This window comes from Somniosus microcephalus, chromosome 4, assembly GCF_052327205.1.
Source record: "Somniosus microcephalus isolate GS21.2 chromosome 4, FLI_Smic_1.0, whole genome shotgun sequence".
In the NCBI taxonomy this organism is placed as follows: Eukaryota; Metazoa; Chordata; class Chondrichthyes; order Squaliformes; family Somniosidae; genus Somniosus; species Somniosus microcephalus.
In genome coordinates, this window is record NC_140990.1 from 24,378,789 (window position 1) to 24,450,877 (window position 72,089).

Consider the following 72,089-nt stretch of genomic DNA (forward strand, 5'->3'; position numbering starts at 1 on the left):
CATCTTGTAGAATGTATAAATACAACTTTTGTATTTCTTTGCCGTTGTATACCAGAGGCACCTTTATTTTTCCTTTGGGGTATACTTTCTGCCCCGTATATGTTTTTAAGATAATGGATGTGTCTTTTAGAGGTATATGCGAAAATAGCCTCTCGTAATCTCGTCGATTTATTACGGTTAGAGCTGATCCTGTATCTAGCTCCATTTTAACTGGGGACCCTGCTATTATGATGGTAACCCAAATGGTCTGGTAATCTTCATTGGCAATTACATTATGTAATTTGAGAGAGCTTAGTCTCTTGTTCCCGGAGTCGCTATCGCTCTTCTGGTCTTTGGAGCTACTGTCCGTCATCATTTGTACCTTTCTGTGCTTTTCCTTATTGATTCTTTTCCCGTTAGTGGATTTTTTATTTTCAGATCGGCATACACGTGGAATGTGTCCCATCTTTCCGCATCGCCTGCATGCTTTTTCTTTGAACCAGCAATCCCTCTGGTCATGGTTGGATCTGCCGCAGCGATAACATCTCTCGAAACCCCGTGTCATTTCATGGGTGCCGAAGTCCTGTGGCCTTTGCTGTATCTTTGCCACTCCTACTGCACTGAAAGCCTTGTCCAGTGTTAAATCTTTTCCAGAAGATACCTTTTTTTGTGTTTCTACACTTAGGGGATCGCAGATGAATTTGTCTTGCAGAGAATCTGCCAGTCCTGCCTCGAATTGGCAGTGTAGGGTATCAACAATCTCCTCAAAATTCTTGTCCATCGGTTTGGCTGGAGTGATTAAGTTGCGTAACAGCTTGTATGTTTCTGCGCCCATTTGATCCAGAAGCACTGAAGCTTTTTTTTCATCTTCTATTCCATTTGCGGTGCAAAACACCTCCACTCTTTCTACATATGTGGTCCAATCCTCTATCTTGTTATCAAAAACATCAATATTGCCAAAGTTAGGCTCTGTTTCGTTATCAAAAGCATCAATATTGCCAGACTTAGGCATTTCAAAAAAGATATGGCGCTTCTCGCGCTTTTTTTTTTATCTCTCTGTAGCAACGATATGGCGCTTCCTGCACTTTCCCGCCGCTGCTACCGATAACAACGCTGTTTTACTGTGGTTTCCGTTTATTCACTGTTGGAGACTCGTTCCCAACGGAGGTCTAAACGCTGACCTGCTTGCCGCGCCGGCCGTCTCCCGAGTGCACCCTCCCAGTCCGTTATTGCTTGCCTCCGATTTCGCTGCCTGTCTCAGCTGTAGAGCCCGCTGCTGGAGCCCCAGCCTGACGCCCAGGAAGGATTAGCGCAGTACCTGCCACCAGCTTGGCCAGCTGGTGAAACCACAGTTTCTATTACTTCCTTGAGTCGTCTGGACGCTGGAGGAATCGATGTCCTTGAGGTGCTGCCGAATTGCAGGTAAGTCCGTTTCCACTTCGTCGCCACTGTAGTGTCCGTGTGTAGATAAAGACACTGAAGACAGGAGTTGGTTCATAGGTATTTACTAAGCAGGTCTGCGGGGGGGTTCTAAAGGATATACACAATACACAGGCTTATATAGCCCAAGTGGCAATTACCGGCATTACGCACACCTGGGGCTCTTAAAGGCACATACACCACAATTGCTCTTAAAGGCACATACACCACAATTCTGACTGTAAGGGACGTACACTTGACTTCACCAATCTTTTTCTCTTCACATGTCTATAAAAGCTTTTACAGTCAGTTTGTATGTTCCCAGGTAGCTTACTCTCATATTCTATTTCCCTTTCTTAATTAATCCCTTTGCCCTCCTTTGTTGACTCCTAAACTGCTCCCAATCCTCAGGATTATTGCTTTTTCTAGCCAATTTATATGTCCTCTCCTTGGATCTTATGCTATCCCTAATTTCCCTTGTTAGCCACGGTTGAGTCACCTTTTGTGTTTTATTTTTATGCCAAACTGGGATGAACAAATTCTGTAGCTCATCCATTCGGTCTTTGAATGTTTGCCATTGACTATCCACCGTCAACCCTTTGAGTGACATTCCCCACTCAATCCTACCCAACTCGCTCCTCAGACCATCTTAGTTTCCTTTATTTAAATTGAGGACCCTTGTCTCTGAGTCAACTACTTCATTCTCCATCTTAATGAAGAATTCGATCATATTATGATTGCTCCGACCCAAGGGGCCTCGTACAACAAGATTGCTAATTAATCCTTTCTCGTTACATAATACCCAGTCTAAGATGGCCTGATCTCTGGTTGGTTCCTCGACATATTGGTCCAGGAAACCATCCCGTAAACACTCCAGGAATTCCTCCTCCACAGTATTGTTACTAATTTGGTTGGCCCAATCTATATGTAGATTAAAGTCACCCATGATGACTGCTGTGCCCTTATTACACGCATCTTTAATTTCCCATTTAATGCCATCCCCAACCTCCGCCTTACTGTTTGGAGATCTATATACCACTCCCACTAATGTTGTTTTCCCCTTAGTATTTCTCCATTCTACCCATACAGATGTGGATAAATGTGAGGTTTTCCACTTTGGTGGCAAAAACAGGAAGGCAGAATATAATTTGAATGGCAATAGATTGGGAGAAGGGGAAGTGCAAAGAGACCTGGGTGTCTTTGTGCACCAGTCGCTGAAGGTAAGCATGCAGGTGCAGCAGGCGGTTAAGAAGGCAAATGGTATGTTGGCCTTCATAGCAAGAGGGTTCGAGTACAAGAACAAGGATGTCTTGCTGCAGTTGTACAGGGCCTTGGTGAGACCGCACCTTGAGTATTGTGTGCCGTTTTGGTCACCTTACCTGAGGAAGGACGTTCTTGCCATGGAGGGAGTGCAGCGAAGATTCACCAGGCTGATACCTGGGATGGCAGGAATGATGTTTGAGGAGAGATTGTATCGATTGGGCTTATACTCACTGGAGTTTAGAAGATTGAGAGGGGATCTCATCGAAACCTATAAAATTCTGTCAGGTCTGGACAGACTAGATGCAGGAAGGATGTTTCTGATGGCCGGTGCGTCCAGAACCAGGGGTCATAGTCTAAGGAAAAGGGGTAAGCCATTTAGGACTGAACTGAGGAGGAATTTCTTCACCCAGAGAGTGGTGAACCTGTGGAATTCTCTGCCACAGATGGCGGTGGAGGCCAGTTCATTAAATAAAATCAAGAAAGAGTTGCACATATTTCTTGAGGCTAAAGTGATCAAGGGATATGGGGAGAAGGCAGGGACAGGGTACTGAATTTGGATGATCAGCCATGATCACATTGAATGGCGGAGCAGGCTCGAAGGGCCGAATGGCCTACTCCTGCTCCTATCTTCTATGTTTCTTCTATGTGTACCCCTGGATGTTGAGTTCCCAGTCTTGGCCATCCTTGAGCCACGTTTCCGTAATCCCCACCAAATCATATTCGTTTACCTCTATTTGCGCAGCTAATTCATCCACCTTATTACAAATGCTCCTTGCATTAAGACACAAAGCCTTCAGGCTTGTTTTTTTAACGCTCTTAGACCTATTATAATTATTATTTATTGTGGCCACGTTTGATTTAAACCGTTGATTTCTCTGACTGCCACATTTGTTTTTCTCCTTCCTATCTTTTGCTTTTATCCCTGTTTTCCTTTCCTCTGTCTCCCTGCTCAGGTTCCCAACCCCCTGCCATTTTAGTTTAAACCCCCCCGAACAGTGCTAGCAAACCTCTCCACAATCCATCCATCCGCAACTCCAGTGCCTCAATACGGCCCGTTAGTAGCTGCAGCTGGAAGCATTTCTGGCACACGTGGTCGTCAGGGACACTGGCAGCGTCCCTGAATTCCCACATAGAGCAATAGGAGCATAACACAGGGCTGGGCTCTCCTGGCATGACCTACTCCTTTAATTAATATAAATTAATTCAATACCACCAGTTAAAGATATACTCTATGGCGCTTATTCCCAACTGTCCCCACTACACCACAGAGACTCAAGAAAATATAAACCGCAGAATTGAAGCTTGTAATGAAAAGGAGAAAGAAATACTCACGAACCAATCACTTACCTGCTTCCTGGTGACGTCACACTTGGTTTACTTTTTGCTTCCCTCTTCCGGAACCTGGATTGGTACGCCTCTGGTGCTCTTTATGTGCCGCTTCTGGTGCTCCCTCGCAGGTCCGCCGACTCTCTGTGCTCTCGGGGCTCTGGGCCTCGCTGCTCGCCGCCTCTGGTGCTCTTTATGTGCCGCCTCTGGTGCTCCCTCGCAGGTCCGCCAACTCTCCGCTCTCTCGGGGCTCTGGACCTCGCTGCTTACCACCTCTGGTGCTCTTTATGTGCCGCCTCTGGTGCTCCCTCGCAAGTCCGCCGACTCCCTGCTCTCTCGGGGCTCTGGGCCTCGCTGCTCGCCGCCTCTGGTGCTCTTTATGTGCTGCCTCTTGTGCTCCCTCGCAGGTCCGCCGACTCCCTGCTCTCTCGGGGCTCTGGGCCTCGCTGTTCGCCACCTCTGGTGCTCTTTATGTGCCGCCTCTGGTGCTCCCTCGCAGGTCCGCCGACTCTCTGTGCTCTCGGGGCTCTGGGCCTCGCTGCTCGCCGCCTCTGGTGCTCTTTATGTGCCGCCTCTGGTGCTCCCTCGCAGGTCCGCCAACTCTCCGCTCTCTCGGGGCTCTGGACCTCGCTGCTTACCACCTCTGGTGCTCTTTATGTGCCGCCTCTGGTGCTCCCTCGCAAGTCCGCCGACTCCCTGCTCTCTCGGGGCTCTGGGCCTCGCTGCTCGCCGCCTCTGGTGCTCTTTATGTGCTGCCTCTTGTGCTCCCTCGCAGGTCCGCCGACTCCCTGCTCTCTCGGGGCTCTGGGCCTCGCTGTTCGCCACCTCTGGTGCTCTTTATGTGCCGCCTCTGGTGCTCCCTCGCATGTTCACCGACTCTCCGCTCTCTCGGGGCTCTGGGCCTCGCTGCTCGCCGCCTCTGGTGCTCTTTATGTGCCGCCTCTGGTGCTCCCCCGCAGGTCTGCCGACTCTCCGCTCTCTCGGGGCTCTGGACCTCGCTGCTTACCACCTCTGGTGCTCTTTATGTGCCGCCTCTGGTGCTCCCTCGCAAGTCCGCCGACTCTCTGTGCTCTCGGGGCTCTGGGCCTCGCTGCTCGCCGCCTCTGGTGCTCTTTATGTGCCGCCTCTGGTGCTCCCTCGCATGTCCGCCGACTCTCCGCTCTCTCGGGGCTCTAGGCCTCGCTGCTCGCCGCCTCTGGTGCTCTTTATGTGCCGCCTCTGGTGCTCCCTCGCATGTCCGCCGACTCTCCGCTCTCTCAGGGCTCTGGTAATTAGGAAGGCTAATGGAATGTTGGCCTTTATTGCAAGGGGTATGGAGTATAAAAGTAGGAAAGCTTTGATCCAACTTTACAGGGCACTGGTGAGACTGCATCTGGAGTACTGCGTACAATTTTCATCTCCATTTTTAAGGAAGGATATACTTGCATTGGAGGTTGATTCCTGGGATGAAGGGGTTGACCGATGACGAAAGCTTGAGCAGGTTGGGCCTATATTCATTGGAGTTTAGAAGAATGAGAGGTGATCTCATTGAAACATATAAGATTCCGAGGGGGCTTGACAGGGTGGATGCTGAGAGGCTGTTTCCCCTAGTGGGGGTATCTAGAATTAGGGGGCATAGTTTCAGAATAAGGGGTCGCCCATTTAAGATGGAGATGAGGAGGAATTTCTTCACACAGAGGGTTGTGAATCTTTGGAATTCCCCGACCTAGGGAGCTGTGGAGGCGGAGTCATTGAATATATTCAAGGTGGAGATTGACAGACATTTGAACTACAAGGGAGTGAAGGGGTATGGGGCGAGAGTGGGAAAGTGGTGTTGAGGCCAAAATTGGATCAGTCATGAGCTTATTGAATGGCGGAGCAGGCTCGAGGGGCCGATTGGCCCACTCCTGCTCCTGTTTCTTATGTTCTTATGTTTTTCATGCCCTGCTGGTGTTGAGCTCTTGTTGACGCGGACCAGCCCTACACCTCACCCTGTGGGCTTAGAACCCGCTCCCCGCGCTCGGACCCCAGGCACGTCATATAGATGAGCGGTAAAGTGCTGAACAACGCCGCTCCCTCCATTCTCTCTCATTGCAAATACAGAATCTGAATGTTATGGCTACTTAAATTAATCATTACAGGCCCGAAGCAGGTCACAACTCTCCTGATAGAATTTAATTAACATTTTAAATGCAAACCACAGAAATGGCATGCTCAGTACGATTTTTGAAAGATCTACTTTGATTTATATAGCGCCTTTCACGGCCATCGGACGTCCTAAAGCTCTTTACAGCCACTGAAGTGCAGTCACTGTTGTAATGTAGGAAATTATAATGTATTTAAATTACAGGGAGAGTTTATTCTTTACGTCTGTTGAATTGTTAGTTCAGTAACAACAGACGTCATCATTCTAATATCACGGATCTACAAATCACTCCGACAATATAAAGAATCATCGTTAGTTCTCTGAGCCGTGACGGAAAGTTCACTGGAGTCAGGGTTGCCGGTGACCTGACGGTAACACTAACGAAATTATGGAGAACGAATTGACCCCGGATCAATTCCAAACCAAAACCCGATTTAAAAACCTGTGCTTCACCGTCAGAATAATCAGACAAGGGTTTCATTCCCACCCCGGTCTCTAGAAGCGGAACATTCCCCTATAAACACACTGACTGTAGCCCAGCTCGGGGTGTTTCCGTTCACTGGCAGCCAGCTCACCAGTTACCGGTCTCACAGCACCACTGGGGACACAGAGAAGTGAGGTGAGAGCATCCTGAGACACGACAGCAGATTATTGAGGGCGGGGTTTAGAACGGGTGTCTTCAAATATCCGACCCTCCTTTTACAGAGCGGACAGCGACAATGTGGCTGCTCAGCATCTGGGCTGTGTGGGGGGCATTTCTGACAGGTAATTGTGGACCAAACACATTTCATCTTTTCTCTCATTTCTAACATGGTTTGATTCTGAATTTCAAACACCAGCCGGTCTGATCTTTTCCTGTTTGAACATGTTTTTCAGATCTGAGTCTTGGAGATTCTGTCACTCAGCCGCTGTCCTCAGGAGTTAAGACAGAAGGAGAAGCGGTGACTTTAAGTTGTACCGATGAGACTACACGGAGCGGCTATTTTTTTATACTGGAACCGGCAACACCCAGACACACAGCCCGTGTATATTCTGAGGAAACCCTCGAGCGGTTCTGAATATAAAGCAGATGTTGCTAAAACCCGTTTCTCTGTGGAGCTCCGGACCTCGACTAAATTCATCAGTTTAACCATCTCCGGGCTGCAGCTGACTGACGCTGCCGTGTATTACTGCGCCTTCTCTCTGGGTCTCACAGTGATGGAAAGCAGTCTCACCCCGTATAAAAACTGCCATTGGACTGTACATCGGAGCTTCTGTCTATTGGAATCGCGGGCAGATGCAGCCACAATGTGCAGCGCGCTGTCAGGCGCTCAAACACACACCGAGAGGAAACCAAATTAACCTCGGATCAAACTGTCACCCAACTGTTTCCCGGAGCGGCCGAGAAACAAACTGCAGAATCCAATCGGCCGGAAAGATCGATCACAAAATGAACCGACCGGTTAAGCTGTCCTTCCGGCTTCTGATCAGCTGCTTTCCCTTAAAGTTATGGCTCGATGTTCAGATCAGCTCCGAGAAAGAGGTTGCTGACAGAGCCAGAAACTTCCGGCTGGTTGCACCGTTGAAAGGACAGGATCTTGTTCCCATATTCTGCCTGTGTGTGTTATTTCACCCGTGTATTCCTTCAAATCCGAATACTTAATGTATTGAGGTGCTCGGGAAATCCTCCGACTCATTACTCTATTTAAGTTTCACTATATTTAGATGCCACTTTACAAGTTCGAAAACAGAGGTGTTGGAAGAGCGAATGGGAGAGGACATAAAAGAGAAAATTAGTTGAATGTTTCGGGAGATCGGTGGAGAAAATAGAGAGATTTCTGAACGCTTTCACTATTCTTGCTGTTCCAGTCACTGGCTGCCTCATTGAAATTCCGTGCATTATAACCTGCAATAAATCTGAACAAATGCTGTTGGCCTGTAGGGAGAACTCTGACTGTATGGCAGTTTCCCCTAGGGTGGCTGGAATAAATTGCCATTCAGTGGTTCAGTTGGCTCACACCCTGTCAGTGATATTAAGCAGCCATGAAGGACAGAAATTCCCACAATGCACAGCGGGTCACAATAAGTCCTATGTAGACCACGGGCCGTGCTGCTCCCTGGGAGCATTGTTCGCACATGCGCAACTCGCCAGCCACTTCAATTGTCGCTGTCTGTATCTTTATATCTGTCGCATATTTTCTGTTTTTTATTAAGAAAGGGAGACCGTTTCTTTTGTGGGAATTGAAGTTACACGTCACACCGCACGTCACACAAACATGGCCGTCACCACTTTGCCCTGCACTGGATGACGCCACAATGCTTTTCGCATGTCACAGCACCGCGATTGGCTGTTTTTCACATTCATTGAGGGTCAGAGGTCACGGGCAGTCTCCAGGCTCCGCTCAGCACTAAAGGTTCCCCGTGTGTGCAGCCTTCGACCCCTGACTCAGGGCTGTGACCCCGGGGTTCAGCTCGGAAAGTCTTCAGTGGGCCCTGCACCAACAGATATTCTCGGAGCCTGGGACAGGATACAGAGCCGGGAGACACAGCGATGGTGGCTGAAGGTATTTGTCGCTTTGAGGGGAGGGAGAGAGATTGGGGCAGAGACATAGCTTAAACAGCAACTCAAACCATTGCCCATCTTCCTTCCCAGCCCTTCAGAAGGGCCGCCCAATTCTTCAGTCCATCAACCCGATCATATATTCAACTACAGGAGACCTCGCAACTGGACTCCAGGAGTTCAGAGGGAAAGCAGCATTGCATCAGAAGGAGAATGCCGGAAGATACTCGGGCCGGCCAGAAACCTCTGGAGATGTTCCCGGGGCCGGCAGGCACCGAAAGAGTCCGAGGATCCTGTTAAGGTCGTGGAGCAAAACTGCAGGGAAACAGGGAGCGGAGATCTGAAGGTCACTGGCTGTACACAGCAGTGATGTTCACTGATTTCATGGAGATGGTACAAGAGGGAACGGAGCAGAGCCGGGAGAAAGGCCGTCAAAGATGCAGGAGACAGAGGGCCAGGGTAAATGGGTGTGGCTCAGATTGGAGAAGGGTTGGAAGAGGTTACCCCAGTGCTGGGTCGACTCTTTTATTGGTCTGTGTGGGCCATTTGGACTCGGGACTCTATTAAAGGGGCTAATCCAAAACAATATATATATTCTATAGCGCCCTCCCCGAGAGGAGGGCTACACTCGCTCACTTGGCCTGAACAAAACTAGAATGATATTCCATCAGAATTTGATTTTGTCCGTCTGTCACACAACCTGTATCCAGCGGTGACCAAATATACCTCAGGACACCGCGTGATCCCTCATCTCCTCTCCCACAAATACAAACTCTCCTTCTTTCCTCTCTGCCCTGGGTGTCTGTGTGCGTACATAACGGAATAGGTGGAGAGAAAGAGTGAATGTGTAACAGGAAAGTTCGACAGTCTGTGTTTATAACAGAGAAGTTGAATACAGAATTTCTGTGTTTATAACAGTAAAGTGAAGAGTGCCTGAGTGTGTATAACAGAAAAGCTGGAGAGGGAATCTGTGTGTGTAACAGAACAAGTGGCGAGAGAGTTAGTTTGTGTGTATAACAGAAAAAGTGAAGACAGTCTATGTGTGTGTATAAAAGAAAAGCCTGTGTGTCGGATAGGCCACAGACTCTTAGAATCATTTCCAGGGTTTGTGCTACCCAGTGTGTCTGTGTCAGATGTCTAACAAACGTGTGCTTTACTCTGTATCTAACAAATGTGTACCTGTCGTGGGAGTGTTTGATGGGACAGTGTAGAGGGAGATTTACTCTGTATCTAACAAGTGTGTACGTGCCCTGAGAGTGTTTGATGGGACAGTGTAGAGGGAGATTTACACTGTATCTAACCCGTGCTATACCAGCCCTGGGAGTGTTTAATGGGCAGTGTAGAGGAAGCTTTACTCTGTATCTAACCCGTGCTGTACCTGCCCTGGGAGTGTTTGGTGGGACACTGTAGAGGGAGCTTTACTCTGTATCTAACCCGTGCTGTACCTGCCCTGGGAGTGTTTGGTGGGACACTGTAGAGGGAGCTTTACTCTGTATCTAACAAATGTGTACCTGTCGTGGGAGCTTTGATGGGGCAGTGTAGAGCGAGCTTCACTCTGTATCTATCCCGTGCTGTACCTGCCCTGGGAGTGTTTGATGGGACAGTGTAGAGGGAGCTTTACTCTGTATCTAACCCGTGCTGTACCTACTCTGGGAGTGTTGATGGGACAGTGTAGAGGGAGCTTTACTCTGTATCTAACCCGTGCTGTGCCTGCCCTGGGAGTGTTTGGTGGGACACTGTAGAGGGAGCTTTACTCTGTATCTAACAAATGTGTACCTGTCGTGGGAGCTTTGATGGGGCAGTGTAGAGCGAGCTTCACTCTGTATCTATCCCGTGCTATACCTGCCTTGGGAGTGTTTGATGGGACAGTGAAGAGGGAGCTTTACTCTGTATCTAACCCGTGCTGTACCTGCCCTGGGAGTGTTTGATGGGACAGTGTAGAGGGAGCTTTACTCTGCATCTAACCCGTGCTGTACCTGCCCTGGGAGTGTTTGGTGGGACACTGTAGAGGTAGCTTTACTCTGTATCTAACTCGTGCTGTACCTGCCCTGGGAGTGTTTGGTGGGACTCTGTAGAGGGAGCTTTACTCTGTATCTAACCCGTGCTGTTTCTGCCCTGGGAGTGTTTGATGGGATAGTGTAGAGGGAGCTTTACTCTGTATCTAACCTGTGCTATTCCTGCCCTGGGAGTGTTTGATGGGACAGTGTAGAGGGAGCTTTACTCTGTATCTAACCCGTGACGTAGCTGCCCTGGGAGTGTTTGATGGCACAGTGTAGAGAGAGCTTTACCCTGTATCTAACCCGTGCTGTATCTGCCCTGGGAGTGTTTGATGGGACAGTGTAGAAGGAGCTATACTCTGTATCTAACCCGTGCTGTACCTGCCCTGGGAGTGTTTGATGGGACAGTGTAGAGGGAGCTTTACTCTGTATCTAACAAGTGTGTACCTGCCCTGGAAGTGTTAGATCGGACAGTGCAGAGGGTGATTTACTCTTCCATCTGCTGTACTCTATGAGGCTGTGATGGAGCAGAGCCCTGCTCTTTATTAGAACCTGGCATGTTACTGTTACAGACCATAATATTAGAGGGGACTAAGGTGCGTCCGGACGCTGTGCAGTCATTTCGCCGCTGGTCATGTAAGTTTATTTGTAAGTGTGTTTATGTTTAACTGTGTGTGTGTTTTTTTTGTAAGTGCATCCATGTGTGTGGTTATGTGTATGTTTATGGTTTTGTGTCAGTGTTTGTGTAGGTTCAGGGTTCAGGTTGAAGCGTGTGTGTGATTATGTGTAACTCTGTGTGTTTACTTATATATATATGTGTGTGTTGTGTGTGAGTTTGTGCGTGTGTGTTAATGCGTGTGTTTATGTGTGTTTTAACGTGTGTGTTGGTGTGTGTTTTGTTCAAGCGTGTGTATTTCCGCTACTGTTCAAAGTTTCAGAGAGTACCAATTACTGGGTCTGACAATGACGGTGTGTATTATATTCTGGGTATGTGTAATACTCTATGTCAATGTGTTAATGCGTGTGTTTATGTGTAAGTCTGTGTGTGTTTAAATGTAAGTTTGCACTTACACAAAACACACACACTTACACAAAATCGCAAACGCACTTACACATAAACACACACACACTCACTTTTAAACGCATTCTTCCCCGCTCTGTGTAAATGTATTCTGTGTGAGACGCAATCTGACGTCAACCAATGAGCCTCAAACCATCAGGGACATAACCGTAAGAAATCCGCAGAGGATTCAGTCATCAGTTCAGATTTGGACAATTAAAATTCAATCTGTTAGTTTATGAATAACAGGGGCAGATCTACCCCAAACACTAGTTAAAGCTAAGTTGTTGAATAAATATTTATTTCACAATATGATTGCCATCCGGCAATTTTAATGTTTTGAGACTGTGAGTTAAAGCTGACTTTTTACTGATGGCAACTGAGTTCATATAATAGAGACTGGTTCACCTCCCCTCTCTCTGGTGGGGGAGTGGGGATATAATGAGTTAACAATTACCCTTCCCCCTTGTGGTGTATGTGCCTTTAAAAACAATTGTGGTGTATGTGCCTTTAAGAGCCCCAGGTGTGCGTAATGCCGGTAATTGCCACTTGGGCTATATAAGCCTGTGTATTGTGTATATCCTTTAGAACCCCCCCCCCCCAGACTTGCTTAGTAAATACCTATGAACCAACTCCTGTCTTCAGTGTCTTTATCTACACACGGACACTACAGTGGCGATGAGGTGGAAACGGACTTACCTGCAATTCGGCAGCACCTCAAGGACATCGATTCCTCCAGCGTCCAGAAGACTCAAGGAAGTAATAGAAACTGTGGTTTCACCAGCTGGCCAAGCTGGTGGCAGGTACTGCGCTAATCCTTCCTGGGCGTCAGGCTGGGCCTCCAGCGGCGGGCTCTACAGCTGAGACAGGCAGCGAAGTCGGAGGCAAGCAATAACGGACTGAGAGGGTGCACTCGGGAGACGGCCGGCGCGGCAAGCAGGTCAGCGTTTAGACCTCCGTCGGGAACGAGTCTCCAACAGTGAATAAACGGAAACCACAGTAAAACAGCATTGTTATCGGTAGCAGCGGCGGGAAAGTGCAGGAAGCGCCATATCGTTGCTACAGAGAGAAAAAAAAAAGCGCGGGAAGCGCCATATCTTTTTTTTTGAAATGCCTAAGTCTGGCAATATTGATGCTTTTGATAACGAAACAGAGCCTAACTTTGGCAATATTGATGTTTTTGATAACAAGATAGAGGATTGGACCACATATGTAGAAAGAGTGGAGGTGTTTTGCACCACAAATGGAATAGAAGATGAAAAAAAAGCTTCAGTGCTTCTGGATCTAATGGGCGCAGAAACATACAAGCTGTTACGCAACTTAATCACTCCAGCCGAACCGATGGACAAGAATTTTGAGGAGATTGTTGATACCCTACACTGCCAATTCGAGGCAGGACTGGCAGATTCTCTGCAAGACAAATTCATCTGCGATCCCCTAAGTGTAGAAACACAAAAAAAGGTATCTTCTGGAAAAGATTTAACACTGGACAAGGCTTTCAGTGCAATAGGAGTGGCAAAGATACAGCAAAGGCCACAGGACTTCGGCACCCATGAAATGACACGGGGTTTCGAGAGATGTTATCGCTGCGGCAGATCCAACCATGACCAGAGGGATTGCTGGTTCAAAGAAAAAGCATGCAGGCGATGCGGAAAGATGGAACACATTCCACGTGTATGCCGATCTGAAAATAAAAAATCCACTAACGGGAAAAGAATCAATAAGGAAAAGCACAGAAAGGTACAAATGACGACGGACAGTAGCTCCAAAGACCAGAAGAGCGATAGCGACTCCGGGAACAAGAGACTAAGCTCTCTCAAATTACATAATGTAATTGCCAATGAAGATTACCAGACCATTTGGGTTACCCTCATAATAGCAGGGTCCCCAGTTAAAATGGAGCTAGGTACAGGATCAGCTCTAACCGTAATAAATCGACGAGATTACGAGAGGCTATTTTCGCATATACCTCTAAAAGACACATCCATTATCTAAAAAACATATACGGGGCAGAAAGTATACCCCAAAGGAAAAATAAAGGTGCCTGTGGTATATAACGGCAAAGAAATACAAAAGTTGTATTTATACATTCTACAAGATGGTGGTCCACCGTTGTTGGGACGTGAATGGATAAGGAAGATACGTTTAGACTGGCACTCCATTCAGGCACTGACGGTGACCAGTAAGGAAAAAAACAATGATGACATCATACCTGAACGATTAAAAGACATCTTGGCCAACGCCAAAGAAGTGTTTCAAGAGAAACTAGGAACCTTGAAAGGCATCACCGCCTCAATAAAAGTGGAAGATGCAGCAATTCCAAAAATTTTTAAGGCAAGACCGGTGCCATACGCAATAGGTCTGGCAGTCGAGGCTGAGCTGGAGAATTTGGAAAAGGCAGGCGTATTATCCAAAATAGATTGGAGCAAATGGGCAACACCCATCGTTCCAGTCATGAAAAAAGCATTGAAAAATAACCCTGAGGAACAGAGAAAAATTCGCATCTGTGGGGACTTTAAGGTGACTGTAAACCCGGTCCTTCACACGGTACAGTATCCTCTTCTGAGGATAGAAGATATTTTCGCCTCACTATCCGGAGGAAAACGTTTCACAAAAATTGACTTGGCACAGGCATATCAACAGATGGAGGTTGAGGAGACCTCTAAAAAGTATCTCACAATAAACACACACAAAGGCCTGTACCAGTACAATCGACTGGTTTTTGGAGTAGCATCAGCTCCAGCTATCTGGCAAAGAGCTATGGAGCAAGTCCTGCAAGGGATTCCGGGGACTCAGTGTTACCTAGACGACATCCTTATAACAGGAGAAAACGACAACGAGCACCTTGCCAATTTGGAGCAGGTGCTCACTAGGCTGAAAGAACGGGGCCTACGAGCAAATCGCCCCAAGTGCGAATTTTTCCAAAATCAGATTTCATATTGTGGCCACATAAATAATAAGGAAGGGTTGCATAAGTCACCTGAAAAAATTGAAGCAGTTATAAAAGCCCCAGCACCTGAAAATGTTTCACAATTGAGGTCATTCCATAAATTTTTACCGAACTTATCAACTATTCTACACCCTCTTAATGATCTTCTACACACAGGAGTGATTTGGAAATGGAACGAAGACTGTAAACGTGCCTTCCATAAATGTAAAGACTTAATCACATCCGAGAAAGTTTTGGCTCATTACAACCCATCACTACCAATCAGACTGGCGTGCGATGCATCCCCTTACGGCATAGGAGCGGTATTGCCCCATAGATTCCCTGATGGCTCGGAACGGCCGATAGCTTTTGCGTCACGCTCATTGAACTCAGCTGAGCATAACTTTCCCAGATAGACAGGGAAGCACTCAGCCTGGTATGGGGAGTGAAGAAATTCAACCATTACCAACATGGACAAAAATTTACCTTGCTGACTGACCATCAACCCCTCATCTCCATATTCAACCCTAAGAAAGGTGTCCCCATTATGACGGCACAAAGACTACAGAGGTGGTCCCTTTTTCTAGGGGCACACCAATACAACATTGAATACAAAGGGTCAAAACAGCATGGGAATGCTGACGGTTTATCGTGCCTGCCATTGCCAACGATAGAAGAGGCACCAACAGTAGACCCAGTAGAGATATTCCACTCTACCATAGTGGAATGTCTACCGGTGACAAATTCTGCCATTGAAAGGGAGACCAGAAATGACCCTACTCTCTCACGGGTCTACGATTTAACAATGAAGGGATGGCCAGCACATGGCGAACCACTGTTGCCAGCATTCTCGCAAAGAAGAGAACAGCTGTCAGTGTGCCGAGGAACCTTGATGTGTGGATCCAGAGCGGTGATTCCACCCAAACTCCAGGATAAAGTGCTAAAGGAGCTTCACGAGGGGCATCTGGGTGGAGTGAAAATGAAGAACCTAGCTAGGGCGTTTGTATGGTGGCCAGGTATCGATGGAGACATCGAAGACATGACCAAGAGCTGCCTAGGATGCCAGAAGGTCCAAAATGCTCCGCCACAGGCCCCTCTACATCCATGGGAGTGGCCCTCATCTCCCTGGCAAAGGGTGCACATCGACTTTGCTGGTCCAGTTATGGACTCAATGTTCTTAATCGCAGTTGATGCACACTCCAAGTGGCCAGAGGTAATAAAGATGTCCTCCACCACCACGGAAAAAACCATCACAGTATTAAGGACCATATTTGCCAGGAATGGGCTGCCGGAACAGATATGTTCTGATAATGGACCGCAATTTGTGTCCGAAGAATTCAGAAAGTTCTTAAAGAACAATGGGGTAAAGCACTACACGTCCGCCCCATACCATCCCGCCACCAATGGATTGGCTGAAAGGTTTGTCCAGACCTTTAAGAAGGCCATAAAGGCCATGGGTAATGAAGACATAAAACTTCAGCACAAGGTGGATAACTTCTTATTTGCATATAGGAATGCAACACATATGGTTACAAACCAAACTCCCGCCATGATGTTCTACAATAGAAACCTAAGATGCCAGCTGGATTTGGTCAAACCCAACATCCGAAGGGACGTGGAGAACCGGCAGTTTCAGGGCATGAATGAAAGGCCAACCAAGGCCTTCCAGATAGGCCAACCGGTCTTGGCCCGGGACTACCGTACCGAGAAATGGCAGCCTGGAACTATCTGCACACGACTAGGACCACTGATGTATACCGTGGACATCGGAGAAAGCATAATAAGGCACCATGCTGACCAAATCATCAAGTCATCCGAAAAGGGACAACCACGCTATACATCTAATGATGAAGTAGAGATACCCATATCTACCTCCGATCCGGTGACACTGGAACCCGATGAACCCGACACTGGCCTTCAAGCCGAATCAGCCTTACCAGAAGAACCTACTACACCACCAGAAACTACTACACCCCTGAGGCGTTATCCGGACCGAGTCAGGAAGCCTCCTGAGAGACTAACTTATAATTAATTAATACAGCAATGTATATTATTTTGCATATAACATGTAATTAATTACTTAAAATATGATGTACTAGTTAGCTGGAAGGGGAGGAATTGTGGTGTATGTGCCTTTAAAAACAATTGTGGTGTATGTGCATTTAAGAGCCCCAGGTGTGCGTAATGCCGGTAATTGCCACTTGGGCTATATAAGCCTGTGTATTGTGAATGTCCTTTAGAACCCCCCCCAGACTTGCTTAGTAAATACCTATGAACCAACTCCTGTCTTCAGTGTCTTTATCTACACACGGACACTACACCCCTCTCTCTGGTGGGAACTGGGGGTACAGTGGGTTAACAATTACCCTTCCCCCTCTCTCTGGTGGGGACTGGGGATACAGTGGGTTAACAATTGCCCTTTCCCCTCTCTCTAGTGGGGGAGTGGGTGTACAGTGGGTTAACAAATGCCCTTTCCCCTCTCTCTGGTGGGGGAATGGGAGGCACAGTGGGTTAACAATTGCCAGTCCCCTCTCTCTGGTGGGTGGGTGGGTACAGTGGGCTAACAATTACCCTTTCCCCTCTCTCTGGTGGGGGAGTGGGAGGTACAGTGGGTTAACAATTGCCCTTTCCCCTCTCTCTGGTGGAGGAGTGGGAGGCACAGTGAGTTAACAAATGCCCTTTCCCCTCTCTCTGGTGGAGGAGTGGGAGGCACAGTGGGTTAACAAATGCCCTTCCCCCTCTCTCTGGTGGAGGAGTGGGAGGCACAGTGAGTTAACAAATGCCCTTTCCCCTCTCTCTGGTGGAGGAGTGAGAGGTACAGTGGTTAACAATTGCCCTTTCCCCTCTCCCTGGTGGGGGAGTGGGGGTACAGTGGGTTAACAGTTGCCCTTTCCCCTCTCTCTGGTGGGGGAGTGGGTTTACAGTGGGTTAACAATTGCCCTTTCCCCTCTCTCTGGAGGTGGAGTGGGGGTACAGTGCGTTAACAAATGCCCTTTCCACTCTCTCTGGTGGGGGAATGGGAGGCACAGTGGGTTAACAATTGCCAGTCCCCTCTCTCTGGTGGGTGGGTGGGTACAGTGGGTTAACAATTGCCCTTTCCCCTCTCTCTGGTGGGGGAGTGGGGTTACAGTGGGTTAACAATTGCCCTTTCCCCTCTCTCTGGTGGCGGAGTGCGGGTACAGTGAGTTAACAATTGCCCTTTCCTCTCTCTCTGGTGGGGGAGTGGGAGGCACTGTGGGTTAACAATTGCCCTTTCCCCTCTCTCTGGTGGAGGAGTGGGAGGCACAGTGAGTTAACAAATGCCCTTTCCCCTCTCTCTGGTGGAGGAGTGAGAGGTACAGTGGTTAACAATTGCCCTTTCCCCTCTCTCTGGTGGGGGAGTGGGGGTACAGTGGGTTAACAGTTGCCCTTTCCCCTCTCTCTGGTGGGGGAGTGGGTTTACAGTGGGTTAACAATTGCCCTTTCCCCTCTCTCTGGAGGTGGAGTGGGGGTACAGTGCGTTAACAAATGCCCTTTCCACTCTCTCTGGTGGGGGAATGGGAGGTACAGTGGGTTAACAATTGCCCTTCCCCTCTCTCTGGTGGGGGAGTGTGAGGTACAGTGGGTTAACAATTGTCCTTTCCCATCTCTGTGGTGGGGGTGTGGGGGGTATAGTGATGTAACAATTACCCTTTCCCCTCTCTCTGGTGGGGAGTGGGTGTACAATGGGTTAACAATTGCTCTTTCCCCTCTCTCTGGTGGGGGTTACATTTCATGTTCGTGTGTGGCCTTATTTCAGATCCCAGAGGGTGCGATGCTGCAAAATAAAACTGGCCCCAATTCTGAAGGGATGGACAGCACGAGAAACAGGGACACCGACATCTAAATGTGCTGCATTTGTTTGTCTGAAATGGGAACTTTTTGATTCCCCCCAGCGGGACGAAAGTTGCTGAAGTGACTTTGAGGAATCCTGTCATGAAAGAACTTCACTCTGTCTCTAACCCGTGGTGTATCTGAGCTTGGAGCACTGGCTGTACACGCCTTGGGGCCGAGACCGGTCAATATCCTGCATCAGATATACAGCCTTCCCCTTGGCAAAAATAGGGAACAAAATTAATTGAGCGGCTGTGTGTGTAAATGACGATTGGAAGAAAAGGCCTTTAGTGGTTTTATTCAGGAACTGAAATGCAATCGAGAGATTCTTATTGACAGGAATTGATGGTGTCCATCTGAACCAGGGAAATGTTGACAAAACTGGGTTTACCGCTGGATTTATTAACCGTTCTGTTGATGATCTTCAAGGGGATCGCTTCATGTCCCACCACACAGGAGTAGGAAGCGCCGCTGGCCCACTCCTCCACTGCAATGGATAACAGGCTGTACGTGAAGAAGGAACTGCTGCCGTTCTCCGCCATCACCTCGGTGTTCTTGTATTTGCCGGAATTCACCGGCTTGTCATTGACGGTCCACTTGACGAAGATCTCTCGCGGGGAGAAACCTCTCACTAAGAAGGTGAGGGTGACGAACCTCTGAGCGGAGACCTCTTCTGCCGGGGGCAGGAGGACAGACACGGACGGTTCCCGCGGATCTTTAGCTGCAGAACAATCACAATAAAGGTCAATAAACTGGAGAAATCCAGAGACAGTGGAACCGGCGGTTAGACGTGAGAGGAATGTGCTTTGTGCTGAATTTTAAAGGTTTCCCTTTCCCCCTCTGTGTCTTGTCCGGCTTTCCAGCCCGGAGCAGAGGGGGATGCAATCCTTCTCTCTGGGGGCTTGAAGACTGGGACTGGAAAATTATATAGAAGTTACATCATAGAAACAGACCATTCGGCCCAACTGGTCAATGCCTCTGTTTATGCTCCACACGAGCCTCCTCCCACCTTACTTCATCTACCCCAAATAACAGATCATTCTATTCCCTTTTCCCTCATTGACTTATTCAGCTTCCCTTTAAATGCATCATCTCTGGTTCCAGAGGGTGTAGTTAGTGGGATTACCCATTGAATTATCAGAGCAGTCCATTGAAACACTGAATAGAACGAATTGGCCCGTGCACATGCACCTGAAATAGTCAGTGTCTCACGTATTGCTACAATCTCACCGCTCACCTTTTTCCTTGGGGATGGAATCTCTTATAGGAGTCGGCATATCCTGATGGCTCACCACGCAGGTGAACTCATCCCCTCTCAGCCAGGCTTGTGTCGAGATGTTTAAGTTGCTGATCACGTTGTTGGGAGACTCTCCAGGTTGGACGGCAATCTCTGATTTCAACGTCTCCTTTTCTCCGGTCCAGGACACGTTGACTCCATAAGGAGCATTAGACACGACGCAGGTTAAGGTCACCGTCACCTCCAGTAAGACCTGTTCCAGTGACGGTTGGGGAAGAGTGATTTCTGGATCGTTACATTGGACCTGATCTGTGAAGCAGAAATCAACGTCAAGGAAAGCTTCATCTTCAGAATCAGGACACCAGTAGTCCACCTTCACTCTCTCAGGGAGAATCAATCAAGTGCTTCTTGGCATCACCCCTGAACGGCTCAGTTCTAATTTTAAGGTCATGGTCCTTGTTCTGCACCAGAGGAAATAGTTTCTCTCTATCTCCCCTATCAATTCCATTTATCAACTTAAACACTTCAACTAGATCACCTCTTAATCTTCTATACTCAAAGGAATATAAGCCTATTCTGTGCAACCTCGCCTCATAATTTGACCACTTCAGCCCCAGTGTGATTCGGGTGAATTTGCATTGTACCCTCTAAAGCCAGTATATCCATCCTGATGTGTGGTGCCCAGAATTGAACGCAGTTCTCTAAATAGGGTAGATGCCATTTCTAGCAGTGGGTCCTGAGACAGTTACCAGTCAAGGGTTCCAGACACCTACTGCCGCTCCGAATATGATCAGCCAATCAGGATAAACCTGAGACCGAGGACACCTCATGTACTCTCTGACATCAGAGCAGAGGGAAACCTTCTTTGGCGAGGTTATGGAATTCTGAGCCATGAGGAATCCTGATTCAGAAGATCGTGGGTTCAAGTCCCACTCCAGATACTTAAACACAAAATGTGAGCTGACACTCCCAGTGCAGTACTGAGGGAGCGCTGCACTGTCGGACGTGCCGTCTTTCGAAGGAGACATTAAACCGAGGCCCCGTCTGCTCTCTCAGTTGGATGAAAACGATCCCATGGCAATATTTCGAGGAAGGGCAGGGGAGTTCTCCCAGGTGTCCTGGCCAATAATTATCCCTCAACAAACATCACCAAATAATAAGATTATCTGATCATTATCACATTGCTGTTTGTGGGACCTTAATGTCTGCAAATTGGCCGCCGCGATTTCTACATTACAACAGTGAGCACATTTCAGGAAGTACTTCCTTGGCGGAAAACACTTCGGGAAAGGCGCTATGTAAACTCATTTATTTCTTTTATTTGATATTGGAAGAGAACACAAACAGCATGATTGTAAATTTGAAAAAGAGCTTTCTCAGGCTAAACCTGAGACTAAGGACACCTCACTCACTGTCTGACATCACAGCTGAGGGAAACCTTTGTCGAAGTGCTGGAATCCTGAACCGTGAGGAATCCTGAGTCAGCACTGACATCGGAAGGAAACACAAACTGTGTGATTGGAAATTAGAAACAGTTCTGCGCTTTTTACTAATTCTAGTAAAAGTCCTGACTGAGATCAGCGCTCAGAATTTTTTGGGACTTCACGAGGGTATGTTGCTTACCCTGAGATCTGGAGATATTTCGGCTTTGGGTAACACCTTGATGAGAGACCCGGCAGGGATAGACCGAGCCGGTGAACCACTCCCCGGCGGGGAATGTCAGCCGACTGGTCGCCGAGAAGCTCCCGTTCACTTCAAAGACGGGAGAGGTGATGAAGCCCGAATCCATGAGTTGTCCATTCTTCAGCCAATTCACGGTCACTGACTTTGGACGGAAATCGATGATTGAACAAACGGCGGTTGCAGACCTGCTGATGATGGTTTCTTCACTGGAACTCAGGGTGAGGATCACAGTTGGATGATGTACCACAAGATCTGCAAGAACATACATTTTATTGGGATTACTTGTTGCAATCCAAACAATGAAGAACTGTAAAGTGGTTTTTTACATAGAATCTCCAACACAGAAACAGGCCATTCGGCCCAACTGGTCGGTGTTTATGATCCACATGAGCCTCCTCTCTCCCTACTTCATCTCCCCATCAACACAACCTTCTATTCCTTTCTCCCTCTTGTACTTATCTAGATTCCCCTGAAACGCATCTCTGCTATTCGCCTATGGTAGCGAGTTCCACATTCTACCCACTCTCTGGTAAATAAGTTTCTCCTGAATTCCCTATTGGATTTATTAGTGACTATCTTATATTTATGGCCCCTAGTATCGAGCTCCTCCTCAAGCAGAAATATTGTCTCTACATCTAACCTTTCAACCCACTTCATAATTCTAAAGACCTCTATTCGGTCATCCCGAGAGAAAAGATCCCAAGCCCGTTCAATCATTCTTGACAGTTACAATTTTTCAGTTCTGGTATCCCCTTGTAAATCTTTATTTGCTCTTCTCCAGTGCCTCTATCATTCTTGTAACATGGAAACCAGAACAGTACACAGTACACTAAGTGTGATTATGGAGACCAGACCTGTACACAGTACACTAAGTGTGATATGGAGACCAGAATTGTACTCAGTACACTAAGTGTGATATGGAGACCAGACCTGTACTCAGTACACTAAGTATGATATGGAGACCAGACGTGTACTCAGTACTCTAAGTCTGGTCTAACCAAAGGTTGTATAGATGTTGAACATAACTTCTCTGCTGTTCAGAGTTTCCCCCTGTATCTGACGTTCCAGTCCGACCCCCTTTGTCGAACCTGGCAGTAGATTGTGCTGCTCCCCACCTGTGACTCGGTGATGGTTAACTGGCTGCTCAGGGTGTAAGTTCCCTTCTTGTTGAACACTGACGGGTAGGTCTTCAATCCAGTGGTGATTGGCTCTTTATCTTTCCTCCAGGAAAGGCTGGTGGTTTCCGGAAAGTAGTCCATCGCCAAACAGCCGTACGTGATGGGGCCGCCGGTGTTGGGTTGTTCACAGGAGGAGAGCAGGGCGTAGAGGGTGGGAGGAGACTGTGTCGCTGGGAAAGAATGGCCCATTGAACAAGTTAGACTCCGTAATCCGTGCTTATAACATAACCAGATAACTCGAAATCTGACTACAGGATGAACGAATTCCATAATTTGCCGATCAATGCCTCGATCAGTATTTGAGTTTCTGTGAGTTGTGAGACCCGACGTGAAACGCCTTCATGTAACTCCAGTCTTGTACATAAGAAAAGTCAGGAGTCTGAAAGGGCATTCAGTCCATGAGGCCCCTTTATACCGTGTGAATGCCAGAATATTGTATCGTGGACTTCCTCCAGCCCTTCATCCCCTGTTATGGAACAATCCCCTCATTCCCCAAACACTTTCACATTAGATTCTTTCACGTTCTGTCCATGAGGCCCCGTTATACCGAGTGAATGCCGGAATATTGTATCGGGACCTCCTCCAGCTCTTGATCCGCTGTTATGGAACACTCCCCTCATTCCCCAAACACTTTCACATTAGATTCTTTCACATTCTGTCCATGAGGCCCCTTTATAACGAGTGAATGCCGGAATATTGTATCATGGACTTCCTCCAGCTCTTGATCTCCTGTTATGGAACACACCCCTCATTCCCCAAACACTTTCACATTAGATTGTTTAACATTCTGTCCATGAGGCCCCTTTATACCGAGTGAAGGCCGGAATATTGTGTCGGGACTTCCTCCAGTTCTTGATCCCCTGTTTTGGAACACACCCCTCATTCCCCAAACACTTTCACATTAGATTGTTTCACATTGTGTCCACTGCGCTCCTCCCTACATCCTTTTGCTGTCAGCCTCTTATTATCAGCACAGAATCAGGTCATTCTGTGATATCAAATTGTTGTCATCTCTCCATTGTAAGATGCTGCCTTAAAACCTACCTCTTTGACCAAGCTTTTTGTCAACTGTCAGAGTAACTACCCACCATACTAAAGAATAAAATGATGCCTCCTTATGTGGCTCGGTGTCAGATTGTATCTGCTGACACTCCTGTGAATCGTCTTGGGACGTTTTACTGCATTAAAGGCGCTATATTAAAGGCAAGTTGTTGTTTTCAGAGGATAGACTTGTTTGAATAGCGGTGGGGTTAATCACACAACCCCTACAGCTAGATCTATTAGTTGTATTACCTTTAAAACAAATCCCAGCATGTTTATAAAGCATGACCCAGAATTATAAAATGATACAACTTTACAGCACAGAAGGAGGCCATTGGGCCAATCACATCGCTGAAAGATCTCTCCACCAACCCCGTGCACCTTCCAATTCCCAATCTTCCTCCCAAATGTTCAATTTTATCGAGCTATTATGGAGTCTGCATGCAGCCCTCTTTCTGATAGGGCATCCCCTGTCCAACTGCCCCCTGTGTAGAAAAGTAGAATAATACCCTTTCCCTTCATTCTGTTGCTGCTGATTTTCAATCAGTGCAATTTACTCACCAACTCACCGATCCGGGGAAATATATTTCCCGAATCCCTTCATAAAACCCTTCATAATTCCAAAACCCTTTATCAGACCTCATCTAAATCTGCCTTGTTCCCATGACAATAAAGGACGTTTACAATAAATGGGTGAAGCCTCCTTTAAATGTGAACGGAATAATTCAGCTTACAGGTTTGAATAGGAAACTTTTGTACAGCCTGGTTGCTGAGATTCAAGCTTTAGAAACATAGAAGATAGGAGCAGGAGTAGGCCATTCGGCCCTTCGAGCCTGCTCCGCCATTCAACGAGATCATGGCTGATCATCCAAACCCTAGCACCCGGTCCCTACACCGACAGCCATCCCACCCAAGCCCTATCCCCGTAACCCCATGTATTTAATCCCCCCTAACACTAGGGGCCAATTTTTATCATGGCCAATCAACCTAACCCACACATCTTTGGACTGTGGGAGGAAACCAGAGCACCTGGAGAAAACCCACGCAAACACAGGGAGAATGTGCAAACTCCACACAGACAGTCACCCGAGGCGGGATTTGAACCCAGGTCCCTGGCGCTGTGAGGCAACAGTGCTCACCACTATGCCACTGGTTGAATTGGAATTGATTCGAGTCTCTTGCCTTCTCAGAATTGGAGGAAGAGCGATACATTGTCACTTGCCCTCTGTCCCATTCTACTGAATGGACGTCTCCTGACTTTCCACCTCCCACTCACTCATTTAAATAATCTGAATTAAATACGATTCCCAAAGCCGGTTATGTGGAACGATGCTCTTTAAATGCTCCATTTCAATTTCCAAATTACTTTCCAACCTCCCACCAGTGAGAACAGGCGCTGCTTTCTGGGTCGTTACAGTCACTTCTTGTTGCTGTTTGTACCGAACATAATCAAAACATCAGGACAGGTTTCTTCACTAAATATCTAATATTGGCAATCCTTAAACATTATAAATCGATTGGTTATCAGCGGGTTCTATGCAAGGAAGGATAAATGTAAGTAATGTGCTGTCTGCTGATTTGGGAAACTCTGGCTTCTGGTTTGTGCGGATAATGCAAACACCTGCGGCTTATTGGTCAGATACTGAAAGCTCGGTCTACAGTGTGAAGTAACAGAGAGGGTTGATGATGGTGCTGCAATAGACGTTGTACACAGAGACTTTCAAATGGCATTTGATAAAGTATCTCATAAAAGACTTATTCGGAAAATGGAAGCAGATGGGATTAAAGGGATGGAGGTAACTAGGGTATCTAACTGGCTCAGGGAGAGGAGGCAGGGAACGGATGTTTTTCTGCCTGGAGAAAAGTATACAGTAGGCTGCCCTTGGGTCGGTATTAGAACAATTGCTTTTCCATTTTTACATATAAATTACCTGGACCTGTGTATAGGGAGTATAGTTTCCAATTCGCAGATGATGCAAAACTTGGCAACGTGATAACTCGTAAGCAGGATAGCAGCGAACTTCAGGAGAACATAGACAGACTGGTGAAATGGGCAGACATGTGGCTGATGCAATTTAATGCAGGTAAGTGTTAAGTGATTCACTTTTGGAGGAATAACATGGAGAGACAGTATAATCGAGAGGGTGGTGCAAGAGCAGAGGGAACTTGGGGTGCATAGTCACAAATCTTTGAAGGTGGAAGGGCACGATGATCAGGCGGTTACGGAAGTGTGTTGGGATACTTGCCATTGTAAAGGGGGCTTTGAATACAAAAAACAAGGAAATCATGCTAAAACTTTACAAATCACTGGTTAGGCATCAGATGGAGTAGTGTATACAATTCTGACCACCACAATTTAGGGAAAATGACAAGGCCTTGAAGAGGGTACAGAGGAGATTGACCAGAATGAGACCAGGGATGAGAGACTTCCATTATGCGGGCAGATTGGAAAACCTGGGATTGGTCCTCAGAGCAGAGAAAGTTAAGGGGAGACCTAATAGAGATGTTCAAAATTGTGAGAGGTTTTGTCAGAGCATGTAGGGAGACATGGTTTCCTCTGCCGAGTAGGTCGGTAACCAAAGGTCACAGATTTAAAATAATTACCAAAAGAACGAGAGGGGAAATGAGGATAATTGTTTTTCAAACGGAGGGTTGTTAAGATCTGGAATGCACAATGTTGAGTCTGTGTGTTGATAGAGACACTGAAGACAGGAGTTGGTTTGATAGGTGCTTACTAAACAAAGACTGGAGGGGAACGAACGGATACAACACAATACTCAGGCTTATATAGCCGAGTGGTCATTACCGGCATTACAGTACACATGGGGCTCTTAAAGGCACATACACTACAATTCCTCCCCTTTTAGCTAACCAGTACATAATATTTTAAGTAATTATTAATTACATGTTACAAGAAAAATAATCTATACATTGCTGCAGTTAATTAATTATCAGTCAGTCTCTCTGGAGGCTTCCTGACTCAGTCCGGATAACGCCTCGGTGGTGTAGCAGTTTCTGGTGGTGTAGTAGGTTCTTTTGGCAAGGCTGATTCGGCTTGAATGCCAGTGTCGGGTTCATCGGGTTCCAGTATCACTGGATCGGAGGTAGATATGGGTATCTCTACTTCATCGTTAGGCATATAGAGTTGTGGTGTAGGTTGTCCCTTTTCTGATCACTCTATGATTTGGTCAGCATGGCGCCTTATTATGCTTTCTCCGATGTCCACGGTATACATCAGCGGTCCTAGTCGTGTGCAGATAGTTCCAGGCTGCCATTTCTCGGTACACTAGTCCCGGGCCAGAACTTGTTGACCTATCTGGAAGGTTCTAGTTGGCCTTTCATTCATGCCTTGAAATTGCCGGTTCTCCACGTCCCTTCTGATGTTGGGCTTGATCAAATCCAGCCGGCATCTTAGGCTTCTATTGAAGAACATCATGGCGGGAGTTTGGTTTGTAACCATATGTGTTGCATTCCTGTATGCGAACAAGAAGTTATCCACCTTGTGCTGAAGTTTTATGTCTTCATTACCCATGGCCTTTATGGCCTTCTTGAAGGTCTGGACAAACCTTTCAGCCAATCCATTGGTGGCGGGATGGTATGGGGCGGATGTGTACTGCTTAACCCCATTGTTTTTTAAGAACTTCCTGAATTCTTCGGACACAAATTGCAGTCCATTATCAGAACAGATCTGTTCCGGCAGCCCATTCCTGGCAAATATGGTCCTTAATACTGTGATGGTTTTTGTCGTGGTGGTGGAGGACATCTTTATTACCTCCGGCCACTTGGAGTGTGCATCAACCGCGATTAAGAACATTGAGCCCATAAATGGACCAGCAAAGTCGATGTGTACCCTTTGCCAGGGAGATGAGGGCCACTCCCATGGGTGTAGAAGGGCTTGGGGTGGGGCGTTTTGGACCTTCTGGCATCCTAGGCAGCTCTTGGTCATTTCTGCGATGTCTCCATCGATACCTGGCCACCATACAAACGCTCTGGCTAGGTTCTTCATTTTCACTCCACCCAGATGCCCCTCGTGAAGCTCCTTTAGCACTTTATCGTGGAGTTTGGGTGGAATCACCACTCTGGATCCACACATCAAGGTTCCTCGGCACACTGACAGCTTTTCTCTTCTTTGCGAGAATGCTGGCAACAGTGGTTCGCCATGTGCTGGCCATCCCTTCACCGTTAAGTCGTAGACTCGTGAGAGAGTTGGGTCATTTCTCGTTTCCTTTTCAATGGCAGAATTTGTTACTGGTAGACATTCCACTGTGGTTGAGTGGAACATCTCCACTGGGTCTACTGTAGGCACCTCTTCTACCGCTGGCAACGGTAGGCGCGATAAACCGTCAGCATTCCCAAGCTGTTTTGATCCTTTGTATTCGATGTTGTATTGGTGTGCCCCTAGAAAAAGGGACAACCTCTGTAGCCTTTGCGCTGTCATAATGGGAACACCCTTTTTAGGGTTGAATATGGAGATGAGGGGTTGCTGGTCAGTCAACAAGGCAAATTTTTGTCCGTGTAGGTAATGGTTGAATTTCTTCACTCCCCATACCAGGCTGAGTGCTTCCCTGTCGATTTGGGCATAGCTACGCTCAGCTGAGTTCATTGAGCATGACGCAAAAGCTATCGGCTGTTCCGAGCCATCAGGGAATTTATGTGATAATACTGCTCCTATGCCATAAGGGGATGCATCGCACGCCAGTCTGATTGGCAGTGATGGGTTGTAATGAGCCAAAACTTCTTTGGACGTGATTAAGCCTTTGCATTTATGGAAGGCACGTTTACAGTCTTCGCTCCATTTCCAAATTACTCCTGTTTGTAGCAGTTCATTAAGAGGGTGTAGAAGAGTTGATAAGTTCAGTAAAAATTTATGATAGTAATTTATTAATCCCAGGAACGACCTTAATTGTGAAACATTTTCAGCTGTTGGGGCTTTAATGACCGCTTCAATTTTTTCAGGTGACTTATGCAACCCTTCCTTATTAATTATGTGGCCACTATATGATATTTGATTTTGGAAAAATTCGCACTTGGGGCGATTTGCTCGTAGGCCCCGTTCTCTCAGCCTAGTGAGCACCTGCTCCAAATTGGCAAGGTGCTCGTTGTCGTTTTCTCCTGTTACAAGGATGTCATCTAGCTAGCATTGAGTCCCCGGAATCCCTTGGAGGACTTGCTCCAAAACTCTTTGCCAGATAGCTGGAGCGGATGCTACTCCGAAAACCAGTCGATTGTACTGGTACAGACCTTTGTGTATATTTATCGTGAGATATTTTTTAGAGGCCTTTTCAACCTCCATCTGTAGATATGCCTGTGCCAAGTCAATTTTGGTGAAACGTTTCCCTCCGGATAGTGAGGCAAAAATATCTTCTATCCTCGGAAGAGGATACTGTACCGTGTGAAGGACCGGGTTTACAGTCACCTTGAAGTCTCCACAGATGCAAATTGTTCTCTGTTCTTCAGATTTATCATTCTTCAATGCTTTCTTCATGACTGGGACGATGGGTGTTGCCCACTCGCTCCAATCTATTTTAGATAATACGCCTGCCTTTTCCAAATTCTCCAGCTCTGCCTCGACTGCTGGACGAATTGCGCATGGCACCAGTCTTGCCTTAAAAAACTTCGGAATTGCTGCATCTTCCACTTTTATTGAGGTGGTGATGCCTTTCAAGGTTCCTAGTTTCTCTTGAAACACTTCCTTGGCATTGGCCAAGATGTCTTTTAATCGTTCAGGTATGACGTCATCATCATTTTTTTTCCTTACTGGTCACCGTCAGTGCCTGAATGGAGTGCCAGTCTAAACGTATTTTCCTGATCCATTCACGTCCCAACAGCAGTGGACCACCATCTTGTACAACGTATAAATACAACTTCTGTATTTCCTTGCCGTTGTATACAACAGGCACCCTTATTTTTCCGTTGGGGTATACTTTCTGCCCCGTATATGTTTTCAAGATAATGGATGTGTCTTTTAAAGGTATATGCGGAAATAGCCGCTCGTAATCCCGTCGATTTATGATGGTCAGAGCTGATCCTGTATCTAGCTCCATTTTAACTGGGGACCCTGCTATTGTGAGGGTAACCCAAATGGTCTGGTAATCTTTTTTGGCAATTACATTATGTAATTTGAGAGAGCTTAGTCTCTTGTTCCCGGAGTCGCTATTGCTCTTCTGGTCTTCGGAGCTACTGTCCGTCATCATTTGTACCTTTCTGTGCTTTTCCTTATTGATTTTTTTCCTGTTAGTGGATTTTTTGATTCCAGATCGGCATACACGTGTAATATGTCCCATCTTTCTGCATTGCCTGCATGCTTTGTCCTTGAACCAGCAGTCCCTCTGGTCATGGGTAGATCTGCCGCAGCGATAACATCTCCCAAAACCCCATGTCATTTCATGGGTGCCGAAGCCTTGTGGCTTTTGCTGTATCTCTGCAGCTCCTCTTGCACTGAAAGCCTTGTCCAGTGTCAAATCTTTCTCAGAAAGTAGCCTTTTTTGTGTTCCTACACTTAGGAGACCGCAGACGAATTTGTCTCGTAGAGAATCTGCCAGTCCTGCCTCGAATTGGCAGTGTAGGGTATCAACAATCTCCTCAAAATTCTTGTCCATCAGTTCGGCTGGAGTGATTAAGTTTCGTAACAGCTTGTATGTCTTTGCGCCCATTAGATTTAGAAGTACTGAAGCTTTTTTTTCATCTTCTATTCCATTTGCGGTGCAATATACCTCCACTCTTTCCACATATGTGGTCCAATCCTCTATCTCGTTATCAAAAGCATCAATATTGCCAGAATTAGGCATCTTAGAAAAGATATGGCGCTTCCCGTGCTTTTCTTTCTTTTCTGCAGAAAAGATATGGCGCTTCCTGCGCTTTCCCGTCGCTGCTGCCGATGACAACGCTGTTTCCCGCGGTTTCCGTTCTTTTTTATTTATTTATTTATTTACAGTTGGAGACTCGTTCCCACCGGACTCTCTCTCTAGGTCTGAACGCCGACCTGCTTGCAGCGCCGGCTGTCTCCCGAGTGCTCCCTCCCCGTCTGTTACTGCTTGCCTCTGCTTTCGCTGCTTGGCCCAGCTGTAGAGCCAGCCGCTGGAGCCCCAGCCTGATGCCCAGGAAGGATTACCGCAGTACCTGCCACCATCTTGGCCAGCTGGTGAAACAACAGCTTCTTTCACTTCTTGCTTCTTCTGGATGCCAGAGGAATCGATGTCCTTGAGGTGCTGCCGAATTGTAGGTAAGTCCGTTTCCACTTCGTTGCCACTGTTGTGTCTGTGTGTTGATAGAGACACTGAAGACAGGAGTTGGTTTGATAGGTGTTTAGTAAACAAAGTCTGGAGGGGAACTAACAGATACAACACAATACTCAGGCCTATATAGCCGAGTGGCCATTACCGGCATTACAGTACACATGGGGATCTTAAAGGCACATACACTGCACACAAGGCAGCTGTACATATAGTTGAAGAGGACACAGTGGAGGGTTACGAGGAAAAAGCTGGGACGTGATATTCCAGCTCTTTCAGAGCCAGCACAGGAAAGACGGGCCGAATGGCCCCTTCTGTCCTCTGAGTCTCTGTGATTCTACACGGTGCAGCGGAATTAGTTCTTCCTGATTTAATGGAAGGAAACGCTTCATAATGTTGAACACCTCTATCAGATCTATTTTATTGTGGGTTATAATGCAAGAGGATATTTCAAATAAAGGAACTGAGGAATTTGACTCAAATGATTCAATTGGATAGCGTCACAGAGTCTTCAAGCTTATTGTGAAAGACGACCCATCACAGGCTGACTGTTTCTCAGTGACTGTGAGCCTTGTGCTGTGACCCAGTCCAACAGCTGCACCTCACCCGAGTTTGTCCCTGTCGGTTACCTTTAAAAACAATTGAACGAAATAATGTTTTCAAATATAAGGTTCCCATGATGGTTACTTGGAGCGGGCCTCTGGACATTCTCCATTTAAATTGTCAAAATATCTTCCAACCTCCCATTAGATCAGAACAGGCGCTGCTTTCTGGAGCGTTACCGTCACTTCCTGAAACTGTTTGTTCTGAAAGTGAGCTCAGGATCAGGCCAATCTCATTCAATCATTATCTGATACTCCAAATGTTTAAAGTTTTTCAATGCATTAATAATTGGGCAGATTTTTTTGCAATACAGTTAAAATCAATGAAGTGTGGTTGTTTCATCGGAGCAATGGAAAGTTTTATTTTTTATATATCCGGCTTGAGAGCTCACACCTTATTAGTTGGATGGAGATTAAGAACCCTTGAACAACACAGGGCAAAGCACTCACAGGTCTGTTACAGTACAGATAATACACAGTAAAGCTCCCTCTGCACTGCCATGCTGTAAGGTCAGGTATAGCAAGGGATTGATTGCGAGCAAAGCCAAATCTGCACGACACTGGCAAACGTTCCCAGTAAAGTACTGCACTGTTTAAATAGAGTGTAAATTCTCCCTGCCCACTGCCCCCTAAAACACTACCAGGGCAGGTACAGCACGGGTTAGATACAGAGTAGAGCTCCCACTACACTGTCCCATCAATTTAAGGTGGTCATGGAAAAAGACAAAGACGGCCCGGAAATAAGGGTTCTAAATTGGGGGAAGGCCGATTTTAATATGATAAGGCAGGATCTGGCCAAATTGGACTGGGAGCAGCTACTTATAGGAAAATCCGCATCAAAACAGTGGGAGACTTTCAGAAGGGAAATAGAGAGAGTACAACGCCAACATGTTCCTGTAAAGGTCAAGGGTGGGACCAACAAGCAAAGGGAACCTTGGATGACAAGGGATATACAAAAATGCATTAGAAATAAAAGGGGGGCTTTTGGCAGTTACAAAAGACTAAAGACGGAAGAAGCCCTAGAGGAGTATAAAAAATGCAGGGGCATACTTAAAAAAGAAATTAGGAGGGCGAGGAGGGGACATGAAATAACACTGGCGAGCAAAATAAAGGAAAATCCTAAGATGTTTTATAAGTATATTAAGGGCAAGAGGATAACCAGGGAAAGGGTAGGGCCCATTAGGGACCAAAGTGGCAATCTGTGTGTAGAGCCAGATGATGTAGGCGGGGTTTTAAATGAATTTTTTGCATCTGTGTTCACTATGGAGAAAGACGATGCAGACATAGAAATCGGGCAAGGGGGCTGTGACATACTTGAACATATTAGCATCGAGAGGGAGGAGGTGCTAGCGGTTTTAGCAGGCCAAAAAGTGGATAAATCCACAGGCCCAGACGAGATGTATCCCAGGCTGCTGTGGGAGGCAAAGGAGGAGATTGCAGGGGCTCTGACACAAATTTTCAGAACCTCTCTGGCCACAGGGGATGTACCAGAGGACTGGAGAACAGCTAACGTAGTACCATTATTCAAGAAGGGTAGCAGGGATAAACCAGGGAATTACAGGCCAGTGAGCCTAACATCTGTGGTAGGGAAATTATTGGAAAAAATTCTGAGGGACAAAATTAGTCTCCACTTGGAGAGGCAAGGATTAATCGGGGATAGTCAGCATGGCTTTGTCAAGGGTAAATCATGTCTGACAAATCTGATTGAATTTTTCGAGGGGGTGACTAGGGGGGTGGATGAGGGAAATGCTGTGGATGTGGTTTACATGGACTTCAGTAAAGCTTTTGACAAAGTCCCGCATAGGAGACTGGTCAAGAAGGTAAGAGCCCATGGGATCCAGGGTGCCTTGGCGCGTTGGATCATAAACTGGCTGAGTGGCAGGAGGCAGAGGGTGATGGTCGAAGGTTGCTTTTGTGACTGGAAGCCTGTGTCCAGTGGGGTACCTCAGGGATCGGTGCTGGGTCCCTTGTTGTTTGTGATCTACATAAATGATTTGGATGAGAATGTAAAAGGTATGATCAGTAAGTTCGCAGATGACACGAAAATTGGTGGGGTGGTAAATTGTGAGGAGGAAAGCCTCAGGCTACAGGACGATATAAACGGGTTGGTCAGATGGGCGGAAAAGTGGCAAATGGAATTTAACCCTGAAAAGTGCGAGGTGATGCATTTTGGACGGACAAATAAGGCAAGGGAATACACAATGAGTGGTAGGACCCTAGGAAGTACAGAGGGTCAGAGGGACCTTGGTGTACATGTACATAGATCCCTGAAGGCAGCGGAACAGGTAGATAAGGTGGTTAAAAAGGCATATGGGATACTTGCCTTCATTAGCCGAGGCATAGAATATAAGAGCAGGGAGGTGATGATGGAGCTGTACAAAACGCTGGTGAGGCCACAGCTGGAGTACTGTGTGCAGTTCTGGTCGCCTCACTATAGGAAGGATGTGATTGCTTTGGAGAGGGTGCAGAGAAGATTCACCAGGATGTTACCTGGGATGGAGCGCCTCAGCTATGAAGAGAGGCTGGACAGGCTGGGGTTGTTTTCCTTGGAGCAAAGAAGGCTGAGGGGGGACCTGATTGAGGTGTACAAAGTGATGAGGGGCATAGATAGGGTAGACAAAGAGGAACTTTTCCCCTTAGTAGGGGGGTCAATAACAAGGGGGCATAGATTCAGGGTAAGGGGCAGGAGATTTAGAGGGGATTTGAGGAGGAACTTTTTCACCCAGAGGGTGGTTGGAATGTGGAACTCAATGCCTGAAAGGGTGGTAGAGGCAGGAACCCTCACAACATTCAAGAAGCATTTGGATGAGCACTTGAAATGCCATTGCATACAAGGCTATGGACCAAATGCTGGAAAATGGGATTAGACTGGACAGGGATGGATGGGCGGCGCAGACACGATGGGCCGAAGGGCCTCTTTCTGTGCTGTAAAACTCTATGACTCTATGAAACACTACCAGGGCAGGTACAGCACGGGTTAGATGCAGAGTAAAGCTCCCTCTACAATCTCCCATGAAAATCTCCCAGGGCAGGGAATGCACGGGTTAGGTACAGAGTAAAGCTCCCTCTACACTGTCCCATCAAACACTACCAGGGCAGGTACAGCACGGGTTAGATACAGAGTAAAGCTCCCTCTACACTGTCCCATCAAACACTCCCAGGGCAGGTACAGCACGGGTTAGGTACAGAGTATAGCTCCCTCTACACTGTCCCATCAAACACTTCCAGCGAAGGTACGGCACGTGTTAAAAACTGACTAAAGCTCCATCTACAGTCTGCGAGAAGTGTTTCTGAAATGCTCCTTCTGAATGTCACAAAATGGGTTACTGAGTCCATTTCTGAAACGCCTCCTCAAACGTAACGTCAAAATATCGCATTTCTCACAGATAAAAGTTTCTGAAATAAATGAGTCGAATTGCACTCCATGAAACACAAGAGAACAAACCAGCAGGTTTACAACCAGTCAGCACGACTCCTGATTCTTCACAGTTTGCAGGCGCACAGAAACAGACCAGACACAAACGGTGCAGCAATCGTGCTTTCGGCACATAGATCTGTTCAAACTATCACGTCAAGTCTGCGCGTTTTTTGAAATTAAACTGATATTAACTTGAAAAACTCTCGTCGACTTCCAACCATTCTCCCCTTCTGTTTACAATCTTACAAACCGAGTAAGATTTAGTTTCCCTGAAAACTAGTTTACTGAAATAATTCACATTACAGGGTAATTTACTGCATATAACAGGGACACCGTGACAGAGTAAGAATTTAACAAACCAGCAGATATTTACATTGAAGACCGATTACCCACTGGGTTAATGTAATTTCATTATTAAATATAACCTGGAAAATCATTGAGGCAAAACACGAAGATTCATTAAAATCTGCGGCGACGCCTTCTTGAGCTGAGCACAGCTGAGTAAGACATGTATTGTTTCTACATTAATTTTAGACACAATTAAAAATTCTCTCCACTCCTTGAGATTTTGCAGTAACTGTAATCATGTCCAGTATACAACGCAATTGTGGGAGGTCATTTATGTTTAATAAATTCGCACTGATATTAAACTTTAAGTTAATGCTGAAGTTAGATGATGTTACACTGGATTATTATAAAATAAGGTAAAATTAATTTTAATCCTGTTTCTGCCTGGTAACCTGTGAACTATTAGGGCTTCAATTAATTTAACATGGCATTTATGAATATTAAAATATTAAGAATCATATTAATAGATAAAGACATTCAGACTAATATATTATTTTTACTTAATTCAAATCACATTTGAATTAAAATGGTCACGGACTTCTAATATATTCCCGCTCTCTATCTACACACTTGTAAACTTTGCATGATTCTGAACTCACAAAACAAACTCCATCATTTTCAGAGTGGATTTCACATGATGGATTCAGGAGTGGACTATTTTATATAGTTCAAAGTCTGGCCGTGGTCACATCTCACTAACTACTGATGGACTGTAACACCGTGTGTTTACTAAAGCAGGGCTCTCAAGTTTAACCATTGTCCTACATCTAAACTATAAAAAACTATTTTCATGAATTAAAAGACCACCGGCCAGTTTGCAGTCCATAACAGAGCCTCCGCTGTTTAATAACGTGGACAATCTTTTTATATTTTACCCCCGTAATTCACACAATGCCCGTAAATTAATTATTAAATATATTCTGCTATTTATTAAAAATCAGTTCCAGAATGATCAATGTAAAACTGGCGGAGAATAAAATATTCAGACCATCTCCTACACTGAAATTTAATGAGCAAATGGAGGCGAGATTTTGTTGATCAATTTAACATTAATGAGAATTAACCATAACTCTCAGATGTAATCTGTTCACTGTCTATAAGTTTAACCCGTATACAGCACAGCTATGGGAGACAGGATGTTGTTGTTAAATTCAAAACTAATATTATTCTTTTGTAATTAAATTAATCTGCTTGAATGTCAATGTGTATCTCAAGCCTTACACAGTCTACACCTTCATTGATATTAAATGGAACTTTGTGAACAATTCTTTGACTGCCAGCGACTTCTCAGCCTATGATTTTACAAACTGTTTAAGATTAGTTTAGTGATAATTGTCTCGCTATCAAACAACAAATAATATTGAAGGAATTACATGGTTTCCACTGCACAGTAAGAATTTAATAACCCAGCAGATTTATTACATTTATGAACTGCTATTTACAACTCGCATTTAATGAATAATTAAATACAGTCTGTCATTTATCTGTGTGAAACAGGGAGATAACAATTAATTTCAAACCCTCATTAAAGTGAACACTGAGGTGGAAATCAGTCTGCTGTTATTAAAATAATTTCAGACCTCATCAGAAATTGTCTCCCGCCTCTAAAGATTTTCGCTTCCGTTAATTGTGACCAGTTTAGAGCAGAATTTTGGAAGCTGAATAATATGTAATACATTAATATTATTACTACAGCATATTGAGTGATATTGGGCAATATTACTGCATTATAATCGTTGGAGTTATATTAATTTAACACTCCTTCAGCATGTTAATTGTTAATTATATAATTCGTAATTACAGTAACATTTCACTTATTAAATGTGAGCACCGTAAACTATAGATTAATAGTTGAATCTGGAATTCACACTTAAAATAGAAAGATGCATTAATTATTTTTAAATGATTTTTGATTTCTAAAATCAACTTGTCTGCCGACAATCATCTTTCAAACAGTTTTAAACAGATCAGAAAACCTGCAGCAGTTCCATGTCACCGAGATTAAACATTGCACAAACTCCAAACAATTTCACAAACTTTAGTTATTCAAAGTAACCCAGGCACACACTCTCCTCAGCAGATAAACAGCAAATCACATCACTGAGGGGTTCAATCCCGCAACAGAACGTTTTGTGGAGAAGCAGCTTAATTTCAGCAGAATCAAACTTAACATTGCAAAAAATCTCAATACAGAATCCAGCGAACCCATCTATCACTGAACGAATTAATTATTGAAATAAACATAAATATAAAATAATTACAGCAGAATTGTGAGTAGACGGATCATATTTAATAAATTAATATTGATATATCACATTGTTGTAATATTGGGTGATATTACTATGTAATTTAATTTATAGTAATTTAAATCTGATTCAGGCAACACATTTGTTAATTATGTAGTTATAAATTACAGTAACATTTCATGCATTGAATATGACCGTTGGTGAACATTAGATTAATAGATGTCAATGTAAACATCACAAATAAAATACATTAATATAACTTAAGATTATTTTTGACCACTAGATCTTACTGTTTTCTGCCTACAATCTTATTTCAAACACATTTAGTCACATAATGTTTACATTTGATCAGAAAACCTGTAACCATTAGATGTCATTGACATTAAACATCGTAGAAACGCCAAACAGTTCAACAACCATTGGGTATTGAAAGTAACCCAGGTGCAAAGATTCATCAGCAGATAAACACCAAATCACATCAATCAGGGGCTCAATCCCTCAACAACATTTTATTTTTGGAGAAACTGTTTAATTCTATTATCCCTTTGCAGCAGAATTAAATGAAACAGTGCAAAAAATCTTACTACGGAATCCACATAACCCAAGTTTCAGTGAATGAATGAATTACTGAAATAAACAGAAATATAAAATAAAGACACAAATACAACAGTTACTGAAAGAGTGAATGTTTCTTACCTGCAGTCACCGTCAGCATAGTGCCTTGTGCCCAGTACTCCATAGTATACACTGTTGTCTCTCCTGCACAGTAATAGATGGCGGTGTCTTCGGTCATCAGGTTCTTCATGTCCAAAGTGAAGATGTTGTTTGAAATGTCTTTGGATGCAGTAAAAAGACTCTGGATCCCTGGGGCGTAGTTATTGGTTGATGAACTGAGGTAGTAAACCAACCACTCCAGCCCATGTCCGGGAACGTTTCAGACACAATGCATTCGATAGCTGCCAAGATTGACACCGCTTGTTTTACAGGTCAGCCTCAGAAAGCCTCCGGGACTCCCGGTCTCTGCCTTTGGCTGAGTCAACATGACGTCCGACTGGACACCTGTAAGAACAATGAAAAACCCCGAGGATTAATCCTGGTACAATGATTCCTCACTCTAACATTCCAGAGAGAGACTAACACTGAGACAGTAACAGTGAGAGACTTGGACAATTAAAACTACTCACCCGGTAAGAAAGCCAGCAACAGACAGAGAAATCTCCGACCGCATCCTCCTGGCAATGTGTGGGAAATGGTTCTGGCAAGAACTCACTGAGCAAACCCGCTCCCGGACTGTTGTATTGCGGTCCCAGTGACCGGCAGTTAAATGCCCGGTAAGAGGGGGCGAGGTAACAGGCGCCGCCTATTGATTCCCTGATAGAGGTGGCTTCTGGATGCATGTCACACCTTCCACATCACCAACAGAATGGACTCACATCTGGACTGCCAATGAAACCCCTTTATTTCCTCACTCCTTCACAGCGGATGTGAATCTCTGAGATTAAATTACATTATCAGGGTCTAAAAAGACTGCCAGTATGCGTTACTCCATCTCCTGCTATCCATCCCTTCACTCTGTACCAATAAAGTATCCCCTATATTATGGATTGCTTTAGGTCTATGTATCTGAAGGCGGGAGGTGGGTAATCTAATTCTATTTACAATGTGGATGGCTATAGCTACACGATTTGGGTCCGGAGATGACTAGAAAGCCCACAAATTATACAAGTGTCTCTCATTGCATTTCTCTAACGGCTCATGAGTCAGTGACCCTAAGAAAGTCCTTTGTAAAATTAGCTTTTAAATAAGTCCTCTTGCCTGATAATTAGGGAGTGAGTTGACCGAGAAACATGAGAATGTTGGTGCCCAGCCGCTTCAGATCAGCTTTTGGTAAAGCGAAGCTTGTGAATCAGAACTGAAAACTCGATCAGCAAATCCCGGCATTAAAATCCTTGCGGCAAACGTTAATAGGGAACCACTGTGTAACTCTCACTGGTATCAGGAACACAGTATATCAGGACATAGCGGTATGTTACAGAATATCACTAGAATAAAGGCTTCATCTCCCGCATAAACAGATCACAAACTGAGCATTTCTCTGCCCTTTGGTAGCCGGGTTCTGAGAGGGATGATAAACATAGAAACATAGAAGATAGGAGCACGAGTAGCCCATTCGGCCCTTCGAGCCTGCTCCGCCATTCAAAGAGATCATGGCTGATCATCCAAATTCAGTACCCTGTCCCTGCCTTCTCCCCATATCCCTTGATCCCTTTAGCCTTAAGAAATATATCCAACACTTTCTTGAATATATTTAATGAACTGGCCTCCACCGCACTCTGTGGCAAAGAATTCCACAGGTTCACCACTCTCTGGGTGAAGAAATTCCTCCTCATTTCAGTCCTAAATGGCCTACCCCTTATCCTTAGACGATGACCCCTGGTTCTGGACTCCATGACAATCGGGAACATCCTTCCAGCATCTAGTCTGTCCAGGCCTGACAGAATTTTATAGGTTTCGATGAGATCCCCTCTCAATCTTCTAAACTCCAGTGAGTATAAGCCCAATCGACACAATCTCTCTTCATACGTCATTCCTGCCATCCCAGGTATCAGCCTGGTGAATCTTCGCTGCACTCCTTCCATGGCAAGAACGTCCTTCCTCAGATAAGGCGACCAAAACTGCACAGAATACTCAAGGTGCGGTCTCAGCAAGGCCTTGTACAACTGTAGCAAGACATCCTTGTTCCTGTACTCGAACCCTCTTGCTACGAAGGCCAACATTCCATTTGCCTTCTTAACTGCCTGCGGCACCTGCATGCTTAGCTTCAGCGACTGGTGCACAAGAACACCCAGGTCTCTTTTCACTTCCCGGTCTCCCAATCTATTGCCATTCAAATAATAATCTGCCTTCCTGTTTTTGCTACCAAAGTGGATAACCTCACATTTATCCACATTATAGTGCATTTGCCATGTTTCTGCCCAATCACCTAACCTGTACAAATCGTACTGGAGTTTCATGACATCCTCCTCACAGCATACCCTCCCACCCAGCTTTGTGTCGTCTGCAAATTTGGAGATATTACATCCAATTCCCTCGTCCAGATCATTAATATATATTGTGAACAGCTGGGATCCTAGGACCAATCCTTATGGTACCCCACTAGTCACTGCCTGCCACTCGGAAAACGACCCGTTTATTCCAACTCTTTGCTTTCTGTCCGCCAACCAGTTCTCTATCCAAGTCAAGACCTTGCCCCTAATCCCATGTGCCTTAATTTTGCACGCTAATCTCTGGTGCGGGACCTTATCGAAAGCCTTCTGAAAGTCCAAATACACCACATCCACTGGTTCTCCCTTATCTATTTTACCAGTTACATCCTCAAAAAATTCCAGTAGATTAGTCAAGCATGATTTACCTTTTCTAAATCCATGTTGACTTTGTCCGATCCTGTCACTGCTTTCCAAGTGCTCTGCTATTACATCTTTTATAATGGACTCTAGCACTTTCCCCACTACCAATGTCAGGATTGCCGGTCTATAATTCCCTGCTTTTTCTCTGCCACCTTTTTTGAATAATGGAGAAGCAGCGGACCTGCGCGGGAGCAGCCCGAGGTGGCGGAGGATAAAAGGGAGCAACCCGAGGCAGCGAGGCCCAGAGCCCCGAGACCGGAGAAGCAGCGGACCTGCACGGGTGCAGCCCGAGGCGGTGGAGGATAAAAGGGAGCAACCCGAGGCAGCGAGGCCCAGAGCCCCGAGACCGGAGAAGCAGCGGACCTGCGCGGGAGTGGCCTGAGGCGGCGGAGGATAAAAGGGAGCAACCCGAGGCATACCAATTCAGGTTCCGGGAGAGAGGTAAAAAGTAATCCAAGTGTGACGCCAGCAGGAAGCAGGTAAGTGATTGGTTGGTGAGTATTTCTCTCTTTTCAATACAAGCTTGAATTCTGTGGTGTTAAATTTCTAGGGGCTCTGTGGTGTAGTGGGGACAGTTGGTAAATAAAGCGCCCTAGAGTATACCTGTAACTGGGGTACTGAATAAATGTTTTAATTAATCAAAGGAGTAAGTCATGGCAGGAGAGCTCAGCCCCGTGTTCTGCTCCTCTTGCTCCATGTGGGAAGTCAGGGACGCTGCCAGTATCCCTGACGACCATGTGTGCAAGAAATGCATCCAGCTGCAGCTACTTGTAGGCCGCATTGCAGCACTCAAGCTGCAGGTGGGTGAGTTTTGGAGCATGCACGATGCTGAGAGGGTCGTGGATAGCACGGTTAGCGAGTTGTTCACGCCGCAGGGTAGGGCTGCACAGGCACAAAGGAATTGGGTGACCATCAGGCGGAGCAACAGAGGCAGGCAGGAAGTGCAGGGGACCCCTGCGGTCATCCCCCTTTCAAACAGGTATACCAAGTTGAATACTGTTGAGGGGGATGGCTCACCAGGGGAAAGCAGCAGCAGCCAACTTCCTGGCACCAGGGACGCTTCTGCTGCTCAGAAAGGGAGGAAAAAGAGTGGGAGAGCAATAGTGGTTGGGGATTCTATCGTAAGGGGAACAGATAGGCATTTCTGTGGCCGCAAACGTGACTCCAGGATGGTTTGTTGCCTCCCTGGAGCCAGGGTCATGGATGTCACTGAGCGGCTACAGGGCATTCTTAAGGGGGAGGGGGAGCAGGCAGAGGTCGTGGTCCACATTGGGACCAACGACATAGGTAGGAAGGGGGATGAGGTCCTGCATCAAGAAGTTAGGGAGCTAGGTAGCAGATTAAAGAGCAGGACCTCAAAGGTTGTAATCTCTGGATTACTCCCAGTGCCACGTGCTAGTGAGGATAGGAATAGGAGGATAGAACAGATGAATGCGTGGCTAAAGAGTTGGTGCAGGAGGGGGGTTTTTAGTTTCCTGGATCACTGGGCCTACTTCTGGGAAAGGTGGGACTTGTACAAGTCGGACGGGTTGCACCTGAACCAGAGCAGGACAAATATCCTTGCGGGGAGGTTTGCTAGCACTGTTGGGGGGGGTTTAAACTAACTTGGCAGGGGGATGGGATACAGAGGGGAGCTGAAATAGGGTGTGATGTGCTGCCAATTATAGAGAAAAAAACAAGTCAGCTTGGTAGACAGGGCAAATATATAAGGGCAAGGCTGGATGGCATCTATTTTAATGCAAGGAGTCTTGCAAATAAGGTGGATGAACTGACGGTGTTGATAAACACATGGGAGTATGATATTGTTGCTATCACGGAGACATGGTTGAGGGAGGGGCAAGACTGGCAGCTCAATATTCCGGGGTACAGAATCTTCAGGCGAGACAGAGGGGGAGGTATAAGAGGAGGGGGTGTTGCAATATTAATTAAGGAGTCAATTACTGCAGTAAGGAGGGATGATATATTAGCAGGTTCCTCTAATGAGGCCATATGGGTGGAGCTTAAAAACAAAAAGGGGGCAAGCACTTTGCTGGGAGTGTACTATAGGCCTCCAAACAGTCAGGGGGAGATAAAGGAACAGATATGTAGGCAAATCTCGGAGAAATGTGCAAATAATAAGGTAATAATAATGGGGGATTTCAACCTCCCCAATATTAACTGGGATAGTCAGAGTGTGAAAGGCTCAGAGGGTGTAGAATTCTTAAAGTGCATCCAGGGGAGCTTTTTGAGCCAGCATGTAGAAAGTCCTACAAGAGAGGGGGCGGTACTGGACCTAATTCTAGGGAATGTGGCCGGCCAAGTGGAAGAAGTGCTAGTAGGTGAGCACTTTGGTGACAGTGACCATAATATGGTGAGATATAAGGTGGTTATGGAAAAGGACAGGGATGGGCTGGAGATAAAAGGTTCTAAATTGGGGGAAGGCCGATTTTAATCGGATAAGGCAGGATCTGGCCAAAATGGACTGGGATCAGCTACTTGTAGGAGAATCTGCATCGGAGCAATGGGAGGCTTTCAGAAGGGAGATTGAGATCATACAATGGCAACATGTTCCCGTAAAGGTCAAGGGTGGTTCCAAAAACCACAGGGAACCGTGGATGTCAGGGGATATACGAGAATGGATTAGGAAAAAAGGAGGGCTTTTGGCAGATACAAAAGGCTAAACACGGAGGAAGCCCTAGGGGAGTACAAAAAGTGCAGGGGGATACTTAAAAAAGAAATTAGGAGATCAAGGAGGGGCCATGAAATAACACTGGCGAGCAAAATAAAGGAAAATCCTAAGATGTTTTATAAGTATATTAAGAGTAAGAGGATAACTAGGGAAAAAATAGGGCCCATTAGGGACAAAAGTGGCAATCTGTGTGTGGAGCTGGAAGATGTAGGAGGGGTTCTAAATGAATTTTTTGCATCTGTTTTCACTATGGAGAAGGACGATGTAGACATATAAATAGGGCGGGGGGACTGTGATATGCTCGAACATATTAACATCGAGAGGGAGGAGGTATTGGCGGTTTTAGCAGGCCTAAAAATGGATAAATCCCCAGGCCCGGACAAAATCTATCCCAGGCTGCTGTGTGAGGCCAAGGAAGAGATTGTGGGGGCTCTAACACATATATTCAGAACCTCTCTGGCCACAGGGGATGTGCCAGAGGACTGGAGAACCGCTAATGTAGTACCATTATTCAAGAAGGGGAGTAGGGAAAAACCGGGGAACTACAGGCCAGTGAGCCTAACATCAGTGGTCGGTAAATTATTGGAAAAAATTCTGAGGGACAAAATTTGTCTCCACTTGGAGAGACAAGGATTAATCAGGGATAGTCAACATGGCTTTGTCAAGGGAAGATCATGTCTGACTAATTTGATTGAATTTTTTGAGGGGGTGACTAGGTGTGTGGATGAGGGTAACGCAGTGGATGTGGTATACATGGATTTCAGTAAGGCCTTCGATAAAGTCCCGCACAGGAGACTGGTCAAGAAGGTAAGAGCCCATGGAATCCAGGGTGCCTTGGCACATTGGATACAAAACTGGCTTAGTGACAGAAGGCAGAGGGTGATGGTCGAAGGTTGTTTTTGTGACTGGAAGCCTGTGGCCAGTGGGGTACCACAGGGATCGGTGCTGGGTCCCTTGCTGTTTGTGGTCTCCATTAATGACTTGGATATGAATGTAAAAGGTATGATCAGTAAGTTCGCGGATGATACAAAAATTGGTAGGGTGGTAAATAGCGAGGAGGGTAGTCTCAGTCTGCAGGACGATATAGATGGGTTGGTCAGATGGGCGGAACAGTGGCAAATGGAATTTAACCCGGAGAAGTGCGAGGTGATGCACTTTGCGGGGACTAACAAGGCAAGGGAATACACAATGAATGGTAAGACCCTAGGCAAGACGGAGGGTCAGAGGGATCTGGGTGTGTAAGTACACAGATCCCTGAAGGCGGCGGAACAGGTGGATAAGGTGGTAAATAAGGCATATGGGATACTTGCCTTCATTAGCCGAGGCATAGAATATAAGAGCAAGGAGGTTATGATGGAGCTGTATAAAACACTGGTTAGGCCACAGCTGGAATACTGTGTGCAGTTCTGGTCGCCACACTACAGGAAGGATGTGATCGCTTTGGAGAGGGTGCAGAGGAGATTCACCAGGATGTTACCAGGGCTGGAGCGCTTCAGCTATGAAGAGAGACTGGGCAGATTGGGTTTGTTTTCCTTGGAGCAGAGGAGGCTGAGGGGGGACATGATTGAGGTGTACAAAATTATGAGGGGCATAGATAGGATGGATACTAAGGAGCTTTTTCCCTTAGTATAAGGGTCAATAACAAGGGGGCATAGATTCAAGGTAAAGGGTGGGAGGTTTAGAGGGGATTTGAGAAATAACTTTTTCACCCAGAGGGTGGTTGGAGTCTGGAACTCACTGCCTGAAAGGGTTGTGGAGGCAGGAACCCTCACAACATTTAAGAAGCATTTGGCTGAGCACTTGAAATGCCATAGCATACAAGGCTACGGACCAAATGCTGGAATATGGGATTAGATTAGACAGGGCTTGATGGCCGGTGTGGACACGATGGGCCGAAGGGCCTCTATCCGTGCTGTAGCACTCTATGACTATGACTAACATTAGCTACCCTCCAATCCATGGGTACTGTTCCAGAGTCTATCGAGTTCTGGAAGATGACCAGCAATGCATCTACTATTTCTTGGGCCACTTCCTCAAGTACCCTGGGATGTAGATTATCAGGCCCTGGGGATTTATCGGCCTTCAGTCCCAACAATTTTCCTAACACCATTTCCCTACAAATACTGATTTCTTTCAGTTTCACTCTTTCATCAGACTCTATATTCCCCGGCATCTCTGGAAGGTTATTTGTGTCCTCCTTTGTGAAGACAGAACCAAAGTATGAATTTAGTTGGACTGCCATTTCTTTGTTTCCCATTATAAATTCCCCTGATTCTGACTGCAAGGGACCTACGCTTGACTTCACCAATCTTTTTCTCTTCACATATCTATAAAAGCTTTTACAGTCAGTTTTTATGTTCCGTGCAAGCTTACTCTCATACTCTATTTTCCCTTTCTTAATTAATCCCTTTGTCCTCCTTTGTTGAATCCTAAACGGCTCCCAAACCTCAGGATTATTGCTTTCTCTGGCCAATTTGTATGTCCTCTCTTTGGATCTTATGCTATCCCTAATTTGCCTTGTTAACCACGGTTGAGTGAACTTTTTTGTTTTATTTTTATGCCAAACTGGGATGAACAACTTCTGTAGTTCATCCATTCGGTCTTTGAATGTTTGCCATTGCCTATCCACCATCAACGCTTTGAGTGCCATTCCCCAATCAATCCTACACAACTCGCTCCTCAGACCATCATAGTTTCCTTTATTTAAATTGAGGACCCTAGTTTCTGAATCAACTACTTCATTCTCCATCTTAATGAAGAATTCGATCATGTTATGATCGCTCTGCCACAAGGGGCCTCGTACAACAAGATTGCTAATTAATCCTTTCTCGTTACATATTACCCAGTCTAAGATGGCCTGATCTCTGGTTGGTTCCTCAACATATTGGTGGAGGAAACCATCCCGTAAACACTCCAGGAATTCCTCCTCCACAGTATTGTTACTAATTTGGTTAGCCCAATCTATATGTAGATTAAAGTCACCCATGATAACTCCTGTGCCCTTATTGCATGCTTCACTAATTTCGCTTTTAATGCCATCCCCAACCTCCGCCTTACTGTTTGGAGGTCTATATACCACTCCCACTAATGTTTTTTTCCCCTTAGTATTTCTCAATTCTACCCATACAGATTCCATATCATCAGAGCTAATATCCTTCATTACAATTGTGTTAATCCCTTCTTTAACCAGTAATGCTACCCCACCTCCCTTTCTTTTTTGCCTATCTTTCCTGAATATCGAATACCCCTGGTTGTTGAGTTCCCAGTCTTGGCCATCCTTGAGCCACGTTTCCGTAATCCCAACCAAATCATATTCGTTTACCTCTATTTGCGCAGCCAATTCATCGACCTTATTACAAATGCTCCTCACATTAAGACACAAAGCCTTCAGGCTTGTTTTCTTAATGCTCTTACACCTGTTAGAATTATTATTTATTGCAGCCACGTTTGATTTAAACCGTTGATTTTTCTGACTGCCACTTTTGTTTTTCTCCTTCCTATCTTTTGCTTTTATCCTTGTTTCCCTTTCCTCTGTCTCCCTGCTCAGCTCCCCAACCCTCTGCCATTTTAGTATAAACTCTCCCCCAGAGCACTAGCAAACACTCCCCCTAAGACATCGATTCCAGCCCTGCCCAGGTGCAAACCGTCCGGTTTCAACTGGTCCCACGTCCCCCAGAACCAGTTCCAATGTCCCAGGAAATTGAATCCCTCCCCCTGGCACCATTCATCTAGCCACGTATTCATCTGAAGTATCCTTCTATTTCTACTCTGGCTAGCACGTGGCACTGGTAGCAATCCTGAGATTACTAACTTTGAGGTCCTGTTTCTTAATTTACCTCCTAACTCCCTATATTCCGCTTTTAGGACCTCATCCCGCTTTTTACCTATATCGTTGGTGCCTATATGCACCACGACAACTGGCTGTTCACCCTCCCCTTCCAAGATGTTCTGCAGCCACTCGGAGACATCCTTGACCCTTGCACCAGGGAGGCAACACACCATCCTAGAGTCTCGTTTGCGGCCGCAGAAACACCTATCTATTCCCCTTACAATAGAATCCCCTATTACTATAGCTCTACCACTCTTTTTCCTCCCATTCTGTGCAGCAGAGCCACCCCTGGTGCCAGGAATTTGGCTGCTGCTGCCTTCCTCTGATAAGCCATCCCCCCCAACAGTACTCAAAGTGGTGTATCTGTTGGAGAGGGGGATGGCCACAGGGGACCCCTGCACTACCTGCCTGCGCCTAGTGCTCTGCCTGTTGGTCACCCATTGTGTGTCCAGCTCCCTAAACATGCTATTCACGATGTCCTGAGCATCGCGAACGCTCCAGTATGCATCCAATCGCAGCTCCAGCACCGCAATGCTGTGTGTCAGTAGCTGCAGCTGGGTGCACTTCCTGCACACGTAGTTGTCAGGGACACAGGAAGTGCCCCTGAGTTCCCACATATCACAGGAGGAGCATATCACGTGGCCGGGCTGCCCTGCCATGATTTACCCTTTAACTAATTGAATTTAAATTAAATCAATCAATCCCACTAATTACACTGCAGTTAAATAGATTACCAACAATCCCTACTACACCAGAGAGACCTTAGAAACTATAAACCAGAGTTAAAGTTTAAAAAAGAGAGAAATACTCACCAACCAATCACTTACCTGCCTCCTGCTGACGTCACACTTTGATTACTTTTTACCTCTCTCCCCGCTGCTCAGTTGGTAAGCCTCGATGCTGCTCTCCCCCAGGTCCAGCCGCTGTGGTCAGGCCTCACTCTTCGCTGCCGGTTTTAAGCTCCACCGTGCTCGATGCTGCTCTCCCCCAGGTGCAGCCACTGTGGTCAGGCCTCACTCTTCGCTGCCGGTTTTAAGCTCCGCCGTGCTCGATGCTGCTCTCCCCCAGGTGCAGCCACTGTGGTCAGGACTCACTCTTCGCTGCCGGTTTTAAGCTCCGCCGTGCTCGATGCTGCTCTCCCCCAGGTCCAGCCGCTGTGGTCAGGCCTCACTCCTGGCTGCCTCCGCTTTTAAAGTCACCGCGCTCGATGCTGCTCTCTCCCAGGTCCAGCCGCTGTGGTCAGGCCTCGCTCCTCACTGCCGGTTTTAAAGTCACCACGCTCGATGCTGCTCTCCCCCAGGTCCAGCCGCTGTGGTCAGGCCTCGCTCCTCACTGCCAGTTTTAAAGTCACCGCGCTCGATGCTGCTCTCCCCCAGGTCCAGCCGCTTCAATTCAGCACAAATTAATCTGCACAGTGCACGGCTGCTAATCAGTAACAGGGAGCCCTGAGTTTCAATCTGGCTCACAACTGTGAGAATATTCAAGGATTCGAAGCAATTCCACCTGTTATTTTATTTACTTTGCGATTCCCACTGATCTCATTGAACTGTAGGTGTGGAGTCATTAACATCTCTCTCCAGCACATCGTGCAGTGCTGAATAAACCGACTGAATTAACCAGAATTATCTATACTGAATTTTTTTGAAATTATTAGCATATGGATTAATTTACTTTTTTCTGATCATATTTTATAATATCGTGAGCGTGGAATTTACCGAAAATCATTTTTTAGATGCTATGCCATGTAAAATGTTTCTTTCTTGTAAGCGTGCTGCTGAATAATTTCATGTTCAAATAGTTAAATCCCATCTTGTTTCCCAATTCATATTCACTCCAATCTGCTCCACACAGTATTTGGCAGCAGCCCAGCCGACTGCCGTCAGGGAGGCTCGAACACCCAATGTCCTTTACAGGAAGCATCTGGGGTTCTGTGCAGTGAATCAAATATTTGTTTCCTTACTACTGACTGCTTGGCTGAAAGCCAACGTCAAACACTTAACATTGTCAAGGAGACTTATTTATATTGAAATCTACCCAGCAACATTACTGGAGTGAGTTTTAATTATTTAATTGTGTAACTATTTGTAACTGTTGCCCTCTCTCAGGATAGGAAATATATCCAGCGTCAGACATCCTGTCAGTAGCAGCAGTCAACTGGAGGGTTTGTCTAGCACATCACAACCCTGTAATAGATAGATAGACAGGCAGACAGACAGACAGACAGAAAGACAGACAGAGAGGTTGAATCCATGAACGGATTTATGAATGGTTGAGTGGATGGATGGATGGGCCTGAAAGTTGCTGTTCTACATTCTCATCTTTGTGAGTCTCTACTTCCTAACACGAGGAAGCCCCTTTGCATTTGTATCAGTATGGCGCCTCCAGTCCTTCCTCGTTTTCTGTATCATTTCACTCCATAGAGTGTCCATTTCTAACGAGCTGAACATCACGAAGTGAAGACTAAAGGTATCCACCGATGATCATTCTATTGTGATGGGGAATCTCCAAATCAATGATATAAAGCGAACATATGTCTGGGTTGAGAAGAGACAAGTGTAATAGCTGGAACATGTGGTTCGTCCATGTACAACAAAGCACTCAATATATCCTCCCCCGAATTACTTCAATCAATGTGGAAACATAGCAGATCAACGGGTACACAATGTTTCCCCTTCCCTACCTAAATCGTTCCTCCCCTATGAGCCTGGTGCAGTCACAGCATTCCGAACACACGGATGAAAGGAGCATGAACTGAGACTTTCTTTACCGCCATATAGTCATTGTAAGTCATTGCCACTGTGAAATAAGTCTCGTTGGTTTTGGACATTGTGGTCACAAAGTGAAATGCCCTTAACTCCTTTAACCACACTCCCCAGAGCCGTTCCATTCAGCCCATTCATACACTGAATGAATTGTTCACCAGTTGGGCGGGTAAGGTCAGTACATCACTGAGATGTGCTCAGGTTGATGGGGTCACCGTGATGGAGATGTATGGTTGGAGTGGACATGGTACATCTTGCAGACAGAGCTGAGTCGGTGAAGTTGCCGAATATGGTGATTTGAATGACAATTTTGGACAAGGTTATAGGCTCAGTGCTCTATGACATCAGGTTAAAACACACTCGTATTTCTCAGAAGGTTGTATTTTTTGTGCTACTTGTTTAGGTTCCTGGAGAGCTGGTGTAGGGATATAAAGAATGGAATAAGTGGCCATTATGGGAATATTTGGAAATTACTTATCCACGTAATTTTCTGGTCCAAATGTATAGCTTCAAACCTTTCTTAATGTCCCAAAGTGCTTTAACATGAATTGTTAATATTGAAGTGTTATTGGTGATGTGATTTTCGGCGAATGGCTCCGAGTTGATTGGTTCCTGATTGACACCCTCCCCCTTGTATAAGAGGCACACTCCCATAATCGATGGATTATTAATGTGGTTTATGTACAGTTCCCATTCCCGCTCAATATCCCACACTCATGAGTAAAAAACTGTCTCTGCGCCAACTAACAGAAATAGCGACAGATGGACGGTGAGAGATTCCAGACCCATTGGTATTTCCCGGGCAATCATATTACTAAACAAATGATATTTCTCAATACTGTCGGCCTTCATCATGTTTTTAAAGTCTAAGGGATCGAATCGAGTTTTTCTTAATTGTTAAAAGAGCTTTACTGGAGGGAAGATGGAAAGACAGTTTCCTCTGCTCGAGGAGTCTGTAAACAAAACTTTGTCAATAAGAGAGAGAGCGGGGTCAGGGTATGTCTGTTAATGGGGTTGTTGGGTCATTGGAATAATTTGCTACGTAGAATGGCCGAGGCAGAGAACATAACATGGTGCAGTAGTGTTGTGGTAATGTTACAGGATTAGCAATCGCGAGGCCTGGGCTAATAATTCATCAATTAGAATCCCACCATGGCATTTCTACTCAGAAATTTAAAAGCTGGAAATGAATAATCTGGTGTCAGAAAGACTGACCATGAAAATATGGGATTGTGGTAAAACCGGTTCACTAATGTCGCTTTGGAGACAGAACCGTGCCGTCCTCATCTGGTCTGGCCGAGATACGACTGTAGTTCCACACCAACGTAGTTGACTCTTAACTGTCCCTTGAACTGGCATCGCAAGCCCCTCAGTTGCATGAAACTACTGGAAAGAGCAGAACTGCAGTGGTTGACGAAGAAGGCCCCCCAATACCTCCTCTAGGGGATGGGCAGTCAATGCGGGCCTTATCAGCGGTGCCCACATCTCGGGAAATAATGGCTCAGAAATTCGGGCCAGAGGCTTCCTGCGGGTGCAAGCCCCCAATCTGCATTTACCTTGTGCGCCGGCCATTGTACTGTGGGCCCCTGTGGAATTGCGATCCGGGGCCTGGTCCAGCTGCCGGCGCGCAGTGCTAGCGTATCCCAGGGGCGCAGTTGGTTCGATGCGTCCCCTGGGATCACGTGGGCCATGGGGAGCCAATCGGAGCAGGGACTGCGCCATTCATAAGTCTAACAGGAAGACCTGTCAAAACTTAGAAATACTACGGGCCCCATCACATCAGTAGATCTTCAAATAATTTTTTTTTTAATTTTCAAAACCACATTATTTAAATAAACGATAAATTACATGAAATAACTATTTTAAACAATAATTTAAAGTTTTGAAAAAAACCAATATTTTCTAACCGGGCTAAAAATAAACTTAGCTTTCTTTAAATATTTAAAAATAATAAACCTGTGGAAAAAATGTTTTAAGTTTAATTAATTCACCACTTACCTTGGAAAAAGCTGGCCTTATGCCTGCTTTTTATATGTCTAACTTCTGGAGACTTACCGTCCTGGGAAAACCTGCAAAAAACTGAAGTTCGATGCGCACGCGCAGCCGCTCCCATGCACGCATTCGACCTCTGAACCACTGCTTTCAGGGGAACGGAGGTTTCCCGCGCATACGCAGTGCATGCAGGAAACGGGCACTTCCATTGGACCGACGGGTGAGGACACCGTGTGTCCTCACCCGTGGAGACCTGAATTTCTGGGCCAATAAGAATTTTGTGTAACTCTGTGCAATGTGATGTGTGGGGAGAAGGGCTGTGCTGCAGACTCTGTAACTCTGTAATGTGATGTCTGGGGGAGACGGGCTGTGCTGTGGACTCTGTAACTCTGTAATGTGATGCGTGGGTAGAAGGGCTGTGCTGCAGACACTGTAACCCTGTAATGTGATGTGTGGGGAGACGGGCTGTGCTGTGGACTCTGTAACTCTGTGTCATGTGATGTGTGGGGGAGAAGGGCTGTGCTGCAGACACTGTAACCCTGTAATGTGATGTGTGGGGAGACGGGCTGTGCTGCGGACTCTGTAAGTCTGTTTAATGTGATGTGTGGGGAGAAGGGCTGTGCTGCAGACTCTGTAACTCTGTGTAATATGATGTGTGGGGAGAAGGGCTGTGCTGCAGACTCTGTAACTCTGTGTAATATGATGTGTGGGGAAAAGGGCTGTGCTGCAGACTCTGTAACTCAGTGTAATGTGATGTGTGGGGAGAAGGGCTGTGCTGCAGACTCTGTAACTCTGTGTAATATGATGTGTGGGGAGAAGGGCTGCGCTGCAGACTCTGTAACTCTGTGTAATATGATGTGTGGGGAGAAGGGCTGTGCTGCAGACTCTGTAACTCTGTGTAATATGATGTGTGGGGAGAAGGGCTGTGCTGTGGACTCTGTAACTCTGTGTAATGTGATGTGTGGGGAGACGGGCTGTGCTGTGGACTCTGTAACTCTGTGTAATGTGATGTGTGGGGAGAAGGGCTGCGCTGCAGACTCTGTAACTCTGTGTAATATGATGTGTGGGGAGACGGGCTGTGCTGTGGACTCTGTAACTCTGTGTAAGGTGATGTGTGGGGAGAAGGGCTGTGCTGCAGACTCTGTAACTCTGTAATATGATGTGTAGGGAGACGGGCTGTGCTGCAGACTCTGTAACTCTGTAATGTGATGTGTGGGGAGAAGGGCTGTGCTGCAGACTCTGTAACTCTGTGTAATATGATTTGTGGGGAGACGGGCTGTGCTGCAGACTCTGTAACTCTCTGTAATGTGATGTGTGGGGAGAAGGGCTGCGCTGCAGACTCTGTAACTCTGTCTAATGTGATGTGTGCGGAGACGGGCTGTGCTGCAGACTCTGTAAGTCTGTGTAATGTGATGTGTGGGGAGAAGGGCTGTGCTGCAGAATCTGTAACTCTGTAATGTGATGTGTGGGGAGAAGGGCTGTGCTGCAGACTCTGTAACTCTGTAATGTGATGTGTGGGGAGACTGGCTGTGCTGCAGACTCTGTAACCCTGTGTAATGTGATGTGTGGGGAGAAGGGCTGTGCTGCGGACTCTGTAACTCTCTGTAATATGATGTGTGCGGAGACAGGCTGTGCTGCAGACTGTAATCCTGTGTAAGGTGATGTGTGGGGAGACGGGCTGTGCTGCAGACTCTGTAACTCTGTCTAATGTGATGTGTGGGGAGACGGGCTGTGCTGCAGACTCTGTAACTCTCTGTAATGTGATGTGTGGGGAGAAGGGCTGCGCTGCAGACTCTGTATCTCTGTCTAATGTGATGTGTGCGGAGACGGGCTGTGCTGCAGACTCTGTAAGTCTGTGTAATGTGATGTGTGGGGAGAAGGGCTGTGCTGCAGACTCTGTAACCCTGTGTAATGTGATGTGTGGGGAGAAGGGCTGTGCTGCAGACTCTAACTCTGTGTAATATGATGTGTGGGGAGAAGGGCTGTGCTGTGGACTCTGTAACTCTGTGTAATGTGATGTGTGGGGAGACGGGCTGTGCTGCAGACTCTGTAACTCTGTAATGTGATGTGTGGGGAGACTGGCTGTGCTGCAGACTCTGTAACCCTGTGTAATGTGATGTGTGGGGAGAAGGGCTGTGCTGCAGACTCTGTAACCCTGTGTAATGTGATGTGTGGGGAGAAGGGCTGTGCTGCAGACTCTGTAACTCTGTAATGTGATGTGTGGGGAGACTGGCTGTGCTGCAGACTCTGTAACGCTGTGTAATGTGATGTGTGGGGAGAAGGGCTGTGCTGCAGACTCTGTAACTCTGTAATGTGATGTCTGGGGGAGACGGGCTGTGCTGTGGACTCTGTAACTCTGTAATGTGATGCGTGGGTAGAAGGGCTGTGCTGCAGACACTGTAACCCTGTAATGTGATGTGTGGGGAGACGGGCTGTGCTGTGGACTCTGTAACTCTGTGTCATGTGATGTGTGGGGGAGAAGGGCTGTGCTGCAGACACTGTAACCCTGTAATGTGATGTGTGGGGAGACGGGCTGTGCTGCGGACTCTGTAAGTCTGTTTAATGTGATGTGTGGGGAGAAGGGCTGTGCTGCAGACTCTGTAACTCTGTGTAATATGATGTGTGGGGAGAAGGGCTGTGCTGCAGACTCTGTAACTCTGTGTAATATGATGTGTGGGGAAAAGGGCTGTGCTGCAGACTCTGTAACTCAGTGTAATGTGATGTGTGGGGAGAAGGGCTGTGCTGCAGACTCTGTAACTCTGTGTAATATGATGTGTGGGGAGAAGGGCTGCGCTGCAGACTCTGTAACTCTGTGTAATATGATGTGTGGGGAGAAGGGCTGTGCTGCAGACTCTGTAACTCTGTGTAATATGATGTGTGGGGAGAAGGGCTGTGCTGTGGACTCTGTAACTCTGTGTAATGTGATGTGTGGGGAGACGGGCTGTGCTGTGGACTCTGTAACTCTGTGTAATGTGATGTGTGGGGAGAAGGGCTGCGCTGCAGACTCTGTAACTCTGTGTAATATGATGTGTGGGGAGACGGGCTGTGCTGTGGACTCTGTAACTCTGTGTAAGGTGATGTGTGGGGAGAAGGGCTGTGCTGCAGACTCTGTAACTCTGTAATATGATGTGTAGGGAGACGGGCTGTGCTGCAGACTCTGTAACTCTGTAATGTGATGTGTGGGGAGAAGGGCTGTGCTGCAGACTCTGTAACTCTGTGTAATATGATTTGTGGGGAGACGGGCTGTGCTGCAGACTCTGTAACTCTCTGTAATGTGATGTGTGGGGAGAAGGGCTGCGCTGCAGACTCTGTAACTCTGTCTAATGTGATGTGTGCGGAGACGGGCTGTGCTGCAGACTCTGTAAGTCTGTGTAATGTGATGTGTGGGGAGAAGGGCTGTGCTGCAGAATCTGTAACTCTGTAATGTGATGTGTGGGGAGAAGGGCTGTGCTGCAGACTCTGTAACTCTGTAATGTGATGTGTGGGGAGACTGGCTGTGCTGCAGACTCTGTAACCCTGTGTAATGTGATGTGTGGGGAGAAGGGCTGTGCTGCGGACTCTGTAACTCTCTGTAATATGATGTGTGCGGAGACAGGCTGTGCTGCAGACTGTAATCCTGTGTAAGGTGATGTGTGGGGAGACGGGCTGTGCTGCAGACTCTGTAACTCTGTCTAATGTGATGTGTGGGGAGACGGGCTGTGCTGCAGACTCTGTAACTCTCTGTAATGTGATGTGTGGGGAGAAGGGCTGCGCTGCAGACTCTGTATCTCTGTCTAATGTGATGTGTGCGGAGACGGGCTGTGCTGCAGACTCTGTAAGTCTGTGTAATGTGATGTGTGGGGAGAAGGGCTGTGCTGCAGACTCTGTAACCCTGTGTAATGTGATGTGTGGGGAGAAGGGCTGTGCTGCAGACTCTAACTCTGTGTAATATGATGTGTGGGGAGAAGGGCTGTGCTGTGGACTCTGTAACTCTGTGTAATGTGATGTGTGGGGAGACGGGCTGTGCTGCAGACTCTGTAACTCTGTAATGTGATGTGTGGGGAGACTGGCTGTGCTGCAGACTCTGTAACCCTGTGTAATGTGATGTGTGGGGAGAAGGGCTGTGCTGCAGACTCTGTAACCCTGTGTAATGTGATGTGTGGGGAGAAGGGCTGTGCTGCAGACTCTGTAACTCTGTAATGTGATGTGTGGGGAGACTGGCTGTGCTGCAGACTCTGTAACGCTGTGTAATGTGATGTGTGGGGAGAAGGGCTGTGCTGCAGACTCTGTAACTCTGTGTAATGTGATGTGTGGGGAGACGGGCTGTGCTGCGGACTCTGTAACTCTCTGTAATATGATGTGTGCGGAGACAGGCTGTGCTGCAGACTGTAATCCTGTGTAAGGTGATGTGTGTGGAGGCGGGCTGTGCGGCAGACTCTGTAACTCTGTCTAATGTGATGTGTGGGGAGACGGGCTGTGCTGCAGACTCTGTAACTCTGTTTAATGTGATGTGTGGGGAGACCGGCTGTGCTGCAGACTCTGTAACCCTGTGTAATGTGATGTGTGGGGAGAAGGGCTGTTTGAAATGCTGATTCCGGGTCAACCACAGATCAGGGCGTGGTCTGCAGGGCACTTCTGTGATGTCACAGAACTTCGGCTCAGCCTCATGCGAGTGTCACCGCTTTATGACATCACAGATACTGCAGTGCCTAGCAACCAACCTAGTAATGAACCTCTCTGATCATTGCTTATTATGGGCTGTGTTTAGCTCGGCGCTTTCCCAGGCAGTGAAAGAGGAGCTTGGCTCAATTTGTTTGGCGTGTGTGCGGGGATCACATACCCTGTACATCACCACATTATTCAGGCTGTATCAAATTAGGAGACGTTAAATTATTATTGAAACTTTACTCTCACATCTGCACACCAAGATCTGACTGTGTTCAAGGTGAGTAGGGCAAAGTTCATGGTTCACTCTCCCCAAATGCTCTCTTCAAAGGGACAATTCATTTGGTGAATTTCACTGGGAGATAATCCGTCCACAGGAGAACATTTAATCCCAAGGGTGGATAAATGGAAACAAGGGCCATGATTTTTCTGACCTCAGCGGCCGATGTCGGTGGCGGGTCCCGATCCCGGCGTCAGCTCCATTTGGCTGTGTAAAATGATTTTCCCGGTCAAATTCGAGGAAGCAGGTCTGGTGACTTCATTTCAAAATGCGTTTCAGCCGGTTTCCTTAAAGGGACCATGGCCAAATTTACCTTGACATTTGTGCTGTCAGTTTCTATAGCATTGAGGTGCTGCAAACACTGACAGTGGCTCCACAGATGCACAAGGCTGCAGCCAGGCTCTCCCATGACTCCCTCCATATGCTTTTGGAAGTAGTCATAGCACGCAGGGACGTTGCTTTCCCTTCCCATGAGCAGGAGATACCTCCCCAGGAGACCGAAACAGGCTGATTGCACATTGCTGAGGAGGGCACAAGCAGGGATGTGGTCAGGAGGACCAGGCTGTAGTGCCGCAAACGTTTCAATGATCTCAGTAGATCACGAAACGTTAGTAGAAAGCCACACTCAACCTCGTCCTGCTGTGCCTCTCATAGAAACATAGAAACATAGAAGATAGGAGCAGGAGTGGGTCATTCGGCCCCTCGAGCGTGTTCTGCCATTTAATGAGATCATGGCTGATCATCCAAACTCAGCACCCTGTCCCTGCTTTCTCCCCATATCCCTTGATCCCTTTAGCCTTAAGAAATATATCTAACACCATCTTGAATATATTTAATGAATTGGACTCAACTGCCTTCTGTGGTAGAGAATTCCAAAGGTTCATCACTCTCTGGGTGAAGAAATCCCTCCTCATCTCAGTCGTAAATGACTTACCCCTTATCCTTAGACTGTGACCCCTGGTTCTGGACAGCCCCACCATCGGGAACATCCTTCCTGCATCTAGTCTATCTTGTCCTGTTCGAATTTTGAAAGTTTCAATGAGATCCCCTCTCATTCTTCTAAACTCTAGCAAATATAAGCCTAATCGACCCAATTTCTCCTCATACGTCATTCTTGCCATCCCAGGTATCAGTCTGGTGAATCTTCGCTGCACTCTCTCCATGGCAAGAACATCCTTCCTCAGATAAGGCGATCAAAACTGCACACAATACTCAAGGTGTGGTCTCACCAAGGCCCTGTACTGCAGCAAGACATCCTTGCTCCTGTCCTCGAATCCACTCGCTATGAAGGCCAACATACCATTTGCCTTCTTAACCACCTGCTGCACCTGCATGCTTACCTTAAGCAACTGGTGCACAAGGACACCCAGGTCCCGTCGCACTCCCCCTTCTCCTAATCTATTGCCATTCAGATAATAATCTGCCTTCCTGTTTTTGCCACCAAAGTGGATAACCTCACATTTTTCCACATTATACTGCATCTGCCATGCATCTGCCCTCTCATCACATCCCCATCACTCTGCCTTCCCTATGCTACTCCTGCACATCCTTACTCACATCAACTTACCTTGCACCACCACCTATCCTTCTCTATCTATCTACATTACTACATCACCATCTCTCTAGCCACGCCTCACACTCACCCTCAGCCTAGTGCAATAATACCAATTAACAACACACAAGTGTAGGCACTTGGGTGTTATATGCAATACGCCATATATCCGCAAATGAAATAGGTATTATTATAGGCCTCAAAGTTGTTCCAAAGTTGGTACATGATCCCAGGTATTCCCCTCCAGGGTAGATTGCTAGTCCGGTTTAGCACTTCGGATAAATTAAACGTTCCCACGTAGGGCCATCCTAGGGCACCTGGTGGTTTAGTACTGGTTTTGGTTAAAGTGTAATTATACTTGCACTTACTCCATCCAACCACTAACCCTGTCTCGTCATAGTTTACCAAGCAGACTTCCCCCTCTGCATTGTTTAGTTTTCCCCCTGTGCTGACTAATAGCTCTTCTGGATACCTTCGATTATTGTACTGGGGATGAAATCATCCTTTAAAGTTCGTGGGGTTATACCCTGCCTGTTTCCACTCATGTTCCAGCTGATCTAGATTCAAGCAATTTTGGGGTTGTATGGTATCCTCCTTATTCCAGGTGGTATTAGAGTATAATAACCACCCGACCATCTCCTCTACCTTAAAGGGGATAGGCCTTAATGGGATTCCTCCCCCCGTATGGGTGGGCACATGGGCGCACACCCAGCAGGAGCTTTGGCCCATTTTTTTCGCATAGACATATGACATATACAGAAAGGTATTTACATGCAATCCTCTCTCTTTACGTAAATGGGGTACCGCGCTTCCCGTGACAATATGAAATAACACCATTACCCATAATACTCTAAACATGATTAATATATCACTACAGTCCAGTCTTTACAGGAATTTTATGACAAAGGGTATGCAGATCACCTGTAAAACAGATTCAGAAAGTAGCCAGTCAGTTGTCTTTATATACTTTCAATTGTGTCCAATGCTTCCATACTCCTTTACCCCTTATATCTAGACAGGCACAGGTATCCCCACTGATTATGATTTCATATGGCCCACTCCATTTTGGGGCGAACCCTGGTTTGCTGGGCAGAGTTTTCACCATGACTTTACTACCCGCTGAGGGAACATAAGCCGTCATTGTGAGCTCTTGTGCCCGATCATTGTCCTCCTGATTATCGCGGACATTCTTACGCATCTCCTTTAATTGAGTGCTAAGTTCCAGAACGTATCGTTTTAGTCTATCTTTTAAAGGGCCTACATCGGCCCCACCTGTTATGATGCCTTCTGGCAATTGCATCGCCCTTCCTGTCATCAATTCATAAGGGGTCAAGCCTGTCGTTCGGTTTTCAGTGGCTCGCAGCTTCATTAGGATAATGGGCAATACTTCAGTCCAGGTTTTTCCCGACGTCTGCATTGCCTTTGCCAATGCATTTTTAAGGGTTCGGTTCATTCGTTCCACCATGCCCGAACTTTGAGGGTGGTATGGGATGTGGAATTTTTATTTAATTCCCATTAATTGGCATACCGTTTTTATGACACTCCCGGTAAAGTGGGTACCTTGATCAGAGTGCATTTGAATTGGTATTCCCCACCTAGGGATTACTTCTTCAGCTAAGACTCTGGCAACCGTCAAAGCGGTGCAATTTCACGTGGGGAAAGCCTCTACCCAGCGGGTGAATTGGTCTATGACCACGAGGCAGTATGTTTTGCCGTGTGACGGTGGAAGGGGACCTGTGAAGTCTATTTGTATGTGCTCCCAGGGCCCTCGTGGCCTTGGTTGATGTCTCATTTTGACGTTTATGGGTCGCCCGGGGTTATACTGCGCACAGGTGATACATCGATGGCAGTATCTCACGATATCTCTTCCCATCCCCTTCCACCACCATTCTTTGCTGAGGCTTCCCATCATCGCTTCTCTCCCTGAGTGTACAAGCCCATGGTGGAGTTCTAATAGCGTATTTTGAATGCACTTGGGGGCCATTACCCTGTTCTCCTTTCGCCAGACATTATCGCTTCCCCGCTTTGCGCCTTGTTTTTCCCACGTACCTGTTTCGACGTCGGGGGTGTCCTCATGGAGTTCGTCAATACTTATCTTGTCCTCAGAGCTGCTCACAGCGGCTATTGGTACTTCTTCGATCCTTTCTTGCTCTCGCGCCCTTTGTGCTGCTTGGTCCGCAGCCTGGTTCTCCTGGTGATTTAACCAGTCTGGGCTAGTCCGGTCCAGTTCCCTCTGATGTGCCTTAATCTTAATTACTGCTACCTGTTGGGGTTTGTCGCTAGCTTCTAGGAGGGCTTCTATCCTCAGCTGGTGTTTTACGGGATTGCCTCCCATAGTAATGAATCCCCTCCTACCCCATGCAGTCATATAATCGTGGACCACCCCAAAGGCATACCTACTATCTGTGTAAATGTTCACGATTTTATTCTCTGACAACTCTAGTGCCCTGGTGAGAGCCACTAGCTCTGCTACTTGGGCCGATAGGCCTCCATCAATCCATCCTGACTCTACGGTTTTTAATTCGCCATTAACCACCGCCCACCCCGTTCGGTGCAGCCCATCTATATACTTGCGTGAACCATCTACGTACAACGTCTCTTCCGCTGTCGCTAAAGGGGTGTCTTTTATCCTATCTTCTTCCAGGTTCATATCTACGTCCCCACAGTTGTGGGGCTCCCCAGTTCCCAGTATTCCTTCTGCCGGGTTCTCCCCTGTGTCTCTAACAATGGTTACTGCTTTACTCGGAGGGAGGAGGACGGCCTCCCACTTGGCACGTCTCATGTTCGAGACGGATCTTAATTTCCCGGTATTCAGCATCTCTACCAGAGTGTGTTTAGTGTGCAATATAATGTTTCCTGTCATTACTATCGGCTCACTAACCTTGACTGCCCAAGCCGCACAATCCAATGCAGCTATGCACTGGGAGAGTCCTGTGACTACCGGTCCCTCCGCTGTGGAATAGTAGGCGACGGGCCTTCTTTTATCCCCATGATCCTGTGTAACTACTGCTGTGTAAAACCCTTCTTCATTGTTGCAATGTATGTGGAAGTCCTTACTCATATCTGGCAGTCCTAGCCCTGGGGCTGATACTAGCTCAGACTTTAGTTGAGTATAAGCTTCCTCTTGTTCCAGTCCCCAATCTATCAGTTCCAATGCGGGTTTACCCCCTTTCACTAATCTTTGTATAGGTTCTGCTAATTTAGCGAACCCCGGGATAAAATTTCGACTGTAATTAAAGAGCCCCAGTACCTTCCTGACTCCGTGTACTGTTACAGGTCTCGGCATGCCCTGGACAGCATGTTTCCTGTCCTGTGGCATTTCTTTAAGTCCTTGGGAGATTAGATGTCCCAGGTATAGGACCTGAGCTTTTCCTATCTGTGCTTTTTTAGGGCTTACCTTGAGGCCAGTCGTCTCTAGGGCCCTTAGTACTAAATATAGGGTTGCCAGATGGTCTGCCTTCGTTTCCGAGGCTATTAGTATGTTGTCGACGTACTGCAAAATAGTGCTTCCTTTAGGTACGTCTATCTGTTTTAGGATATCACTCATGATGCGGTGAAAAATAGCTGGGCTATTATGAAATCCCTGTGGCAATCGGGTCCACGTATATTGTTTATCCCCTACTGTGAATGCAAATTTCGCTTGTGATTCCGGATCTAATGGGAGTGCCCAGAATCCGTTAGCTATGTCTAAAACGGTGAATATCTTCTGTTCAGGGGATAGCCTATTCAAAATTGTTGAGGGGCTGGCAACGATGGGGTGTAATTTAGGAGTGACCCTGTTGAGGGCCGTATAGTCTATAGTCAACCTATAGCTCCCATCAGGTTTCTCTACTGGCTGTTGTGTATGTAATATGTGTGCTCCTTTGAACCTATGGACAGGACTGCACTACTTGTTGGGCGTAGTGATACGCAGTACCACTCCTGGCCATAGGGGTATAAATAGTACTGTGGGTACTGATCCCCCTCAGTTCCCGCCTGTGGGCATGAAGTAAAGACCTATGTATAGTCCCTACCTCCAACCAGTAAAGACCTGTTTGAGTTATACGTTTAAGTCTTTGTGTTAATTGTTCAATACAATACACATACTTAACACTGGCGACGAGTCGGTTCGAACCCTGCGGCAGTTATTCCACAGCGGCTTCGTCCAAAGACAGGACGTTGAAGAGAGGTTCCAATCCTCAACACCCCACTGAAAACTGAAGGGCAGCAGAAATCCTGACAGCTTCCAGCGACTGGAAGCGACAGGCATTAGGACCCTGAAGCCTCCATAACCTCGTGGGTAAGCCAGAGCCCGGGAGGGCGCGAGCGGGTAAGCCAGAGCCCGGGAGGGAGCGAGCAAGAGCCGCCGAGCGGGTGAGCCAGAGGCCGGGAGCCGCTTCAAGCGGGAGGCGCTTAGCGGGCCAGCGATCGCACCGGTGATAAGGGCTGAGAACCGTTTCGGGCGGGCGGGCACCAGCGATCGCACAGGAGATAAGAGCCGCAGTCGGCCTGAAAGTCAGCGACGAGAAGTGCGGGAAAACCGCCATTGAAGTGGGCGGGAAGAGCGAGAAGCGCGGGAAAGCCGCCATTTTTCGCGGGAAAACCGCTGGGGAAGAAGGCAGAAGCGGGAAAACCGCCATTTTGTGGGCGGAGGACGACGGCAAGAGCGGGAAGCCGCCATCTTTGATAACAAGTAAACAAAATAAAATCTGAGAAATTGCAAATCTACAATGCCTAAACACGGGAATATTAGCACCTTTGATAGTGACCTCGAAGATTGGGCCATATATGTTGAAAGAGTAAAAAATTATTGTAAGGCCAATAAAATTCATGACCAAGATAAAGCTCTAACATTATTAAATTTAATGGGTGCGAAGACATACGGGCAATTGAAACACCTGTTATCACCAGATGAACCGGCGGATAAGACGTTCGATGAGATTGTTACTGTCCTGAAAGATCATCTAAACCCCACGCCGCTGATGCTAGCGGAACAATTTAAATTTTATGACAGAAGGCAGCTACAGCATGAAAGCAATGCTGATTATTTGCTGGAATTGCATAAATTAGCGAAATATTGCCAGTTTGGAACGGGACTGACAGAGGCACTTCGAGACAAATTTGTGTGTGGTTTATTTAAACAGGATACACAAAAGCGACTGCTAGAGGAGAATGAGCTGACGCTTGAGAAGGCGGTCACTATGGCAGCAGCACACGAAGCCGCAGCGAGAGGCACGGCAGTAATGCAGCTACGGTCACCGGAGCTCAGTGCACACAAATTGGGTGTGAGTTCTGGCAAATGTTATCGTTATGGAAAGACAACACATGATCAGAACCAGTGTTGGTTTAAAAACCAAGAATGTAGAACTTGTGGTAGGCTTGGACATATAGCTAGAGTATGCAGGTCAGGGAAGAAGACCAGCAACAAGAAGTCACCGCAAGGAAAATACGCAAAGGTACACAAGGTGACCAAACAGGAGTTCGATTCAGACGCTAGCAGTAATGAACTGGCTAGCTTAAGAGTACTCAACGCTGGTAAGGGTGCAGACCTCCAGACAATTTGGGTCACTCTTCAGATAGAAGGAGTCCAAGTAAAACTGGAATTGGACACTGGATCGGCATTGACGGTCATAAATAAGAAAGATTACGGAAAGTTATTCCAACATGTTCCCCTACAGGATACGGGGATTATATTGAAAACATACACGGGGCAAAGAGTGTACCCCATCGGGAAAATAGAGGTTGCAGTGGTCCACAAGGGCGAAGACAGTCAAATAATGGACTTATATGTGATATCTGAAGGAGGTTCTCCACTACTAGGACGGGAGTGGATTAGGAAAATGAATATGGACTGGCATTTCCTACAAACAATAAAGAGTGAGAACCCGGTGAAGATAGTCGGCCCAGACTCTGGAACGGATGATGGTAAGCCCAACTCAGGTGCAAAAGACAAAGTTTCAGCACAGAATTCCACTGAGCAACAACAACATAGTTTAACTGTGGATTCTGAGTCTGGCAAGTCTACTGATGTGCCCATTTCTGAGGGACACCGGGCTCGAACTCAACTCCATTTCAAACTACAACAGCAATTAGAACAAATGATTCGCCGTTGTGAGCAAGAGTTGAATGCAACGAAAGAGTTCTTTGATATAGAGTTGGAGAATCTGGAAAGACAACAGAAGCAGCTGATGGAGAAAATGGAGCAGGAGCACACAAAACGTCTGATGTCAGAGGAGTTAACGGTCAGCCAACTCCTGCATATGCTGAAGGACAGGACTCTGAAATGGGAAAAACTTGAACACGAACTTCAATATTCAAAGGGAAGGGGTTCGGAGCTATCAAAGGTTATTGGAAGAGCTGAGGTGGCAACACAGACTGAGATGACTGCAACAGAGCAGCCCTTGGATGCCAAAAGTACGCTGACTCACGTCAACGTAGAACAACAGACCGCTGAAACAGCTGCTCCGGTAGAGGGAGTGAATAGTCCGATCAATCAATCTCCAAAAGAAGTTGAAGTAGTAAAATTTCAAATGAGGTCATTAGTAAACGACTTGCTGAAAGCCCAGAAAAAGCTGGATGAAGAGGTACGCATGAAGAAGTCTCTTCAGGAAAGATGTCTGGACTTGGAACAAAAGCTGGCTAACGCCCAGCTGGGTATGGAGGAAATAGAAGACCCTCTCGCTGGCCTAGATCAGGACGACACCGAATATTACTATGTCCTGTCCTGCCCAACTTGTAACTTCGACTCCCACCATACAGAAATCATGGAGGAGCACCGAAAGTCTACAGAACATCGGGAGAAGGTGGCTCTACTACGGAAAAAGGAGGGAGAGAAGGAGGAACTGCGCATGCAGCTGGCAGCTGACAGTGGAGCCCAGAGAGTCTCCAAGAAGCAGAAAAGGAAAAGTCGAAACAGAAGATGACCCATCTGAACCATTATTACCTCTACCAGATCACACACGTGGTCCCTCCGAACGGAGCCAATTCAGTTCGGAAGTTCAAACTGTTAAATCCATGGAAGGACTATTGAATGAGTCACTCCAGCAACGTGAACCGACTCCACCACAGAGATTGAATCTGTGAACTGTTTTCCGCAGAGACTGAATCAGTGATCTGTTTTGACATGAAGTTATCTATGTTATTCTGTTATGTAAACCTGAAGTTATATATGTATATATGTTATTACGTTATGTTAAATGGGGAGATGACTGTAAAGCTAGGAAGGGAGGAATGTTGTGTATGTAATATGTGTGCTACTTTGAACCTATGGACAGGACTGCACTACTTGTTGGGCGTAGTGATACGCAGTACCACTCCTGGCCATAGGGGTATAAATAGTACTGTGGGTACTGATCCCCCTCAGTTCCCGCCTGTGGGCATGAAGTAAAGACCTATGTATAGTCCCTACCTCCAACCAGTAAAGACCTGTTTGAGTTATACGTTTAAGTCTTTGTGTTAATTGTTCAATACAATACACATACTTAACACTGGCCATGTGGGGGAATTAGTAGTGTTCGTGGTTTCCCTCAGGATACCCCTTTCTACTAGCCCCTTCACTATGTCCACGACTGCCTTCCTGGCCTCCGCCTTTATTGGGTACTGGCGGTGGGATTTGTGTTCTGGTCCGGGAATCTTAATAGGGTTGATACTAGCTTTTCCTGTATCTAACTTTGTTTCAGCCCATACCCCAATCATGGAATCACAAATGGCTCCGTATCCTCCCGTATCTTCATGCCAGTCCCTGGTAGTTACGGTGGCCACCCCAAGGGTGCCAGTGTTATTTGCCAGTTGTCTAATCATTTCCTTACGGCCATCCGCCTTTGGCCAAGTTAACCTTCCTTTGCCACAATCAATTATTGCTTTGTACTCCCTCATTATATCATTACCTAATATTGTACCTTCATTATTTTTACACACATAGAATTTCATGGGGAGGTATATATTATCGATTTCCACCAGCTGTGTGGTGCTCAAGTGAGCTGGCACTTTAGTGCCATTGAGTCCTCGCAGGAGTATTGACTTACTAGTCATGGGGAGGGGGAGGTTAGTGATGGAAACTGATGCGCCTGTGTCCACCAGCATTTCACATTGTCGGCCCCCTACTAGTGCAGACACATAAATTCTCCCCTCCCTTTTACCTTTTATGGGGGCCACCGGACATCAACTACTACGCTTATATTCCTGCCTTCTTGGTTTTATCCTTCGTCTGTTTAGTCAACCAGCTTCTCTGGAGTTCTAAAGTCTGTGACACATCCCACCCGTCTTTCTGCATCTTCTTAATTAACGACTGTCGGTTTGTCATATAAGAATATGTGAGGGAGCCCGAAGGTCCCCTCTTAACTTCCTCACCTGACATCGCCGCTGCTTCACCGATCGTTCCTTCGTGTCTGGAGATCTGTTCCTTAGAGAGCCCCCCTATTCTTTCCTTCCGAGAATACCCGAGCTTCTTGTCGCACTCTATGCCAGCGTTCTCAGAGGTCCGGGTTTGTCTTTCTCTCAAAACTGCCTGGACGTGTAATGCTTGCTTGTTGGATGGGGTTTCTAACCCTCCCTGGTGTCTGTTTACCTGATCAGGGTCCTACAACACCGACACTAATAATCTCCTAGTTCACTTAGCAACATGATATCATGCAGAAAAATGTTAACCATACTCGACTAGTATCACGACTTTAGAACACCTTGGAGTCTCGGCACCTACTTCATGGTCCTGGCCTTCACGTGGGGCATTTGCCCAATTATCAACCAGCCTGAGGCTAGGTGTCTGAGACAAGTGTCCTCCTGATCCGAGGTTTTTCTTAGTTACTTAGTTACTATTACACAAATACGAATACACAGCTACAAATCAAGTAGTGTCTCTTACCCACTCAGTCTGTGTCCCAGATTTGTTTTGGTGCCGCTTCGCCATTCAGTCGCCTTGTCGAGTGTCTCTGATTTATGGGTGGTCAAAAATCTGACTACTCACCCTGGTCACTGATTCGAACGACTGTTCAGCTCTGTGGCATCCTGCTCGCAGCGCCAATTTGTTGTAGGAAAAATGATTCCTCAGAAACTAGACTTTGAGTAAGAGAGACAACTTTATTAAATGACAGAGCTCTGGGAGAAGCGTCTGCAACCACACGGTCTGCGAGAGCACCTTCTCCCCGATTGTAGTACGTGCCGAGCTTATATACAATTCCAAGAAGTTGGTTTTAGATCATTTACATTATTCCAATCAATTCGTTTATTAGCGCATATCGTTATTTTCCTCCAGTCAGGAGCTAACACACTTGTGTTGCCAATTCTGCCTCTTCAGGTCTTCATTCCGTCTTGTTCCCCGGCAGAATGTGATTAGTTCAATAATAGGATACAAGTGATTAGTTCGATGATAGGATACCAGTGCACCTTGTTAGTCCTCAGTGATTCAATTAGTCCCAGTCAGGACACGAGATGAACTTTGTTCCAGCCATGCATAAGCGTGGCATACCTCACTGTGCAGTGATTCAATTAGTCCCAGTCAGCGAATTTGTTGTTTGTGTCTTTTCCAGCAAAATCTTGTCCAGCAATCTTGTCCAGCAAAATTTTAATCTAACAGGGGGGAAGAGAGAGAGCGACTGGGGGGGGAAGAGAGAGAGCGACTGGGGGGGGAAGAGAGAGAGCGACTGGGGGGGGAAGAGAGAGAGCGACTGGGGGGGAAGAGAGAGAGCGACTGGGGGGGGGAGAGAGAGAGCGACTGGGGGGGGGAGAGAGAGAGCGACTGGGGGGGGGGAGAGAGAGAGCGACTGGGGGGGGGGAGAGAGAGAGCGACTGGGGGGGGGAGAGAGAGAGCGACTGGGGGGGGGGGAGAGAGAGAGCGACTGGGGGGGGGAGAGAGAGAGCGACTGGGGGGGAAGAGAGAGAGCAACTGGGGGGGGGAAGAGAGAGCGAATGGGGGGAAGAGAGAGAGCGACTGGGGGGGAAGAGAGAGAGCGACTGGGGGGGAAGAGAGAGAGTGACTGGGGGGAAGAGAGAAAGCGACTGGGGGGGAAGAGAGAAAGCGACTGGGGGGGAAGAGAGAGAGCGACTGGGGGGGAAGAGAGAGAGCGACTGGGGGGAAGAGAGAGAGCGACTGGGGGGAAGAGAGAGAGCGACTGGGGGGAAGAGAGAGAGCGACTGGGGGGGAAGAGAGAGAGCGACTGGGGGGAAGAGAGAGAGCGACTGGGGGGAAGAGAGAGAGCGACTGGGGGGGGAAGAGAGAGAGCGACTGGGGGGGAAGAGAGAGAGCGACTGGGGGGGAAGAGAGAGAGCGACTGGGGGGGAAGAGAGAGAGCGACTGGGGGGAAAAGAGAGAGCGACTGGGGGGGGGAAGAGAGAGAGCGACTGGGGGGGAAGAGAGAGAGCGACTGGGGGGAAGAGAGAGAGCGACAGGGGGGGAAGAGAGAGAGCGACGGGGGGGAAGAGAGAGAGCGACTGGGGGGAAGAGAGAGAGCGGCTGGGGGGGAAGAGAGAGAGCGGCTGGGGGGGAAGAGAGAGAGCGACTGGGGGGGAAGAGAGAGAGCGACTGGGGGGGAAGAGAGAGAGCGACTGGGGGGGAAGAGAGTGAGCGACTGGGGGAGAAAGAGAGACGGGGAGAAGAGACAGAGCGACTGGGGGGAAGAGAGAGAGCGACTGGGGGGAAGAGAGAGAGCGACTGGGGGGAAGAGAGAGTGTGACTGGAGGGGAAGAGAGAGCGACTGGGGGAGAAGAGAGAGAGCGACTGGGGGGGGAAGAGAGAGAGCGACTGGGGGGAAGAGAGAGAGCGACTGGGGGGGAAGAGAGAGAGCGACTGGGGGGGGAAGAGAGAGAGCGACTGGGGGGGAAAAGAGAGAGCGACTGGGAGGGAAGAGAGAGCGCGACTGGGGGGGGAAGAGAGAGAGCGACTGGGGGGGAAGAGAGAAAGCGACTGGGGGGGAAGAGAGAGAGCGACGGGGGGAAGAGCGAGAGCGATGGGGGGGAAAGAGAGAGACGGGGAGAAGAGACAGAGTGACTGGGGGGGGAAGAAAGAGAGCGACTGGGGGGAAGAGAGAGAGTGACTGGGGGGAAGAGAGAGTGCAACTGGGGGGAAGAGAGACAGCGACTGGGGGGGAAGAGAGAGCGACTGGGGGTGAGGAGAGAGAATGACTTGGGGGGGAAGAGAGAGAGCGACTGGGGGGAAGAGAGACAGCGACTGGGGGGGGAAGAGAGAGAGCGACTGGGGGGAAGAGAGAGAGCGACTGGGGGGAAGAGAGACAGCGACTGGGCGGGGAAGAGAGCGCGACTGGGGGGGGAAGAGAGAGAGCAACTTGGGGGGAAGAGAGAGAGCGACTGGGGGGAAGATAGAGAGTGACTGGGGGGGAAGAGAGAGAGCGACTGAGGGGGAAGAGAGAGAGCGACTGGGGGGGAAGAGAGAGAGCGACCGGGGGAAGAGAGAGAGCGACCGGGGGAAGAGAGAGAGCGACTGGGGGTGAAGGGAGAGAGCGAATGGGGGGGAGAGAGAGAGCGACTGGGGGGGAAGAGAGAACGACTGGGGGGGAAGTGAGAGAGCGACTGGGGGGAAGAGAGAGAGCGACTGGGGGGGAAGAGAGAGAGCGACTGGGGGGGAAGAGAGAGAGTGACTGGGGGGGAAGAGAGACAGCGACTGGGGGGAAGAGAGAAAGCGACTGGGGGGGAAGAGAGAGAGCGACTGGGGGGAAGAGAGAGAGTGACTGGGTGGAAGAGAGAGAGCAACTGGGGGGAAGAGAGAGAGCGACTGGGGGGAAGAGAGAGAGCGACTGGGGGAAGAGAGAGAGCGACTGGGGGAAGAGAGAGAGCGATTGGGGGGGGAAGAGAGAGAGCGACTGGGGGGGAAGAGAGAGAGCGACTGGGGGGGAAGAGAGAGAGCGACTGGGGGGGAAGAGAGAGAGCGACTGGGGGGAAAAGAGAGAGCGACTGGGGGGGGAAGAGAGAGAGCGACTGGGGGGGAAGAGAGAGAGCGACTGGGGGGGAAGAGAGAGAGCGACAGGGGGGGAAGAGAGAAAGCGATGGGGGGGAAGAGAGAGAGCGACTGGGGGGAAGAGAGAGAGCGGCTGGGGGGGAAGAGAGAGAGCGACTTGGGGGGAAGAGAGAGAGCGACTGGGGGGGAAGAGAGAGAGTGACTGGGGGGGAAGAGAGTGAGCGACTGGGGGAGAAAGAGAGACGGGGAGAAGAGACAGAGCGACTGGGGGGAAGAGGGAGAGCGACTGGGGGGAAGAGAGAGAGCGACTGGGGGGGAAGAGAGAGTGTGACTGGAGGGGAAGAGAGAGCGACTGGGGGAGAAGAGGGAGAGCGACTGGGGGGGGGAAGAGAGAGAGCAACTGGGGGGAAGAGAGAGAGCGACTGGGGGGGAAGAGAGAGAGCGACTGCGGGGGGAAGAGTGAGAGCGACTGGGGGGGAAAAGAGAGAGCGACTGGGAGGGAAGAGAGAGCGCGACTGGGGGGGGGAAGAGAGAGAGCGACTGGGGGGAAGAGAGAAAGCGACTGGGGGGGAAGAGAGAGAGCGACGGGGGGAAGAGAGAGAGCGATGGGGGGGAAAGAGAGAGATGGGGAGAAGAGACAGAGTGACTGGGGGGGAAGAGAGAGAGCGACTGGGGGGAAGAGAGAGAGCGACTGGGGGGAAGAGAGACAGCGACTGGGCGGGGAAGAGAGAGCGACTGGGGGGGGAAGAGAGAGAGCAACTTGGGGGGAAGAGAGAGAGCGACTGGGGGGAAGATAGAGAGCAACTGGGGGGGAAGAGAGAGAGCGACTGAGGGGGAAGAGAGAGAGCGACTGGGGGGGAAGAGAGAGAGCGACCGGGGGGAAGAGACAGAGCGACTGGGGGTGAAGGGAGAGAGCGAATGGGGGGGAGAGAGAGAGCGACTGGGGGGGAAGAGAGAACGACTGGGGGGGAAGTGAGAGAGCGACTGGGGGGAAGAGAGAGAGCGACTGGGGGGGAAGAGAGAGAGCGACTGGGGGGGAAGAGAGAGAGCGACTGGGGAGGAAGAGAGAGAGCGACGGGGGGAAAGAGAGAGAGCGACGGGGGGAAGAGAGAGAGCGACTGGGGGGAAGAGAGAGAGTGGCTGGGGGGAAGAGAGAGAGCGACTGGGGGGGAAGAGAGAGGACAACTGGGGGGGAAGAGAGAGAGCGACTGGGGGGGAAGAGAGAGAGCGACTGGGGGAGAAAGAGAGAGACGGGGAGAAGAGACAGAGCGTCTGGGGGGAAGAGAGAGAGCGACGGGGGGGAAGAGAGAGTGCGACTGGGGGGAAGAGAGAGAGTGACTGGGGGGGAAGAGAGAGAGCGACTGGGGGGGAAGAGGGAGAGCGACTGGGGGGAAAAGAGAGAGTGACTGGGGGGAAGAGTGAGAGCGACTGGGGGGGGAAGAGAGAGAGCGACTGGGGGGGAAGAGAGAGAGCTACTGGGGGGGAAGAGAGATAGTGACGGGGGGAAGAGAGAGAGTGGCTGGGGGGGAAGAGAGAGAGCGACGGGGGGGAAGAGACAGAACAACTGGGGGAAGAGAGAGAGCGACTGGGGGGGAAG

General features: G+C 47.4%; 1 pseudogene across 1 annotated transcript; it reads right to left on the reverse strand.

Annotated features, from left to right (window-relative positions):
* Positions 1-18,818: 18,818 nt before the first annotated feature.
* Positions 18,819-38,438, reverse strand: LOC147118430 (Ig heavy chain C region, secreted form-like; annotated as a pseudogene). Its single transcript, XR_015077817.1, has 5 exons — positions 38,171-38,438; positions 22,484-22,757; positions 21,350-21,690; positions 19,727-20,035; positions 18,819-19,210 (listed from the first exon to the last, which is right to left on the reverse strand). The product of XR_015077817.1 is annotated as an Ig heavy chain C region, secreted form-like (transcript).
* Between the last annotated feature and the right edge of the window lie 33,651 nt (positions 38,439-72,089).